Source organism: Rhodamnia argentea, chromosome 11 (assembly GCF_020921035.1).
Source record: "Rhodamnia argentea isolate NSW1041297 chromosome 11, ASM2092103v1, whole genome shotgun sequence".
In the NCBI taxonomy this organism is placed as follows: Eukaryota; Viridiplantae; Streptophyta; class Magnoliopsida; order Myrtales; family Myrtaceae; genus Rhodamnia; species Rhodamnia argentea.
Genome location: NC_063160.1, coordinates 2059695 through 2114248, shown reverse-complemented (window position 1 = coordinate 2114248; position 54554 = coordinate 2059695). Strand labels below are relative to the sequence as shown.

The following is a 54554-nucleotide window of genomic DNA, read 5'->3' as shown; positions in this document are numbered from 1 at the left end:
GAAAGTTGAGAGAGAACCACTACGGGGAATGAACAAGGTGTGATCGACATTACTCTAGGTGTATCCTTGAGCCCGCATAGCTTTGGTAAACCCGCCAAACCAAGCTCGATGTGATTGTTTAAGCCCATATAGAGAATGTTTGAGGTGACATACCTTTCCAACAATAGTGTTATCTGTAAAACCTGGTGGAATGTCCATGTAAGCCTCCTCATCAAGTTCGCCATGAAGAAATGCATTCTTCACGTCCAATTGGTGAAGATCCCATCCATAACTTGTTGCACATGATATAAGAATCCTCACCGTATTCGTCTTTGCTACAGGGGCAAACGTCTTTTGATAATCAACACCTACATTTTGAGTGAATTCTCGGGCACTAGTTGAGCCTTGTACCTATTCACGGTTCCATCAACTTTTTGCTTAACTGTATAGACCCATTTGCACCTCACCTTTTCTTCCCGGGAGGGAAGGGCACCAAATTCCAAATATGATTTTTCTTCAAAGCCTTCATTTCCTCTAACATAGCATGTTTCCATTTTTGTTGTTGAATGGCAATCGGTGAAGTTTTAGAAATAGACACGGAGTCTAAAGAAGAAATGAACCACCAATATGTTGGAGAAAGAATAGAATAGGAAGTATATTCATTGATAAGATACCGAGGCTTACCAATACAAGACTGTTTACCTTTATGGAGAGCAATTGGGGTTGTTTCATTCTCAATATTGTTATCATCGATAGGATTAGGCTCTGGCGGTGTTGTATTGGATTTTGGTATTGCTTGTGAAGACTCACCGGGAGGATTACCGGGCGTAGCAGCCCGTTTATGAGAATAAATATGTGAATAATCTCTTTGAATAGGGGAGACCTCTTCATGGGTACACTTTGATTCACAATAGGCTCCTTTGTCTGCTATGTTGATAATGACACGGAGAGCTTAGGGAATGGTTCGATAAACGTCGAACTAGATATCTTGGAGAGTGGATTATCAAAAAGGCTTCGGACTCATTAAAGATAACATCTTTGGAGACATAAAACTTGTGAGTGGATGATAGCACCTATAACCTTTTTAGGAAGAGGAGTAATATAAGAAAATGCACTTAAGACTTATGGGAGATAATTTACTCCGTTCCCGATGATCTCTAACTAAACAAACAAACCTACAAATTTTTGGTGGGAGAATAAATGCATGTTTCCCAGTTAACACGTAAATTGGGCTTTTATTTTGCGGAACCCTAGATGGCATACAATTAATTAAATAGGCAACTGTAAGAACAACCTCACTCCAAGAATATGGTGGGACATGCATTTGAAACAAAAGAGAACGCGCAACTTTAAGAAGATGTTTATTCTTTCGCTCCGCTATACCATTTTGTGCAGGGGATATCCACACAACTAGGTTGGTGGAGAATACCATGCTCTCGTAAAAAAGTTTGAAAGGAAGAGGCACAATATTCTCTACCATTATCCGTTCGAGGAGCCTTAATGATAGCAGTAAACCGAGTCCGAATTATTTTGAAAAAGGTTTTGAAGGTCTCCAAAACATCATTTTTATGTCTAAGTAAAAAGATTCAAGTTGCTCTACTATAATTATCAATAAAGGTCACAAACCAATCATACCCAAGAATGCATTTAACAGGGGAAGGACACTAAATATTAGAATGAACCAAATCAAATGAAACAATACTTCTATTATTCGACTCTGGATCAATAGTTTTAGTCCGCTTAGAATAAGCACAAGTATCACAAAAAAACTGATGATCTTTATCTTGATTCTTTAAACTAGGAAAACATAAATAGAGAGTATGAAGTGGTGGATGCCCCAAACGTCGATGTCATTGTCGCAGAGAAGAAATAGCAGCCGAATTGGAATATGTAGTGTTAGCCTGGATAGGTGCTGCCGGTGATCCATCTAGCCAATAAAGTCTATAACGTACACTACCACTGCCAATCTTCACCCCATCACCAAGTCCCGAAAGACACAATATGTAGGATAAAAGATTACTTTGCAATTGAGATCTCAAGTAAGATCACTAATTGAAAGTAATTGATTCAGAAAATTGGGAACATGAAGAACTCAAGATAATGTCAAGGATGGAGTGCAAGAAATTGATCCCTTTTCTAATATAGGAGAAAAAGATCCATCGGCTATCCTAATTTTGTCTTGTCTGAAACATAATTTATATGATTCAAACTAACTTGAACATCTTGTCATGAGATCAGAAGCTCTTGAATCTATGATCCAAGGAGATGAATGGGAAGATATACCCGAAAAAGCATGAGTGGTAGAAGAAATAGCAGATGCACTAGATGCCATATGAGAGGAAGAAGATAAGGTCGATGCACTAGATGCCACATGAAAGGAATTAGGACTCTTCAAATTAATCATATCCCCGATAATTTGTTGCATCTCATCTTTAGTGAAAAAATTCCCAATATCACTAGGACTTCGGACTCGGAACCAGCTGGCCTAACCACCTCGGCTTCATGAGCTTGTGAATGACCCTTATTCACACCTTTGCCCTTACCAATTCCTGGTGGCTTTCCATGAAGTTTCCAGCATTGCTCTCTAATATGATAAGGTTTACCACAATAATCACAGTGAATATATGACTTATCCGTTGATTGTGGGATATGAACTTGAGAGGATCTCAATGTAAAAGACATGATAAGAGTTGAACGGTCAAGAGCATGAGTAGGAGTCATAGAATTAAGCGCTGCCGGTTATCTTCCTTATGGACAAAGGTATAGGCTTGCTGAAGGGTAGGAAGAGGATTTTTTTGCGAAATGTTTTGACGCACGATATCGAATTCTGGATTCAAACCCGTAAGAAATTGATATACACGTTTCTTATCACCTTTCTATTGAAGTCGACCAACAACATCTGTAGCAAGTCCCTTATAAGTGTCATAATAAATCTCGAGCTCCCGACACAAAGTACATAGCTTTGAAAAATAAACACTAACGGACATACCTCTCTGTTGAAGTTCCCGGATCTTCTTCATCAATTCATAAATCTGAACATCATTTCCTATCTCAGAATAGGTATCCTTAACCAATACCCAAATATCCTGTGCTGTCAGCATAAAAACATATTGTTTATGAATACCATTAGTCATATGATTCAAAAGAAATGCCTTTACAAAGGCATCTTCAGCTAACCATCTCGAGAGGGCCATCGGAGGAGTAGTGGGTCTTGGTTTCTCCCCCGTGAGATGCAATACTAATCATCATAGATTGTGACCAAAGTAGGTGATTAAGACAATCAAATTGAACTGAACAAGCGGGGAAGAGAATTTTTTCATATTTCTGCCCGTTTTCAGAAGTAAGAGAATTAACCTTATTACCAGAATTTTCCGACATCACTGCTGAATGACAATAACTCAAGATGGAAGAGAAATAATAATAATAAAAAAGATTATGATCTGATTAGATCATAAAAAGTGACCTCTATTTAGGCCGAGTTTAGGCCAAAAAATAAAAGAGAGTGACATTAACTAAAAGAGTTGCAGGCTTCGAGATGTGATGAAAGATATGGTGATGGTGATGTTAATGGTACAACAACGGAGAAGGTGGTTTAAGGTGGGAACCGGAAAACTAGCTCCGATACCATGAAGATTTTCATTAAAAAAGAAAGAAGTTTTTGGAATGGATTGATGATATTTTTCTTAGAGCATCATCCCGTATTTATATTAATAGAGGAATCAATCACGCACAATAAGATCCCTAATAATATGACAAATAAATCCCTTAAAATATGAAATCCCATTAACTAGCTCACTAATAATGGATCTAACTCTAGAACAAATATTACAACAGCTTTGTTTGAACGCTTGTAGTTTGACTGTGTTGGGTGAGTGAACTGAAACCACCGAAGGTTACTCCGACTCTACTTGCGCCAATCAAGCTTCGTTCGCGATAGAAATTTTTATAAAGTGAGACCACCCACAGAATTGGCCTTAGACTATGCTCCTATGGTGGCGATAATTCCACAGTGGTTTGGACTCTTTAGAAGCGAATTGATACCCCAAAAAGCTATTAAGACTCGTTGTATGCCGATTGATTCTTGCCATGACTTACTTCCATAGTCGTTAAAATATTGAAAGATTCAATTTAAGACGAAGAGAATCTAGTCTTATCACAAGAAGCCGACCAAGGAAATGACATGATTAATAGTGGTCGATGTACAATCCAAAGCCCCCGATCAAGTGGTGTGTTGGACACCAAAATGCAAGGGATGAAGGATCATCCCAACAATATTATGCAAATTGCTTGAAGATCAACTGCAAACTACGCTAGCAAAATCGTAAGCCTAGCTATTTTTTTTTGTTCTAAATTTTGACGAGGATTTCATGCTCTAATCTAGGCTCATTAATATCCGGTTGGAAAGCCCTAGTTATTTAGCTTCAAATGCATGAAGTTTCAAGCAATTTAGTTTTTTCTAGAGGAAGTTAAGCCGAAAATGCTTAGTGTTTGCCAGGAAATCTGAGATGTATGTAGGTGTTGAGTCCCATGTAGTGCATTTTGTTTCTGCAATCATGTTGATCCAAAAGTCAATATTCTTATTTATGTTTTGTTCGGAGATTGTGCGGGTCTGGTCTCAGGAAATAGAAGGTCAGACGCTGGAAAAATGTTTCAAAAGTGTTGAATCAATTGCATTTTTACTAATTTAGCCCTACATTTTTTAATTATTCCAATTGAATTTTATTTTTGGCTAGAATCCGCCGACGTGGACACCGAATACCTTACGTGGCTTGTCAGCATTGACGTGAACAATTTTTGATATTACTTTTTGATATGTGTATGATTTTTTTTTTAATTTTCTTCTTTTTCCTTCTTAATTTTGTTCCCTTTTCTCTTCTTTTCTTTCCTTTTTAAAATTTTTCGTCTTTCCTTTTTTCCCTTCCATCGACTATCGACACGGCCCGGTGATGGCCGGCGACCTTCGCTATCCTCATTGGCTGCAGTAGAAAAGAGAGAAGAAAAGAAAAGAAAGAAAAAGAAAAGAAAAAATTCGAAAGAATATAAATTTTTTAAAAAAAAAATTATTTACGTCAGCATTGGCCGTGTTAAGTAGGACGGCCGACATCTATATCGCCCATATCCTATCAATTGGCAAAATGTGAAAATATATAGGACTTAATTGATAAAATTAAGGGTTAATACCATGGAAAACCCCAAACCGGTACACTTGTGACAAATTTACCCCAAATTATTTTTTTGACCACAAAAAACCCCAAACCGGTACACCCGTGACAAATTTACCCTAAACTGGTACACATGTGACAAATTTACCCTCCGTTAATTTTCATTAAATTTAACTATCAAATTGTTGATTTAGTGACATGTGATAGTTGACGGGTATACCAATATGGGGTTTTAACCCTCTATTTGTTACAGGTTTATCAATTTGAGATAGGCGATCTTCAGATTTGACAGGTGCGGTCTCGTGGAAGGCAAAAGCATTAGAGATGAGGTCTTCGAGCCATCGCCTTTCTTTGTAAGATCGAAGACTTGCTTTCCGTATCATTGTTACCAAGTTATCCCCATGATGTCCATGGTCGGGATCTTCGCCACCGGCTGCCCCTAAGGCTTACCTATTTATGTCAAATCGTGAACCTCCTTCCTTCAGTAGTCTCTTCTTGTACGATGACACCATCCATAGCGCACGAATGGGTGGAGCACCAAGGGTTGTGTCCTCCCATACCGTAGCGGACCAAAAGCCAAAACAAAGTGACGATTTAACGGGGGGTGAATTTGTCACATGTGTACTAGTTTAAGGTATTTCGTGGTCAAAATAATTAGTTTAGGGTAAATTTGTCACAAATATACCAGTTTAGGATTTTTGGTGGTAAAAAAAATAGTTTGGGGTAAATTTGTCACATATGTACCGGTTTGGGGTTTTTCGTGGTCAAAAAAATAGTTTGGGGTAAATTTGTCACAATTGTACCAGTTTAGGGTTTTTCATGGTGTTAACCCTAAATTAAAAGGTTTTATGTCTAAATTGGCAAACATGTAATACGTTTAGGATTTTTTGAATAATTTTGCGTGATGAACATCTATCCTCAAACATGCCCTGCACCCTGAGGAAGAGTTTTGAGATGGCGAGCATTTTCTTTGTTGCATTTTATGCTGTCTTCTAAACCTCGGACCCCTCCAATATCAGTAAAGTTTATGTCGGGCTAGAAATTAGAGGGGATGAGGATATAATTCAGTCTTTTGGAAATTGCTACCGGGGGTATCAATCGATTACAAAAAAAGTGTTAGGACAAATTTGATTAAAAGTAAATCAAGCAAGTAATCATGCATAGCAACGATCCTAACCAGCCCCTGTGTAGTCCTTCCCTCCTTACCTTGATTGCCTTGATTTATGTCATATGGCACTCACATAGGAATCAATCTACGTCCAAGAATTTGAACCCTTTTCTGCTCATTTTTAAGACACTGCACAACCTCAAGTGTGGTACAATATGTGGATGAAGCAAGGTAAATATGTATAATCTTCTCCTGAACAGTACATCAGAAAAGGCAACTCTGCAAATTTATCGATCCAGCTCGATTTCCTCGGTCACGTATGTACGTAACACTTGAAAGAAGAGCATTACTGGGAACAACATTCTTTTGGACCGCATTTTTCTCATCCCAAAATCCCCGTGCACAATCAAGCGTGGCAAAAGACAGAAAGATGGGGTACCATAGACTTGCACCACTCAAGAGAGCAAGATGAGCACACATATATATAAGCATGATCTTTCGCAGAATGTAAACCAGAAAGATGATCAAGATAGTCTAACCATTGTTCCACCTGTCAAGAATCAACAAAGCAAGGCAATAACAGATTACCTTATCGACAATCATCCTCACTCATTAGAACTTCTAATTCGAAAGCATTCACAGGGAACTTTGTCATACTGTGGTACCAATGACTAGCCCTTCAAGGGAAAATAATCCGAGTACAACCTCAAAAGTCCAAAGGGCAATAGTAATAGCACTGACCTTCTCAAACATCCAGGTCTGGCTCTCTTCATAGACAAAAGCTTCATCAAATCCAAGTTTATCCTTCAGCAGGTCGACCCAAAACATTTTCCCCTTTTTTTAACTTCTAGTTATTGCTCTGCAATCTGCACTTAATAGAGCGGAAATGCAGTTCATGACTAACACACTTGCCTCAAAGGCAGTACTTCCAACAGCCATGCCATTAAATTTCAGTAGGTCACAATTGGCATACAAAATGCATAGCATGCACTTGGCTGCTCAGACAATTTGAAATAGAAGCATATGAGCGCTTTGTTTAGTAACAGTATCTACAAGGAGCTAAGCTCTCCTGAGCGCGGCTCCAGCCCACAAGCTTTTTTACCTCCGGACTTTGTGTACATCAGGTTGTGCAACTGTCTTTCATGAAAGATGTCAAAGGTTCCAAGAATGATTTAGAAACCAGCCCATCCTGCAGGTTGAGAAGATGATTTGTTCTCCATGAACTTTGAATCGCCAAACCGCTGGGAAGTGCTTCCTTCTCGAATGGGTTTTGACATCTGAGAGCTGGCATTGGGCATAGCAGTAAAACTCTCCGACCCAAAGCCCCATGTCTCATAATTAGATGCTGCTTGAGTGCCCTGCTTACTTTGTTGACCATTTCTCATCCTAACAGATTTGGCGGTGGTATCCCTTGTAAGAGGCTGCCTTGGCTTAGGATCATCAGCGAAAGCCTGCCATGATGTTGGTTCTGAGCTTCGAAGATGCTTCTCAACTTTTTCCTGACGGATGTCCCAGTTGGTTTTTCTAGCTTCCTCTAATGGCTGTATTAACCAAAATGGCTGTCAATATCGAATGTAACACAACCTAATAATTGCATATGATGCATAAAATTAGACAAAAAGACGACAAAATTACCGTAGCAGCGGCAGACGACTCGGTTCTAGTAGGGGTTTGATTTCTCATATCGTCCCTGCTTGGTGATGCAGCTCTAGCAGCAAGAGCTTGTTTGAGTTCTTGTATTTCCTGCCTCTGAGATCGGCAGATGGCAGATAGCTTTTCATATTTAGAAGTTATCTCAGTTTTCTCTAAGTTTGCCTGCTTCAGATGCTCTTTTAGCCTCTCTAATTCTACCTCCAAATCTTCTTCCTTCTGCATACCGTGATTACCGATGCCAGAGCCAAATTTTTTGGTATCAAATTCAGCAACGAAGGTATTGAAACTATTATCTTGGAAAATGGCCGCATTTTCAGGCTTTGACGCTCCGGGTCTCTCGTTACCATGGTCTGAATCTTTTTGGAAGAAGTTTATCTCAAAGTCTTTATGTTGATTGCCCTCGGGCCTAAGGTAGTTTTGTCCATGCGCACTCCTCCGAGTAGGTTGTGGTTGTACATTTACCTCTTTCTTCGGATGAGCGTTCTTGGGGAAGGTATGATTCTCTGCATGCTCTCTATCAAGTTTTGACGTTCTATGACTTGTTGGTTCTTCATCGAAATGTGGGCCAGTATTATCCTCACCAACAACTGAATCCTTCGCATGCAGACTTGACCAGAAAGCACCAAGCTGCCCCCCACTTCCACCTGCTTTAATATGAGGTGACGATTTGACTGAGTCACTATATGAAGGTGGGGGTGGTGGACTTCTACGAGGCACTGGTGACACCCGATTTGTGGACTTTGGAATGCCTGGAGGAGATAAGCAGAGAAGTAGACATTGCCAAACGAAGATCTGTCACTTATATACTAGAGTGACTGAGTTGTGAAATTAGGAAAAGCTATTAACAGGTAATACTGTGAATCAAACTACCCGCATCTCAAAAGGGTATCATAAATACGATTCAAGTCACTCAGTGCATGGTATCAATTCCATGTTTGAGTAGAACAAATGTCAACTAACAGGACTACCTTCATGAATCTCTGCTGGTTGCATTTCTGGGGGCCGATCAGGCAAAGACTTTTGCTGTCCAACAGGTAACTGCTCATTAACACGGAACCATACCTGCCACCAGGGGAAGAAATTGCCAAAGTCAGTGAAGCCGATTGTTTAAATTCCAAAGAGTGTATTCATACTATGATCTACGACTAGTTTAATTTCATCGAGATCAGTGGCCGATCAAGCAAAGCCCTTGCCTGCGTGATGTCTGGTCTGTCATCTGGAGAAGCTTGAAGCATGTCATTAATTAGATCCGTGATGAAAGAGCTGTATTTTGGTAACTCCGGAATACGATAATTCCCGTTCAGAATTTGTAACTTGGACTCTCCATCAAATGCAGATTTCAAGTAGCAAATTCGAAAGAGGAGGCATCCAAGAGCCTAGGATGAAAAAGTAAATAAGTTCCAATTGACTATAATCCTCTTCACTTCAAACAGAATACGAATGCCAACTTCACATACCCATATATCTACTTTTTCATTCAGGACCTCCTTCCGGAATAAATCCCACATCTAAATCAGAAAGGGAGCAAACGGGATCAGACATTTTTTCGACCAGGGTCAACAACATATATGTAAATGCACGAATCTTTTTATTCAACCTCGGGAGCCCTGTATGCAGGTGTTGTGTGCTTCCTGATATTGTCTTCTTCAATACCCATTTCTTCAGGCTTCTCAAACCGTTTGTGATTGGTAGAGGTGCTTCCGAAATCACACAGCTTCCACAGTCCATCAGTCCCCAACAAAAGATTCTCGGCCTTCAAGTCCCTATGCAATTAAACAAGGAATCCATAGAATGCAAGATGAAAGATTGCCTCCAATAATTGGAAAGGGAAAAACAAGATAAACTGTAGATTGAAAAAGCACATCAAGGATGCTCTCTTTGCTCCTTCCCATTGTTTTTTTTTTCCGAGTCTGAAAACTACCCTCTCAATCCTCCCAGCCAGAACATTCACTAAAAAATAGATGATATCCACTAATCTTTAGATTTGATCTTTGCATGTTCTTTTCATTAGTCATTTTCATGATCAAAATGCATGCGACCCAAAAGTGGCCAGACTGAACTCACTCACCAGGTTCCTCACTTTCAACCGATAACACAACCCAGAGTCTCAGTCACTAATAGAGGGGACAAGTTATATAACATTACATATTCGGAGTATCAATATGCCTGATCCAACAGAGAGAGCATAACCAGTACAAAGATCATATAAGTGCAAACTCATGTATCCACTCCAATTAATCTTTCTGAAGCAACTTTCTTCCTAGTAGGTTAGAGCAGAAAAGAGGCATTTTAAGACCTTTTGCCAGAGGCCAATACTCCTTGATGAAACACAGCTCACGTATACAATGAGTAGGAGTAATGTTCAGCAACTATAAATACAACAGCAAGAGTATTAAATACCAAGGAATGTGCTGTAGGATTTCTAAACTTCAGCCATTAATTTAAGCACGTAACGGCAAAGTCCGAATAAATCCTCAAGAGCTCATAAATCTATAAGCAACCAAGGAAGAGCAGGATTGTCAAATCGCAACTGTCGGGTCTACCCTGGGTGGGAAGGATGCACGGAAAGCTAACAGGATTGCAAAAAAAAAAAAAAAATCACATCTTTAAAGGTGCCAAATAAATACAATGAGAGGGAGTCTGCTGTCAGGTGGGTCAACTCATTTAATCACTAACATAGCAAAGATCGGTGGCGAACAGATTAGAGGAGTGGGGTGGCATGAGAGAGGAAAAATTACAAGTTTCTTTATTTCTTTTTATGGATCACCAAAAGCTCATATGTTTCTCCAGATGAGCAGGGACTAGCTTACAATGGCAGACATGTCAAATGCAACAAAACGAAGCACATGCTGGGATAAATGTGATTATTACCTATGAGCAACGGGAGGCGACTGGCAGTGCATTGCGAAAACGGCATTACAAACATCCCTGAACATCACCAATATCTGTTTCTCCTCAAAATGCGCAGCTCCTCTGCTCTCCAACACACTAACCAGGGACTTCTCGCAGAAATCCATCAAAAGCAGAACTTCTTTGGTCCGTCCCATGTCCAGGACAGTGTGGGCATGAAGCGCGACAACGTTCGGATGCCCCGCCAGCGATTTCATGACTGAGATCTCATTCATCGCGACTCCCAGCGACTCCTCGTCATTGCAAATCATGTGCTTCAGAGCAAACTGTCTGGACATATGCAGCGCATCCCGGGCCAAGTAAACGCAAGAGAACCCACCCTCGGCGATGATGTTCCGGACATGTACTTTGACGTTCCCAATGTCGATCGTGCGGCCTTCGAGTCCAGTCTGTTCTTTCTGCGCGAACGGCTTGAACCTCCACATGGTTGCTGGGCGAACTTCTGGACTCAAAAGGGTCACCGAGATCCCACCTTAGCGGGCGATTCACGATCTGGGTCGCGCTCTTTCCCAGATCCCAGATCACCGGAGATCCGGATCCGCCGGGTGTGCCGTTCTGAAGAGATGGGTAGGAACGGAACCGACCGGGGAATCGAAAACCCTAGAGCTGAAGGAAGAGGAAGACTGCCTCACCTGCTCGAGATCTTCCAATCGACCAATTCCGTCTTCTTGGTGCAGCTCTGTGGATGGTGAAAAAAGTGAGCTTCGGCGGCCGGTCGCTGTGTCGATAATGAAATGAGCATATGCTTAGCTTTGAAGGAATGAATACGTTGAAAACAGAGGATCAACGCGCTTTTGAACCTGTTTGATTGTGAACTGAATCCCCCACTAATATCTGATTTTTTTGTTATGGTTTAGTAAAGTTATTTTAACTCTGTCATTTGCATACTCGTTTGTAAAATAATCTCACGAGCCGATCTTAATATACTTCGTGTTGTTCAAAGCGATCCCTATTTCTCTTTTGCTCGATAAGTGCGGAATCTGTTGTTACGGTATTTCATGTTCGTTCGATCGAACCGCATTTATCTGCGTTAAAATTTGGAAAGTAGGAGTCGGGACGGAGGAATAGTTATACTATTATTTGAAGATTAGTCGGATGTTGAAATAATTCCGGACATGCCAGTCGATATAGTAAAAAAAGGAAGTACCGTTAATTAGACTTCAACTTATCTATGCTTTTAACTCCGTAGTCTTTTGACCATTTGCCAAATGCGACTCCCTCCCTCTCATCAAAATAGGTTAAACTCGGGAAGCCTTCAACTTGTTTGCATGAATTAATCTTAACCTTTGACAAATTCATGGCAGAAAAATAAACACAATAGAAAAATTATTGACGGATTTCTGGGTCTAACTAGGTATTATAAAAGGATTTTTTTTTTTTTTGGCAAATTGGCCAGATTTGCAGGCCTCCAACAATACTTCTCAAGAAAGATTCCTTTGTGTGGGATGAGGCGGCTGCTGAAGCATATACAAGTATATAAACTCCAGTCTCATAGCTTTGCCGGATTTCAGTAAGCCATTTGTCAATGAAACTGATGCTACCTGCGGGTGGCATTAGAGCATTCACAATGCAAGAGGGACATCCCTCTGCTTTCATCAGCGAAACGGTAAAATTATCAGACACTACAAAAAACAAAAGGATTTACCGACGGAATTTGCCACGAAAATTTTGGCAAAATTTGTCGCTAAATGATTTTTGCTACGAATTTTGCCACGAAAACAAATTCGTGGCTAATTCGGAATTTAGCGACGAACTAAGAATTTCGTGGCTAATTTTAGCAACGAATTTAGTGATTCGTGGCTAATTTCATCGCTAAATTTAGTGATCAATTGTTAATTTTGTCAATACATTTAGTGACGAATAGTTGATTTCTGGCCGATTTGCGACGAATAATTAATTTCGTCGCTAATCTGCGACGAACGTTGCGACTATTTGCCACGAAAACTTATTGTCGCTAATTTGCATTGTGATGAAAATAGTGCCAATTCAACATTAGGAAATTTAGCGACGAATTTTTTTTTTTTTTGCCACGAACATTGTTCGGGGATAAATATGGCAATGAACTTTGCGACGAAATTTGTTCAGCCATGAATTTTGTGACAACCAGGCATGGGACGAATTTTGCAACGAACTTTTATAATTTGTGATCGTGTAATAAAATAATTTCTTTTAGTTTTCAATTTTAAATCTAATTAAAAACAAAATTAATTTCTAGAATTTGTATTTAACATTGATAAAGCAAGATCTAAATATTATAATAATATGCAAACAAAATACATTCATCTGACATTCACTGGAAGTGAGTTTTCTGAAGAAACAAAATACTATTCATCTATCATTCATTTAACATAGATTTTTAAGTACCGCAACAACGCAATCTCTAGCAGACAACACCGGATCTTCTGAAGAAACAACTCCGGGCCATGACATCATCTTCACTAGAAGAGAGAACTTCATGTGCCCAGTCAATAAATCTGAAGGTGAACATGGGAAGAAAATAAGCAAGGGCATATATACTGACAGACACAAAAAATACAAAATAGAAAATCGAGATATCTTTGAGCCAAATCACACTTAAAAATTGAAGTTTGACATATCAATGGGCATTGGCACTGACAGGAGGGTCTAATAGTAGGATTTATGGACAAAAGTTAAAAAAAAAAACACCAGATTATTAAGGTTGCATTAGGAAGGGAAGCAAACTTGGAACCAGACTGATGAACAATCGTATATCTTAGTTCCAAAACATAAGTCAGCAAAAAGAAATGATCACAAGAGTTAACTTTCACTTAAGTGCTTCCCTTGCTCAGCCTGTCCAACACACACTTCTCCATGTTGTGGCTCAAGAGCCCCTTAACTAAAATAGTAATGCGAGTTAAATTGCAACTTGTCAAGCTGAGAAAGAGATAAACATCCATTTGAAAATATGTGTACACTATCACAACAACTTACAGCATTTCCTGTATCATTCTTATAGGTTGAGTTATACCATATGCTCACATTGAAGTTATTGGAATTTGTATTAAGGAAATCATACCTTGTGAGAGAAAAAAAACATTATTAGAATTGTTGTACATATGGATAAATCATCAAATGAAGCCAGAAATAAAGGCAGCAGCCGGAGTTGCAACTATCTCATTAATTTGCATTTCTGGATTCCCTTTTCGATAGCCCTTGTATAGCTAATAATTTACTGCTAACGAACTGTTTCTCCACAAATGTAAACCTTGGGCACAAGTTACATATAAATGTACAACAAAAAGATGAACAATTATCAAAGTGAAGGATTTTAATCCCTTGGTTTTGGAGAGGGAGGAGCAATAGGTATTGTCGGATGACCATGATCTATTAGGAAACTACTGAGTATTAGTTCAAGAAGGTGTATACATTGAACTCCATTAAAATAAAAGATGACTCTGTTTGAAAGGAAATTACGTGATCCCATGAGGCTTATACTGATACTCTAGAGGGAATTTGATCTTGCCATAATAATATCCACCTAGTCACAATGATAACAACAATTTCAAACAGAATTTTACTATATGACCTCCAAAGTCAAAATGAGCACTAATGGGGAAAAACAAAATCTACAGTACCTACAAGGCGTGCTCTTGAGCTTCCATCCAACACGTAATCTAGAAAACCAAAATTGAAGAATGCCAAGTCAAAGTACGATAATAATTAACACTATGACATCAAATGCAGAAGGAAAGATGTCAAAACAATTTCCAACAGGTCAAGGCTTCATACTGATTCACATTCGCAGAAGCTAAAAGGTACATAAAAGTATAAAGAATGTTCTCAAAACTAGCCAATTCATGGAAGATCTTAACAGGATTCATTAATCATCTAATTCCACTCCCAACCCCAACAAAAACAGAAAAGACTCAATGTCTAGAGAGAACAAGGAACAAGCAATAACAGATGAAGCGCACCGGATTCATATTCACTTATTATCGATGCGTGACTATCTCCACGAACAGCATGTTCCAAAGCTGAATCTAAGCAATTATTTCATACCCAGTTGTAATTCGATAAATGCAGCTCATTCAAAGAACAATTTTGGCGATACTCTGACCAAGAAACAACAATGGAAAACACAACTTTCAACTTATGTTCTAGCTGAACTCACCTAGGAACATTCACAGTGGAAGAGACTCTCTCTGGCTTTCTGCAAAATCAAGCACAACACTCTTGAAACAACAACCCAGTCACCGAAAATTGCATTTTTCCTGAAACACCAACTCAGTCACCTAAAATTGCATTTTTAAAACTAAAAACCAAAATCAAGCACAAAAAAAAAAAAAAGAAGGAACTTTGAAGTTGAAATCCTAAAAAGAAATGAGTAAAGCAATGCTTTTGAGACGATTGGGGAATTAGACTCACGCCGTCGGGAGGCTGAAGACGACCGTGGTGATGATTGGGCGTGGCTTCGGTGACCGCGAGATCGGACTTGTCGAACGGAGCAAGAAATCACTCGCATCGAGCCATGCGTTCGGCAATCTCAACGAGTTTGCGAGTCTCGATCGGTGAGGCCATTGAGCGTGAGCCAGTGTCGAGAAGGGCATTGACGGCGAGAGCTTGGGGAGAGCGTGAGATGCCATTTCAACGCGGGTCAAAGAAAAGCTCTAGAGTTATTGCAGAGTTGCTGCTACGCTATGGACAAAGTGTGAGAGAGAGAGAGGGGGGGAGCGATAGGGTGAATGAAGAAACCTAGCAGGAGGACCCGCCCTTTATTGAAATCGATGAAATTTTTTTTAGCTAATTAGCGACGAAATTCGTTTTCGTTGCTAAATTAGCGACGAAAAAATCATTCGTCGCTAATTTAGTGAGGCAATTTTGGCGACGAAATATATTTTCATCGCTGAATTAGCGACGAAAAACACATTCGTCACTAATTTAGCGGGGGAAATTTCACGAAGAAATTCAATTTCGTCGCTAAATTAGCGATGAAATATACATTTGTTACTAAATTAGCCGTGAAAATAGGATTCGTCACTAATTTTTAGCGACAAAATCCGTTTTCGTTGCTAAATTAGCGACCAAAAACTCATTCGTTGCTAATTTAGCGAGGTAATTTTAGCGACGAAATCGTTTTTGTCGGTAAATTAGCAACGAAATAAATTTTCGTCGCTAAATTAGTGACGAAAAACACATTCGTCGCTAATTTAGTGGGGGAAATTTCGCGACGAAATCCGATTTCGTCACTAAATTAGTGACGAAATATACATTTGTTGCTAAATTAGCCATGAAAATAGGATTCGTCACTAAAATTAGCGACGAAAAACTCATTCGTTGCTAATTTGGCGAGGCAATTTTAGCGACGAAATACATTTTCGTCGCCAAATTAGCAACTAAATATATTTTCGTTGCCAAATTAGCGACGAAATATGCATTTGTTGCTAAATTAGCCATGAAAATAGGATTCGTCACTAAAAATTAGCGACGAAATTCGTTTTCATTGCTAAATTAGTGACGAAAAACTCATTCGTCGCTGATTTAGCGAGGCAATTTTAGCCAAATTAGCGACGAAATACATTTTTGTTGCTAAATTAGTGACGAAAAACACATTCGTCGCTCATTTCGCGAGGCAAATTTAGTGACGAAAAAGTGATTCGTCGCTAAATTAGCAATGAAAATGTATTTCGTCTCTAACAAATCCTTTTTCGTCAGAAATTTAGCAACAAATCACTTTTTCATCGCTAAATTAGTGACGAAAAATGTATTTGTTGCTAAATTTGCGACGAAAATGGAGTTTTGCCGCAAATTAGGGATGAATTTTTGTTCATCACTATTTGCGTCGCAAATTAGTGACGAATACCTTTTTCGTCGCTATTTTCGTGGCAAATTAGCAACGAATTTTTTTCGTCGCTAATTTTTCGTGGCTAAAACGTCGTTTTTTTGTAGTGAGAAAAGTCTTAAATTTGTTATAATTGTGACAATTCAGTTTTAAATATTTTTTTAATAACTCGGTCATAAATTTTTTTGTATTTATGCTAATTTAGTGTATCCGACCAATTTTGACCGAAAATTGCTGACGTGGCATGAACAATTCAAACTTGAGATACATCTCTCCAACTCTAGCAGAATGAGGGGCAATGGAACTTTTTAAGAAAAATCCCTGCCTTCAAGTGAAAATTCCACGAAAATGGCTAGAAAGTTGAAAGCTTCTTCTTCTTCGTAGTTCTCCGATTCACATAAAAAGTTCACAAAAAGCTCACTCTCGTCCGTAGTTCAATGATTTGCCTTTGTTTTAGGAAAGTGGCGAAAGAGTTAAAGCACTATACTTTTTGGAATCGTAAAGGTGAATAATCATGTTTTCTCTCTTACTAGATTTGACATTTGCTGGCTGATGTACCTTGTCAATGTTGTTGTAGCCCGTTTTGCATCTATTGACATAGTCGAACTTGTAGCTCTAAAATGCAACAATAAGCTCTTTTGCTGTTTAAGATGGATTGATTGATGGAGGTAATATCATTTGTGCATTTATGGTTTCTTTAGTAGTGAATTGCGAAGGATTCTAACCATTTTTGTTTGTGTATTTTCAGGTTTGTTTATATTGATATGTTGTTCATATAAAATAATGGACATGGTAGAATATAAACATATCCGATTTCATTACTGTGATTCACCAAACAGTAAATATGATGTAGTAAAATTTCTGGATTTTATATCCCACCCTATTGGGTCTTATTTTGGCTAAATTCCACACAACCAAACGCAACTTGTGTAAGCACATTGACATATACTGCGTTGTTCAGCGGTTCTTCCTTAAAACTTTGATGCCTCTCCAACGAGACTCCATGTAGAAAGAGTCGTCGTCTTGGGCATAAACACCACATTTGAAGGCATGAGAAGTCCCTTCTCGACCATCCGCCTCTAATTTCAGATACCCATCAATGCAAACCTTCACCTTCGAGCCATCCACGTCGTGTATAACATTCAGCCGGAACCACTTGTTGTAGATCTCGTCGACGAGGACCTGACTCCTGTAGTACATGAGAGAGCCATTGTACACTCTCAGCATGAACGTGGTCGCGTGAGGGCTCGCACCAAACACTTGCATTACGCACACGCCTGAAGTCCCGGCCGGGACGTATCCATACCCTTCGAATTGCCAAACGCCCGAGGAATAGTTATATCCCCGAGGAGTAAAATGTTGGTTAAATCAGTCAAGAGTAAAATCAGGCGATGCTAGCCATGAAGCGACGGCATTCCACAGTAAAACCAGTGAGATTAGCATAACAAGTAAAACAATCTTTCCCCAACAAACTCGTTTGGCTCCATTTTACGTTACCTGTATCGCGATCTCAGTGCGAGGTTTGGTCACACTGCTCAGACTGTGAGGCTTGTCCGTAGCATAAGACTCTAACATTATTAACGATAAATTCAATCTAGACAACTATTTTAACACGATAATAGGTCGCCCCACGGGGTTGATCTCAAATTAGTTCAGCTCAGTGATAGCATTAAAAATCTCAAATGGTTCACTTGTGATGCGAGCAATCATGCTCTGAATCTACTACACACTCAAACAAAACCAACACAGGTCAGTTGGAGCCTTTTACATGTATGGCGATCTCGGTACGAGGCTTGGTCAGGCTCGTGCGGGTGTGAGGCTTGTCGGTGGAGTAAACCCAGCACTTGTGGACGCCATCAGAGAAGGAGTATCGCTGGTCCTCCGGCACGTCGTACGGCTTTTGGATGTTGTAGTTCGAACGGTTAAGAGGCAGAGACACAAAGCCTTGGGTTGGATCGACCGGCCCCGAAGCCAAGCTCCGGTGCGCTAGGATCAGGAGATGAATGATGGTGCTTGTGTACTTTGCATTTGAGAAGAAGAAGGGAGACATCTTAGGTGAAGGAAAGGACTTCGGACTGGCTTTGTGGAAGGTATCGTAATGATCCAGAATCAAGATTTATACATATTTGGATGAAGAGGGAAATAGTTAGGTGTTGGGTAAGGACTCTTGGCTGAGAATGAAAGTGGGGGGCCACGACTCGAGTGCCGTCCATGAAAAGACTTGGCCGAAAAACCTCCCCGGGTTGTCTTCTTCCCGAACACGGTCAGTCGCCGTTTGACTCTCTTGCGACGGGGTGGTGGGGAGTTCCGTTTCCACACCTGAGCGGGGCCCCGCCGGCCGCGGCACGCGTGCACGCCGCCCTGGGCCCCCCACCCCCAAGCGTTGACCGGGGAACATTTCTCGGTCGAAGGGGAGTGGTCAACAAGCATGTTGTTCTTGCGTCTGATTTGGGTTTTCACTCCGACACGCAGGAGTGCTGGACCCGTCGGACCGGGAGTCGGGTCGGATTTAAAATGATTCGATTCAAATTAATTCATTTAGTTATGAATGTAATTATTCATTCTTGACCCGATACATATCCGACCCGATTCATATTACTAAAATACTTCATTCTTTGACCTAGTTTAGATATACTCATATCAAAATTGAGGTGAGAGTGTGGAGCAAGCGCGCGAGAGATCCAAAGCGGGCGAGATAGTTAAGAAAGAGTCATAGAGATGGGTTGTATTTAACTAAGTTGCGTACCCATTGAACATTTATGTTATTTTAGACTTTACCGTTATAAATCCATTTATTACTAATTTACCGAATATAACAACTCGGCTCATCAAATATGGGTTAAGGATTGAGTCTATAATCCATTTTGATAGGTCTAATGACTACTATCTTAAGGCCTCATTTGTTTCATGGAAAACAAGTGATTTAGAAAATATTTTTAAAAAAATAATTGCTTATATCGCTAACAAAACTAAATGAACCGAAGAAGGGAAAAAGAATAAAACGAAGAAATAAAAATAAAATATGATTACTTTAATGATTTGTGTGTGTGTGTGTGTGTGTGTGTGTGTTATGATCCTTTTAAGCTTAGTGTTGGACATTAATGTTGGGTTTGTCCTCATTCAAACATTGGAGAGGCCTTGTTAGATTTACAACATTGGAGAAGAATTTTGGCGTGTATATATCTTCTTGTTCTATGTGCTGCACAATGCATGTGAAGCGTGGTGGTGGTGGTGGTGGTGGTGGTGGTCGTGGTCAGTGACACTGTTCTATACCCAGTTAGCGTTCCTAGTTGGAGAGCTAAGGAGTCTCATATGAAACATCCTTGATTTTCGAGGAAAAATGTTCAGTAGTTTGTTACCACGTCGGCAGTAGATGTGGTGGGCATTTTAATCTTAGAACCACTAAAAATTTAACAAGTGTCTGCTGTTGTAAAACGAAATAAAAAATAAAAAACTAAAAAAAGCCCAGTTCAGCCATGGGAGCTTCTGTGCTTCGATGCAATGGCCCCTCATTGTCGCCGTTAGCGGAGTTGCCGGCACCGTGTCCTTTGGGTGCAAGCCGAGCCACCCCTTCCAGCATTTCTCGTGGTCGGCATTAGCCACTCCTCCATCGTCCCTCATCCCGATTTTGATTTGGAGTCGTGCTTGTCCAAATCTTCATCTCGAGTTATGCCTCCGCCATTCGTAGATCCTGCCGGCAAGAACATTGTACCGTGATTTTAATAAACAAACTTAGTTTGGTGTGCTTAGTTATCAAATGTGCCCCCGCCGGAAATATATTCTAATCATGTTCCCTATTTCCAGCCCCGGAACTGTAAATATAGTTGGTCCCATAAAAGCAAACTACTTTAAGTCAAGTCACATGATTTCATTAAATACATCGTAAAAGTTGCCGATCCCCTTTTTTTTCCTTTATGATTTACAACTTTTTGTTGATGATAAAGCAAGCGTAGTATCATCTGTCACAGGATAACGTGGACACGTACGTATTGTACAATCAAATGGGTTCAGGCCAGCGTCTGCATCGTGTATAACGTTCACTTGGAACTGCTTATCGTAGATCTCGTCGACCAGGACGACCTTGCTCCGAGCATAGCACATGAGCATCTCGTAATTGATAGGCATAGAAGTGAAACGAAAAGGTATTCTTAAGTGGTGTGGCACAAGCATAGATAGACCCGTTAAATTGATCCATTTCTTAACCTATATTTGGTGGGTTGATTCGTTATATGGGTTAGTTATATTTAATAAATGTGTCACAAAATGAGTTTAAAATGTCAAAATTTAAAAAATATATAGATCTTAAATGGGTTCATAGTTTACCAAATCCAATCGACCTCTGTGACTCTCTTCACTTTTTCTTGGCATTACTCGATGTCGCTTGCTCCACACTCTCACTTTGGTCCAACAATATCATTCATCTTCCTCATTATATCTATCTCTAAGCTCTCAAATCACTTACCATGTCCAACCAAACTGAATACTCTTACGCATTGTTACGCGGAAGCAAGATATTGAATAATAAAATAAGCAAATCAAGTAAATAAAGTGAACACTAGATTTATGTAGTTCGATCATATAGACCTACGTTCACGAGGAGAGCAGAAACGAATTCCACTATAGAACAAACAATACAATGTAGATTAAAAACCACGTTCGAGTTACTAAAAAATTCTTAGTATTTCCCAGCCCCAATTACATCAAATAACTCACAAGTGTTTAGCCCCATAATTCCGCACGAAATAATATCTCAATCCGAAGAAGGAAGCATAAACAAATCTCAAACTCACAAGATTTGATTGGTTTCAAACACTGTAATTCACCAGCAGAAGCTTCTCTTTGATACTCTTCACCAAAACCCTCTGCTTCTTATTTATAAGTAAGAGTTGGATTCAAAATACAAAATCTTTTCCAACTAGGATTCGGAAAATATCACACTGATTCTACTAAGGACAGATTTCCATAAATTCAAAACAAATCTTATTCAATGCGGAATCTAAGTTCGATCAACCCACTTCTGATTAGATTTTCTTTGAATTTCTTGATCAACTCAAAAGAACCTAAAGAAGATTGCATGCTCCTTTCTCATATCTTTAATTTCATGATCACCATATATTGATTTTCGAAACTTAGATTTTCGTTTCGGCCTCAAATTCGAGACATATTTTCAACACGCACAATCCCCTTCTCTCTCTCTCTCTCTCTCTCTCTCTCTCTCTCTCTCTCTCTCTCTCTCTCTCTCTCTCTCTCTGTGTGAGTTTGAAGCGATTAAAAAATGGGGGCCGGTTGAGAGGCGTCCATTTTGCTAGACGGCGACAAGGATGTGATGGAGATAAAGAAGTTCAACACAGCCCTCTTCTCCATACGCTACAAGGATGGAGGCTCTGTCATGTTAAGATTCGGCATATAATCACAACTAAGTAAAGCGTAAACATGAGAAGGAAAAATTGAGACATAAGGTTTCATCCCGATTTATCCTTAAACTAGGGCTATGTTCAACGTAAGATTTCTCTACAATTAACATATTGTACATTTCATTGTATTACTCAATTACAAGTGAAAGAGAGTATATATAGCAATAGCTATTCATAGGTCCAAATCCAAACTACCAATGAAAAAAATATGATCTTAAACTATAAAAATCCTTTGGCGGCTCACCTAGGGAAGGGACACTCGTGCCTTCCTATCGTTGGGAAATATTAACCACACCCCAACATGTTAGAGGGAGTAGTAATGGAGTTGGTAAGCTGTCTTGGCAAAGGAAAGGTTGGGCTTCGACGCTTGGGGCTTATGAGAATTTTTTGGACCTTAAACTTACCCATCAAAATTAGTTCGCCAATTTTTGAGTCCCGAAACTTACTTTGCATGCCCTATAACTTGGAACTAGATAGGTTCCTACAGATGCGATTCTCCGATTCTCGATTCTATTCGAGAACTATGCTCACCCCTTTTGGATTAGATGGTTTGAGAGGGTGAGAGTTGAGCTTGGGAACTATGTTCCTGAAATATTACTTCGTGAAATTATAGCTATGTGCTCCAAAAGAGAATCCATGGATAAGATTTCACTGTGTATGCAATGGCCATAATTGGGTTAATCATGAAATATTTTGAAAAATAGTTATTAGTCACACTAGTAATTGTATTAATTCTGACTGCCTAGGCTTAAATACACCACAAGTGCCACAAGTTGTGTACGACGCTCATTTTAATGCCAAAACTTCCACATCGATCACTTTAGTGCTAAGTTTTTCTAACTTCGATCACTTAAGTTCTAACTTCTTTTAAAAACGATCACTTTAGTGCCAGAGCTAACGTGGCTTGCCGAAAATTCGACAAGTGCTATTTTTTTTATTAATATTTGAGATGACGTGGCTCGGTGAATTTGACACTAAAGTGATCGTTTTTTAAAAACATTGGCACTTAAATGATCGTTTTTAAAAAAAGTTGGCACTTAAGTGATCGTTTTGAAAGTTTTGACACCGAAGTGATCGAAGTTACAAAAACTTAGCACTAAAGTGATCGATTTGAAAGTTTTGGCACTAAAGTGAGCGCCGTACACAACTTATGGCACTTGGGGTGTACTTAAGCCGAATGCGTAAGTTTTATTATTGTCTTATTTCAAGAAGAAGAATACCGCAAGAAGAGAAAAGCAAATATAAGAAAAACATAAGTAGTTGAGAATACGAATTTTAATGGGCTTGAAATGAGTGGATGTAGGTTTTTGAATTAAACCTTAATATATTTTGATGATATGAGTCCGTACGGGTCAAGGCAGATATGACTAATTAAATTTAATATTATATATAAATAGGTCGGACCATTTCGACCTGCCCAAATCCAATCCGATCAACTCATTTGACGGCCCTAAGCACAAGGCAAGAAAACTCTGAATCATTCAAGGGTCGCGCCGCTCCGAACTTCGACCGCTTTTGGCGTTCTCGCCGGCGCTCAACATCCGCCCCAGAAACGTCTTCGCAGCGTCCAAGCTCGGGAAGTGGGTGTTCTCCAGGAACACCTGACTCAGCAAGTCGCTTGTCTCCCACTCGCCGCCGCCCTGTTCCCCTTCGCCTCCAAGCTTTCCATCACTGCCGCCACCACCTGCTTGTACGCGAAGAAGAACCTCTTCACCGCTGCCTCCACTGTCTGCAGTGCCTGCAGCAGGTGGATCCTCTCGGCCTCCCCTTCTCGCAGTACAGCCTCATCGTCGCCTCCTGCAGCCTCGCTCGCCATTTGGGTCCGCCTCCACTCCCAGGATGCGTGGCACGTTGTCCTTCAGGTCCTTGCACGTGCCACTGATCTCGACGAGGCCCTTCGACCGGAAGCAGAAGGACGCTGTCCCGGCCCTAAACGACGTTATCTTCATCATCATGAAGATTATTCTCTTATGCATCTAGCGGTATATACTGCATATTCAGTCGTATTTCTTTAAAACTTGAATGCCTCTCCAACGAGCCTCCATGTAGAAAGAGGCTACGTCTTGGGCATAAAGGCCACATTTGAAGGCATGAGAAGTCCCTCCTCGACCATCCGCCTCTAATTTCAGATACCCATCAATGTAAACCTTCACTTTTGAACCATCCATGTCGTGTATAACATTCAGCCGGAACCACTTGTCGTAGATATCGTCGACGAGGAGCTGGGCTCTGTAGTACGCGAGCGAGCCATTGTACACTCTCAGCATCAGCGTCGCATGGTTGCGTGAGGGCTCGCACCGGACACTTGTATTATGCACACGCCCGAACTCCCAGCCGGGACTTATCCATACCTTTCGAATTGCCAAACGCCTGAGGAATAGTTGTATCCCTGAGGCGTAAAATGTTGTTCAAATGGATTAGAGTAAACCAAGCCGTAGCATGTACGAAACTCTATTTTCCACAGACGGTTTCAAAAAGCCGAAGGAGAATAGCGCAGTATACTGAGCATTAGGTTTCGTTTGTTTCATTGCCCAATAGCGAGGTTTCACTCGATTCTATCTAATAATAAGTATACCTGCATCTAACGAGCCTATACAATGCCTCATAATATGATGACCGCCTAATTCCTTAAAAATCTTCAAACTTTAGATTCAGTCTCAAATCTACCTCAAACTTTTTTTGGTGTCGGAAAAAGCCCCAAGCTTTTGATCCAGTCCCGAATTTGCCCCGAGTTTTTTTTTTGTCTAAGAAAAAAATCCCAAACTTTAAGTTTAGTCCCAAATCCGTCTCACAGTTTATTTTGTCTAAACAGAAATCACCATATTTTAAATTTATTCTCAAATATACTCAATTGGTCCAGTCCCAACTTGACGTGGCATTTCCACATCGATAATAAATCCACATTAGTAAAATAATGGAGCGATGGGTACGGATCGACGTGGCATTTTCACATCTATAACAAATCCACCACATTAAAATTGTCCATATTCTCTAAAATAAAACCATTCGAAGAAATAAAAATCAGGGATGACTAATGGTGATCTTTTGACATAGGGGTAATGGGGGTAGATTTGATATTAGAGCCAAAATTTAGTGATTTTTCTCTGAGACAAAAAAAAAAATTTGGGTAGATTTGGGAATGGACCTAAAGTTGGGTTTTTTTTTAAGATAAAAGAAAAGTTCGGGGCAAATTTGGAGTAAACCTAAAGTTTGGAATTTTTTTCCAGAAAAAAATAAATTTGGGGCGGAGTTGGAACTAAACCTAAAGTCCTAATTTTTTTAGGGAATTAGGTAATTAGATGACTATTCGATAGCATAGGACCGGTAATTATTCTAGTTTTTCAAGAGACATAGAAAAAGTACACAAAACGTTTCTCCTTCTCTGGTCCATTGCCTTCAGGTCCTTCACGTCTTCTAACCAGTGCCAACTACGAAGTGACGAGATCCCACTGGAAAAACCAGTGAGATCAGCGTGCAGCACACTTCACTGAAACTACAGGGCAAGTAAACTCCTTTCCAACACCCTTGTTCAGCCCTTTTCGTTACCTTACCTGGATCGCGATCTCGGTGCGAGGCTCGGTCCGGTTGGTCAGGCTGTGAGGCTTGTCAGTGGAGTAAACACAGCATCTATGGACGATGTCGCAGAACGAGCAATGCTGGTCCTCGGGCACGTCGTACGGCTTTTGGATGTGGTAATACGAACGGTTGAGAGGCAGAGACACAAAGCCTCGGGTCTCCAAGCCAAGCTCTCGTGCAATACTGTAATGAAATGAATGATGGTAGCCCGAGATTTTGCTTTTGAGAAGGAAAGGGTAGACATTGTTATGGGAAGGAAAGGACTCCGGACTGGTTCAATGGATAGTATAGCAATTTTGAAGGACTTCGATCAGTCATGAGATCAATACTCCATAACAGACGAAGTCCATTTTCTTTTCCCAGCTCACTTTTTTGGATTAATACCGCTGAAAATCATAAATTGGTATACATATAATAAATTTACTCCAAATTATTTTTTTGACCACAAAAAACCTCAAACAAGTACACTTGTAATAAATTTACCTCAAACTGGCACATTTGTGACAACTTTACTCTCCGTTAGTTTTTGTTAAATCTAATCGTTAAATTGCTAAGTTGGATGGCATGTGACAGTTATGGGTGTACTAGTTTGAGATTTTTACCCTCTGTTTGTCACATGTTTATCAATTTGGGATTTTTCATGGTATTAATCCAATTTAACGAAAGGTAAATTTTCACCGGTGTGCCAGCTTGAGATTTTTCTTGGTAAAAAAAATAGTTTAGGATAAATTTGCCACAAAAGTACCAGTTTAGGATTTTTTATGGTAAAAAAAATAGTTTGAGATAAATTTGTCACATGTGTACCAGTTTGAGATTTTTTGTGATCAGAAAAATAGTTTAGGATAAATTTATTACACGTGTATTAGTTTGAGATTTTTCATGGTATTAACATTTTTTTTTATTTTTTGGGCGGCCGCAAAAAACGATAAAAAGTGCTTGAACTCAACCAACTTCAACATTAAAAACTCACATACTCCCGATGATGTGGCCACGGGAGTAGCTAGGCAGCCAGCGTGCTGCTGTCCACGACGAAGGGGATTATAGAAGAGGACGAAGAAGGATGAAGAGAAAATACAAAGAAAGAAAGAAAGAAAATGTCTCTAAGGAGGATAAGCTAATTAGTTTATTCGGATTATCTTAATTAAACCACCTCATTAGTTTTTCTTTACTCCTTTTGTTTCACCAAAATTAAATGATTTAACAAATATTTTATAAAAAAATGATTATTTGTATCACTTAAAAAAATTTATAAATAAAATATAATTTTTATTGACGACAACAATTTATTTTTAGAAATTTTCTTAGATGATAAAAATAATTTCGTTTGTTTCGCGTAAAAAGAATGATTTGAAAAATATTTTCTAAAAAATAATCGCTTGTATCACATGAAATAATTAAACCAATGAAAATATTTTCATCATCAACAACAATTTACGTTTAAATATTTTCATGGACTATAAAAACGTTTTCTATTCATTCCTTTTTTTAAGCATTCATTCATATTTTTAAGCGATATAATCGATCAACTTTAGGAAAATACTTTTCAAATCATCCATTTTTTGTGAAACAAACGAAGCGTTAACGAATTTTTATCTGCCTTTGACCCTCTTGAGTTCTGCTTAAGCTTGATTGGCACCACCTAATCAAAGACCAAACTTAAAAAAAAAAAAAGACAATTTGCAGGCTAACCGTGTGTATAATTTTGGTTGCTATATGACAAAGTCAAACAAATTAACCTTAATCAGCAGGGAAGTTGGTCAATCCAGGATTGGCACTGCACCAGGTTTCCAATTGGCCCATTGCAGGACTTTGTGTTTGGTGGACTGATAATTAATTCTTTTTTTTTTTTGTCAAAGAACTGATAATTACTTAACTTAGTGGTTTCTTGTGATTATTCCTCCAGTTTTGTGAACTCTGTGTTAGACATTAATCTTGAGTTGTCCTCGCGTCTGACATTGAAGAGGCCTAATCAGGTTTATGATAATTCCAAATTCATTGTACGGATGTCAAATTAGTCTTAAAATTTTCGATTTGGTCAATTTAGTCCTAATTTTTTGTGAGAAATTTCAACGTAGTCCCTTCCGGCAAATTTCGGTTGAAAATTGTTGACGCGGCGGTATGCCGGCTATGACTAGACCATCATGTTAGTGATTTTCGGCGAAAATTGACTGGAATGATGACATTGAAATTTGCGCAAATATTTAGAACTAAATTGATAAAATTGAAGAATTTATAACCAAATTAGCATACGTACAATAGGTTTATGATTGATTAGGTACTTTTCTCTGATATAGTTTATTGTCTTCTATTTCTAGAGAAATTTTGGTTTGTATACCTTCCTGTTCTATGTGGTGCACAGTGCACATGAACCGTGCTCATAATCAATAAGACTAAGCACACGGTTCTTTACACATTAATGCACGTATCATTAATCACCGAAGGCACAGATTAGACGAAAACGAAATCTTCACTGTCGCTCCATTTTCAGTCGCACTTTTTCATGACTTTGATGCCTCTCCAACGCGACTCCATGCAGAGAGAATCACCCTCCTGGGCATAAACACCGCACTTGAAGGCATGAGAAGTCCCCCCACGGCCATCAGCTTCTAATTTCAGATACCCATCGAGGTAAACCTTCACTTTCGAGGCGTCCGCGTCGTGCACGACGTTCACTCGGAACCACTTGTCGTAGATCTCGTCGGCGAGGACCACGCTCCGGTAGTACATGAGCGTGCCGTTGTACACTCTTAGCATCAGCGTGGACGCGTGAGGGCTCGTGGCTCCAAACACTTGCATTATGCACACGCCGGAAGTCCCGGCCGGGACGTATCCATATCCTTCGAATTGCCAAACTCCTGAAGAATAGTTGTATCCCTAAGAAAAGGTACAACTTCGAAAGGTCTAAATTGGCTATTAAGGGATGAAATGATTTATCAAGTTCATCGTCGGAGGAATGGATGATGTATATTGTGACACCGGAAGTCCCACATCGTCCGGGTGAGATTTTAAAATGTTATTCATAATTTAGGGTATGTTTGATTGGGGGAAAACTCGGAAAGGAAAATGCTTTCCGGAAAATTATTTTCTAAGAAAATGCATAGTTTTCCAATGCTTGGCGACATGTGACTGAAATTTTTTTCTCATGTTTGATCTCATTGAAAAAATGATTTCAATCTCATGTTAAAAAAATTGAATTTTTAAATTCTTTTTTAAAAATTTTTTATTCTTTCTTTTTCTTTTTCTTTTCTTCCTCCACCACGATCGGCTGGAGGCGGCATGGGCGAGCTCGAGCTCGCTGGGATTTTGTAAGCCTTGAGCTTGCCGGCCCATGTCTGTGGCTAGTCGCCAACCGTCGTAAGCTCGGGGGCCAGCGGAGAAAGAAAAAAATTAAGAAAATTTTAAAAAATGACATATAAAACACAAATGTAAAAAGATAATTAAAGTAAAATATCAAAAAATTCGTGGATGAGCAATTCCGGACTGAGTATGTCAAGCAAAAAAAAATTAAAATGAAAAATAAAAAAGTAACCATCATATCATGTGAGATTCGCATAAGACTCTAACATTGTTAACGATAAATTCAATCTAGACAACTACTTTAACACGATAATAGGTCGCCACCCCGGGGGTGATCTCAAATAAGTTTAGCTCAGTGACAGCATTAAAAATCTCAAACGGTTCACTTGTGATGCGAGTAATCATGCTTCGGATCTACTACGCACTTAAACAAAACCAACACAGGTCAGTTGGAGCCTTTTACATGTATGGCGATCTCGGTACGAGGCTTGGTCAGGCTCGTGGGCGTGTGAGGCTTGTCGGTGGAGTAAACCCAGCACTTGTGGATGCCGTCGCAGAAGGAGTATCGCCGGTCCTCCGGCACGTCGGACGGCTTCTGGATGTTGTAGTACGAACGATTCAAAGGCAGAGATACAAAGCCTAGGGTTGGGTCGATCGGGCCCCAAGCCAAACTATCGTGCCATGTTATGAGCTGAACGATAATTCTCAAGAGCATGGCCTTTGAGTAGAAACTCAAAGTGGACATCCTCACGAGTAAGAAGAACTAGCTATGGTAGTTTGTGGATTGTGGAGTCGGTGAACGACCATGTTGTTAAGAAAGTTTATATATTGGAGTCTAGGTTTGTCTCGACTGGGAGCCAAGGATTCCCCAGTGCATAAGTTAGTAAATTATGTTGAATACAATTATTAGGTGGACCATTTTTCTTCTATTATATATTTATTTGTTCAGACTCAAGCTACTGTTTTTACTTCGGGGGTGAAGATTCGAGTGATTAGATCGTACCAACTCCAACATTGAATATTCTCGGTCTGCCTTGTCCAAGCTTCTTTGGCCCTATTCCCTAAAAATACTTTAAACTTGGGTTGATTCCCAGTTCTAACCGCACTTATTTTTTATTTTATTTATCTAAGCAATAATTTACCAACGTCCACTCTACTCTCAAATCTGCACCGCGTCCTCAAATTATGCCACCGAGTTCTTCAAAATTATCGACATTGACATTCTTGTTGTTCCATGCAAAGGTTAGGATGCTGTTGATGATGCGGGTTCCGACAATGAACGTCTCATTGGCTTTGATGTTGATAATTTTGAGAAAATCAGTAGCGATTTTTGGATGCGAGGGCAAATGTGGCACTACAGTGAATTGTGGCCTTTTTTTTTTTAGTCAAATAAAGTTCAGGATAGATTTGAAATTAAGCCTAAAGCCAGGGGTCTTTTATGGTAGTAAGCCAATTTTGGCCTTTAGGACTGCTACGATAGCATCTAGTGAAGATGAGACCAACGGGTATTTTGGATTTGACTATAATGAGTCCAATTATTTAAAGTACATACAACTTAGTATTTGTTTCGGGGTTACCCAAGGCAGTCCAACGTCCCATGATGGAACATCACGAACCCCTTATTTGAATCCATCGCGTAGCGAGGTGTTCTCAATTTGCCACCTTTGACCAACCATTAGGATAGTGGTCAACAAGCAAGGGAAGTCATTGAATGAGGACAAGTGCATTAGGTCATGAGTAAACACTACAAAAAAACGACATTTTAGCGACGAATTTTGCCACAAAAAATTCGGCAAAATCCATCACTAATTGATTTTTGCGACGGATTTTGCCATGAAAAAAAATTAATCGCTAATCCGGCGTTGCAAAATTTAGAGACGAAAATTTGAATTTTCGTCACTAAATTTACCGACGAAAATAGATTTTGTAGCTAAGTTTGTTGCTAAATTTAGCGACGAAATTAGATTTTCGTCGCTAAATTTTTGCGATGAAAGAAAATTTCATCGCTAAATTTAGCGACGAAATAAAATTTTTGTCGCTAAATTTAGTGACGAAATGTGTTTTCGTCACTAAAATTTAGCAACGAATTAGGATTTTCGTAGCTAAATTTAGCGATGAAAAGTCAAATTTTCGTCGCTAAATTTTGCAAAGCCATGTTAGCCATGAATTTTTTTCGTGGCAAAATTCGTCACAAAAATCAATTAGGGATGAATTTTGCCGAACTTTTTGTGGCTAAATTCTTCGCAAAAAAGTTGTTTTTTCGTATTAGCAAATTTTTTTCGTTTTTTCGTAGCTACACAGGCGCCGCCACGGCCGCCGCGGTGACGGAGCACTTCACCTGGAGGGCCTTCAAGGATCTAGCCCTCGGGATCTCGGAGGCCGAAAGCTATGAACTTTGGAGCGGCCTTGAGGAAATGAAGGGTCTCTCCAAGAGGGTATGCGCGGCGGTGGCGTGGGAAGCCGGGGCCGAGGCCGTTGCTGGGTTCTAGAGAGAGGGAGTACAACTGGTGATGGGTTGAGAGAGAGAGAGGGTGTGTGTGTGTGTTTATAGAGGAGGGAAAGAGTGAGAAAGTCTGTTGAAGGGGCGATGAAAGCAAAGTTTCGTGCAAGAAAGATGGCTTCTTCTGGGGGTGGTTGGGAGAGACGTTGAGAGAGACTCCAAAGTTCGGAGAGCAACATGCGTTTTTCTTTGCCAATGGGGAGAGGAGAGAGGGAGTGGCGAGTGGAATAATAGAAGGGGGCGCGGGAGCTTTATAGACAAGAGCGGGGAAGGGAAAATTTTAACAGGAGCGCCACGTTTTAAGAGGAGTGGGAAGGAAAAATTAACGACGAAAATTGGTGTTCGTTGCTAATTTAGTGACGAAATTCCATTTTCGTGGCAATATTTGCGACGAACATGGTTTTCGTTTCTAATTTAGCGACGAAAATATGTTTTTGTCGCTAAATCAACATCTGTAATTTAGCGACGAATTTTTTTTGTCTCTAAATTAGCGACGAAATTCCATTTTCGTGGCAAAATTTGAGACGAACATGGTTTTTGTCGCTAATTTAGCGACGAAAATATGTTTTCGTCGCTAAACCAACAACTGTAATTTAGCGATGAAATTTTTTTTTTGCGCTAATTTAGCGACAAAAATCATATTCGTCGCTAAATTAGCGACGAAAGTCCATTTTTGTGGCAAAATTTGCGACGAACGTGGTTTTCGTCGCTAAACCAACATCCGTAATTTAGCGACGAATTTTGTTGTTGTTGCTAGTTTAGTGACGAAATTCCATTTTCGTGGCAAAATTTGCGACGAACATGGTTTTCGTCGCTAAACCAACATCTGTAATTTAGTGGCGAAATTTTTTTTTGTTGCTAATTTAGCGACGAAATTCCATTTTCGTGGCAAAATTTGCGACGAATATGGTTTTCGTCGCTAATTTAGCGACGAAAATATGTTTTCATCACTAATTTAGCGACGAAAATATGTTTTCATCACTAAACCAACATTTGTAATTTAGCGACAAATAACTTTTTCGTCGCTATTTTCGTCGCCAATTAGCGACGAAAAACTATTCGTCGCTAATTAGCGACAAATTTTTTAATCGCTATTTTCATCACAAATAACGGCGAATGTTTTTTTCGTTGCTAGTTTTGTCGTAAATTAGCGACGAATTATTTTCGTCGATAATTTTCCGTGGCTAAATCCTTATTTTTTTGTAGTGAAAGTCGAGGAAGTTTCTAGACCAAAAACAAAAAGCCGACCACAAAAAAAAAAAAAAAAAGTCGAGGAAGTTGCCAGGTCACGGGACAAGAAAGAGTCTTTGGTCAAGGAGGAGACAAGCACGTATCCACACACTCGTCCCGAGTTTTTGCCTTTTCATTTCCTTCGCACTTCGTTTTCATGGTACTTTCACTTCCATGTAATTTTCAATTCCCTTCATGAATTTTAATTCTTGTATTTTATTGACAGAGAAGCAACGTTCAGTCGATACTTCCGGATACAAACACAAACAAATATTCGAATGTTCAGTCAACAATCTTGGATACAACTGACGAACAACTTAACCCATAATGAAGTGGAGATGACATAACTCTCAAATAGTTTAGTTGACAATCTTGGATGCAACTGTCAAATAGATAACCGTCAAAATGTTGAAGTCGATGCAGCAATCAAGTAACCGTCAGTGTAGTGGAGTCAATGTGACTTTCAAGTAACCTTTAGTAATATCAACGTAACTGTCTGTGTAACTGTCGTTTGTAGGCTATAGATACCTCAAGTGAACTCATTGTATTTTGACCACCAAAAAAAAAAAAAAAGGCTTTCCGTAAAGCACCCAATTTTATCTCATAATTCGGTGTGTACCTGGGCAAAGATGGACAAACAGTTCCATTCTCAATTTCTAAAATGATGCCTGAGGTATGGATTGTTGATTTGGTTTGACTTTACCAATACAATTGTATGTCTATTGATTAGTTTATTACTTGATTTAAGAAGGCTAAGAGTAGATTCTTCACTTTACTCGCTAAAAAGGAATTTTAGAGATTAGGCTTTTGATGGAATAGAATTTAATTTAAGAGAAAGATTTGAAGGCCAAAGCATTGCAAATTTGTTTCAATTGGCAATGAGAGTGTCTAAGCACGAGGAATTATTTAAAGACAAAGAAAGATGAGACAATTGAATTGCTTAACATCGATATTACTACCATGGCCTACGTATTGGCCTCAAACCAAATGAGAAAAAAAAAAAATCCGCTATGATATATCATGTCACAAATCCGGACACATATCCAGTCATGTACAAGATATACATAGATGTACTAGAATATCAGAATAAATTGTGTCTCTCAATCAATTACCATGATTGCAGTGAGACTTCGAAAATCGTCAATCTGATACCTTATTGTAATATTGCCTGGTGGACGATTTTCGAGCGAATAGAAGGCAAAGTAGAGACATTAGCAAAGCTTGCCGCAGTCGTACCTACTCGCGCTGACGGCTCTTCCCAATAGAAACTTGTAGAACACAACGTCTCTTAGGAACTTCATCCACCAACTAGACCCATCCTGCTGAACCCAACCCGACAAGAACGACGCCGTGATCAACGTCGCCGCCCTCCACCTTCTCTCCCTTACGTAGCTCTCGAGGGCGGGCCCGACATTGCCCATCTCGAGCTCGCCCCCTTTGGAAATCAAGCTCCCGATGTGCCGGCCCAGCACGACCGCGTCCTCGAGGGCCAAACACCCACCTTGGCCCAAGTCCGGCGTCATGGGGTGCATGGCGTCTCCGGCCACGGTGACGTTGGCGCGGGTCAGGGTCCCGAGGATTACGTCCCACGGATAACGAAACATTGGCCGGTTCCTAGACACGGTGGAAAGGTCGGACTGGCCGATGTCACGATGATGTCGAGGTACATGGGAGGAAAGTCTTTGGCTAAGTTGTCAATCACTTCTCTTAGTAGTAAATTTGGATCACCTCCTATGTCTCCTACTGAAATGTAGATGTGTCAATGACCCAAAAAAAAAAAAATATTATTAGATAAACGTTAAGTCCGCCGGATTATTACCTAGGCAGATAGAAAATGAAAAGAAGAGAAAACGTTTGTTTACCTTTAGGAGGGGCTTTGCAAGCCAAGAACCAGTAGACCTCCTTGTCGTTGAGCGGAACAAAACCAGCCCTCTTTGAGACGTCCACCAGTTGCTGAACCGCATGGTTCAACCCGTGGCCTTGTGGGTACACGGCCACCCCGACGATGCCGGACCGACCTGAATCGTCCGGCTTGCTGAGCCCTAACCAGCGTGCTATCCGCGAATGCACTCCGTCGCATCCGATAACGACCTACATACACATATAGCACGTATCTTACAATATGCTGATCAATAGACTACAGATCGTCCGACTTAATTGCCGTGGAAATCAGAAAGAGATTTTCAGTCACGAGAAGTTATTATACCTTAGACCTGACGACAGTTCCATCCTCAAGCGCGAGGATACAAATTGACGAGCCTTGCTCCACCACTTGGGTTTCAATCGAAGTGAGCTTCGAAGAGAAACGGATGGTATCTGGAGGCAATTCCTCTGCCAATGCCTGTAATAAGATCTTCCGGTGCACCGTTCTTGGCCCACCTCCACTCCTAAAATATACAAACAAAAAAAAAAAAGCGTAAATGTTGAAACTTTTAGCATTGCGAAATTTAAAAAAAAAAAAAATAGACGATGCATCGATCGAAAATTCGAAATGAAAAAATTTCAGAGTTGCAGTACCCTTTGCTTGCACCATAACGCAATTCCTGAACGGCTTTGGTCGTCACATCGGTTACGTAGCCCCTGATGCACGAGCACGAAAATTTGATTATGATAAGTTTAATCTAATAACAATTAATTAAGTAGAAGTATACATGTTAACTACAAGAACGGTAAAACAAAACTTACTTGGAAAAAGGAGTGTAAAGGGCGGTGAGCTTATCCGAAACCCCGAGCACGTCGAGCGCATGCCAGGCGTTGGGGAAGAGGGTCAAACCCGCGCCGGCGGCTCTCAGCCGCTCCGATCTCTCGAGCACCAATGCTCGCACGCCGACCTTCTTCAGGGCCACTGCCGTCGCTAGCCCTGCGATCCCGGCTCTGACGATCACAACGTCTTCCATACGAAATGTAACCTCGGCTCTTCTTTTTAAGATCTTTTCTTTCAATTTGGGGGAAACTATGCTCTCGATCTATTTTAGCTATTTCAGAGTGAGAAATGCGTTTCTTTTTATAGCTATTATGGCGATCGTGTCCGTCTAATGACGTGCTTCATTTGATTTCTCATTTGACCAGATGCGTGAGCTGCAAAAGTCGAATTTTTCAGATGTTAGAGAAACAAGCACGTGATTAGAATGCCTGTTAGCACGACTATAGACCTTGTTTAATAAAATTCTAAACAATTGCTATGAGGAAGTTGCCGTGAATCTGGTCTTTAAATATAATTAAATAAGTGGACCACCTTTGACTTTTCATTTAGACACAAAGCAAAGATGGGAAAAAGTAGCTAATTTGACCAAGGAACATGCCGGTTGCAAAATAAAAAAATACCACCTTCAAACACTGCTGTAGCCTTGGGGTTTGACTTGGAAAAATTGTCCAAAAAATTTAAATCTATTGCACTTTTGTCAACTCAGTCCTTAATCTTTTAATTGTTTCGATTGAGTCCTAAACCTTTTCACGTTTAGCCAATTGAGTCTATCGGATCAATTTTGAAAAAAAATCTCTAATGTGAATGCCAATCGTTTTACATCGCAAAACCGGTGCTGCTATGGATAATCGTCAATAATATGTCCATAATTTTTGTTCGAATTCTTTGTTTTTCTATTTTATGTTTGTATTGATTTATTTTTTCTATCACTGTGGTTGGCCATAGGCAAGGGCTAGGAATCCTCGCCCAAATCCATGCAAGAGCTGACACCGTTGCCCACTACTTGGCAAGAGTGATGACGCCCTCGCCTGGTATGGACGAGGGTTGCGAGCCCCTTGCTTGGATTTGGGCGAGGGCCAATGCCCTTGCTATGACTAACGAGGACCGTGACACCCTCACCCGACCAGGCAAGGCTCGCTGGCCCTCGCCGGTGGCCGGCCACATTTTTTAAAAAATAAGAACAAAAGAAAAATAAAATAAAATAATTTTAAAAATATTAAAAATTATCCACATCAGCAATGATCGTGCTCGCAAGAACGCCAGTACCCGCATTAGTGGTTTCTGGTCAAAATTGGCTTGATGGACTCAATTAGCAAAGCGTGAAAATATTTAATATTCAATTTGCACACTTAAATATTTAGCTCAACTAGCATAATTAAAATATTTAGTACTGAATTGGCAAAAATGCAATATGTTTAAAACTTTTTGAACAATTTCCTGGAATTCACTAGACCTTGCAATTTTTTTTAATAAGAATTAGGGGAGTTATTAACATATATTAAAATGGACATGGAAAATTAATATTTACATGGTTTTTAATCTAAGCGCAACAGGAGTGTGATCGGGTTGCCACAATCTAAGTAAAATCGATACCGATACCGACACCGACGCGCTACATATGAGATGACAAGACACGACACAACACGCCGACACATCATTTATTAAAAAAAAAAGAAAATTCCGACGTTTTGGGACATGTATATTAAATATTTATTTTTATATACACATGATAAATTATCATAAATTTATAAAAAATATTAGCGGTGAGTTTATACCTCTACTTCTGCAAGGGACTCACGACTAGTTTTTTTATGGGCTGGTTGGGTATATTAATTTTATGATGGCTTGGTATATAAGTATTTATATTTTTGATAAATTTACACCTTGACCAATAATTTATTGAAAATGCTTAAAATTGATCACATGTGTGTCGAAAGGACGTGTCGGGATGCTGGACTCGCATGTCGTTGGTGTGTCTGGAGCGCCGACTATGTATCGTTCGCATATCGGATAGTGTAGGATTCTTAGAGTCTCGAGGCCTGCGAAAGTGCTAGACGGGACGCGATACGACATGGAGGCATGGAGGCCCGGGAAGAGTGTCGGTGCTTCATAGGCCATAATGCCATCTATTCTGTCTTACCTCTCCTCTCTTTGGAACCATAAGATATCTAAGTCTTGGCATTAGTGTTAGGAAAAATCCCTTTTGACAGTTTGAAGAAGACAAAATAATCAAATGCTACTAATGTGTTTAATTGGTTAAGTAGAACCAGGTGAAAATATACAAGCCATTATGTAGATATTGTCTTAACCGAGTATCTGAAGATTATGACTTCTCTTTCAATGGTGAGCAAGGCATTGAGTGTAGAGGTGTCTATAAGTTGGAGGTACCTGAGTAGAAAGTGAACACATTGATTTTTGTAGTTCATGAAAATTACCTATTTACCCTCTCTAGGTGATAAGATTAGCCCCAACAATTAGTGCCTGACCCGGCCCATGAGCACTAATCTAGTTGTTAAGCCCAGCCACATGGTGCAACATGAAATGGGCCCAAAAGTTCGATCGGTGACCATTGAACACCCAATGGCCGGCCATTGAGAGAGAAAAAAAAAATGTCTTCTTGTATCACCAATCCTTGGTCCTCCGTCAAATATCTCTTTCTAACGCTCTTGCTCTCTAAAACCTTTAGTCATTTTCGTTTATTCCTTTCTGCTTACAACGATTTAATCGCTTTCTAGATATCACAATGGAGAACAACAACAATAACCGACTCCGATCATCCCAAGTCAATCTAGACTTCATCGTGCAATAAACATGGGACTCTGTCTAGTGAGTTCCTCAATAGCAATGTAAATGTGTTGGCTTTGCCCCAGCAACAAGTCGAATTCAAATGATGAGACTGAATGACCCGACAATTGGGAGGAATTGCAGGGGTGGACCCCGCAAGCTAGTCCTCACCAGGACTCCGATAAAACAACTATCCTCGGAGGAAACCCCGAAGCAACTACAGCGTCGACTAGGGAGGGAAGATATCCGATGTCTGGAGGACATTTTTGTTGGGAAAAACAACGGATAGATTTCCCTCTTTGACTAAACCTATGAGAAATTGAATCGAGCACAACCAATGGAAATATACGAACCGAAAAGAAAAATGACACTCATAAATTTTTACGTGGAAAACTCCTTCAATACGAAGGATAAAAACCACGAGAACGTTCATAGAGTCCACCCGAATCTCCACTATTGATAGTTTAGGTACAAACCTAGTTGAATTTAGCAACAATGAAATCCCAAAAACTATAAGTGAAGATCAAGCATCAACATCATCTTTAACGAGAGAAACGGATGAAAAACACCCCCAAAAACGCAGTTCGAAGTCACCCATGAAAACCCGCAGTAGACACCTTCAAATCACGATCCAACCGACCAGAATCAAGATCAATATGTCCTGAAGCCGTTGACAAAATTTGAGCCCAATCAGACCACGGATGAACCACCGATCGTTGAGTTAATGCTGCTGGACAGATTTGTTTTTCAGAAAACTGCTACTGTCCCACGTCTGTCTTCTGCTCTCTTTTACGTTCTTGTTGCTGCGTTTTTTCTCACGTTCTTTTGTTGCTACGTTACCCTAAATGTAGCAGACCATTTCCAACAAAACAAATGGGCTGGACCAATTAATAGAAAAATAAAGAAGGTCCAACAAATCTCCCCCTCCAGCCCATTGAGGGAGATTTCGAAACAGAAGAACTCAACAGAAATCCATGCTGGCCTGGTGCCGACAAAACTCATACTTCTCTCTCGTGAGAGCCTTTGTCATCATATCTGAAGCATTATCTTCTGTGTGTACTTTCTCAAGTTCCAACCCTTTGGATTCCAAAGTTTCTTGTATTTAGTGTTACCTCATATCAATGTGCTTTGACCTGGCATGAAAAATGGAATTCTTTGTAAGATGTATAGAACTTTGATTATCACAAAGTAAAACATACCTTTCTTGAGTGAAACCAAGTTCCTGTGTGAACTCTTTCATCCAAAGCAATCCTTGCATGTTTCGGTTGCTGCGATGAATTCTGCCTTTGTCGTCGACAAGGCAATACATTTTTGTAACCTTGATTGCCAAGCCACGGTTCCCCTTGAAAAAGTAATCAAATAACCTGAAGTGGATTTCCATGTGTCAATATCCCCTGCCATGTCTGAATTAGTATAACCTACAAGAATCGGCTTCTCACTCCCAAATGAAAGTCTTAAACTAGAAGTGTCTCGAAGATATCTTAGGATCCACTTCAATGCATTCCAATGCTCTCTACTTGGATTTGACATAAAACGGCTAACCACTCCAACTGCGTGAGCTATATCCGGCCTTGTACAGACCATTGCATGCATTAAACTACCAACTGCAGAGGCATACGGAACTTTTTCCATATCTTTCAGATCTTTCTTACTAGATGGACATTGTTTATGACTAAGCTTAAAGTGTGTAGCAAGATGCGTACTTACCGCTTTAGGTTTATCCATTTTGAACCTTTGAAGTACTTTCTCTATGTACTTCTCTTGAGATAACCATAGCCTCTTCGCCTATCTATCACGAGTGATTCTCATACCAAGAATTTGCTTAGCCGGCCCCAAGTCTTTCATCAAAAAAGACTTGCTCAAATCTCGCTTTAACTTGTCAATCCTTGAAGTGTTCTGACCAACTATGAGCATGTCATCCATATAAAGCAATAAAATAACAAAGTCACCTTCGGAGAATTTCTGCACAAACACACAATGATCAGAAGTAGTCTTCTTATAGGCTTGCTCCCCCATAAAAGACTTGAATTTTCTATACCATTGCCTTAGCGCTTGCTTTAAGCCATATAAACTTTTCTTCAGTTTGCAAACATAATTCTCTTTACCTTTTACTTGGAAACCCTCAGGCTGCTCCATGTATATATCTTCTTCCAAATCACCGTGAAGAAAAGCAGTCTTCACGTCCATTTGCTCAACCTCGAGATCAAGACTAGCTGCTAGACTCAAAACAACTCGAATTAAAGACATTTTCACAACTGGTGAGAAGATCTCATCATAGTCAACTCTTTTTTTCTGATTGAAGCCTTTAACAACCAATCGGGCTTTATATTGAGGACGCGAAGTTGTCTCATCTTGCTTCAATCTATAAACCCATCGGTTCTTCAAAGCTCTTTTGCCATTAGGTAATGCCACCAACTCAAAAGTATGATTGTCATGCAGCGACTTCATCTCATCATGCATTGCATCAAACCATTCTTTCTTATTCTTATCTTATACTGTTTCTTCAAAAGTTTCAGGTTCACCCGCATCTATCAATAGAACATACTCACTAGAAGAGTATCTAGTAGATGGGGTGCGGTCTCCGGTAGACCTCCTCAAAGCAGTGGTTAGTGGAGCTAATGACACAATCTCTTGAGCATCAATGTCATCTCGAATGCTTCGATCACCCCGAGTCCGATCTTGAACTTGCCGATCATTCTAAGTTTGACCCCGAACCCGCCGATCTAGAGTCCGACCTTGAACACCATCTTCAACTTGATCATGCAACTGGTCTTGCAACTCAAAAGGTGGGGTTGAACTAGTATCAACCGACATATCAGAATCACAGGAATCTGTCTTCCTCATCTTCTCAATATCCCAAATTGTCTCATTTTCAACGAATACCACATCTCGACTTTTGACAATTTTCTTTGCAATTGGATCATAAAGTCTGTAAGCAAACTCATCATAACCATAACCAAGAAAGATACACTCTCGTGTCTTGACATCTAACTTGGACCTCTCGTCTTTAGGAACATGAACAAAAACTTCGCAGCCAAGCACCTTTAGATAGTCACATGAAATATCCTTTCTGAACCAAACTTTATCCGGAACATCACCATCCAAAGTAACGGTGGGAGAAATGTTGATAATATGTACCACTGTACTCAAAGTCTCACCCCAAAAGGATTTTGGCAATTTTGCATCCGAAATCAAACATCTAACTCTCTCAATCAATGTTCTGTTCATTCTTTCTGCCACGCCATTTAACCGAGGCGTTTTAGGAGGTGTCTTCCGAAGTCGAATCCCCTGTTTCCTGCAATATTCATCAAATGGTCCGATGTATTCAGCATCGTTATCCGAACGAATGCATTTCAACTTTTTTCCAGTTTGCCTTTCAATTGAAACTTGAAACTGCTTGAATGCACCTAACACTTGATCTTTCACCTTCAAAAAATAAACCCATAATTTTCTTGAATGGTCATCAATGAAGGTTACAAAGTAGGCTGCACCACCAAGTGTTAGTGGTTTTATTGAACCACAAACACTCGAATGCACCAGTTCTAGCAGCTCTGATTTTCTCGAAGGCGGATGACTCTTGAAAGAAACTCTTCGTTGTTTTCCTCCTAAACAATGTGCATACTTCTCAAGTCTCGCACACTTCACTCCAGAGAGTAATCCCTTTTTAGCCAACAAACCAATACCTTTCTCACTTATGTGACTAAGCCTCTTGTGCCATAATGCGGTTGCATTTTCATCTTCCACAACATTACACATGTCTTTCGAAATCTTGGCCCGAAACAAATACAAGGAAGATTGCTTCATGCCTCTAGCCACAACTAATGAGCCGCTGGTGAGTTTCCACCGTCCATTATCAAAAGTACTGCAAAATCCTGCATCATCGAGTTTACCGGTCGAAATTAGATTCAAACAAATATCCCGAACATGCCTAACATCTTTCAGAATTAGTTTTGCTCCATTATTAGTCTCCAAGCACACATCTCCTATACCCATAATCGTAGCCAAACCGTCATTCCCCATTCTTAAGGTGCCAAAATTTCCTGACTTGTAGGATGTAAAGAACTCATTCCTAGAGGTGATATGAAGAGAAGCTCCACTATCAATAACCCAGTTTGAATCATCACAGACAAAATTAATATTGTCATCATAGCAAACAATGACAAGTTCATTAGTAGCGTTTGCCACCCAATCATCACTACTGTTATCTCTTTTCTCATTGTTCTCATTGCAATTTTTCTTCTCATTCCTTTTCTCATTTTTCAGCTGAAAACAAATTTTCTTAATATGACTCATCTTACCGCAGTGATGACACTCAATAGTTTTTTTTCCATGATCTTGACTTGCTTCGGCTCTTATATCTACCTTTTGGACCTCTACTCTGACTTCCGCCCTTGTTTTCAACAACTAAAGCTTCCAAATGAGAGGAAGAACCATGCGTTTTTCTTCTCATCTCCTCATTCGTAACACCACTTTTTGCAAAATCCATAGTAACAATACCATCAGGTGCAACATTTATCAAAGACATACGAAATGTCTCCCATGATTCGGGTATGGTACACAACAGCCAAAGTCCTTGCACTTCATCATCAAACTTAATATTCATGGCGAAAAGTTGATCTATCACTCCCCGAAACTCATTCAAACGGTCCGATATAGATTGGCCATCTTTATAGTGTAACTCCATAAATTTTTTAATCAAAAATATTTTGTTGTTGCCGATCTTTCGTGCATATAATGACTCTAGCTTATTCCACAAAGTTCTAGCATGTGATTCTTTGCTAATGTGATTCAAAACATTATCATCGACAAATTGTCGAATAAACCCACACACAATTTTGTGCTCAAGATTCCAATCAGCATCAGTCATATTATCGGGTTTAGCATAAGCAAAAACCGGTAAATGACAGCACTTCACATATAGAAGATCTTCCATTTTTCCTCTCCACACATGATAATTCTTTCCATTCAAACTAACCATCCCGGTCATATTCGCTTCCATCGTTCAGTCCAAGAACTTAGCTCTGATACCACTATGTTGGGAAAAACAGCGGATAGATTTCCCTCTTTGACTAAACTTGTGAGAAATTGAATCGAGTACAACCAATGGAAATATACGAACCGAAAAGAAAAATGACACCAGAAATTTTTACGTGGAAAACTCCTTCAATACGAAGGATAAAAACCACGAGACCGTTCACGGAGTCCACCCGAATCTCCACTATTGATAGTTTAGGTACAAACCTAGCTGAATTTAGCAACAATGAAATCCTAAAAACTATAAGTGAAGATCAAGCATCAACATCACCTTTAACGAGAGAAACGGATGAAAAACACCCCCAAAAACGCAGTTCAAAGTCACCCATGAAAAGCCGCAGTAGACACCTTCAAATCACGACCCAACCGTCCAGAGTCAAGGTAAATATGTCCTGAAGACATTGACAAAAATTCAGCCTGATCGGACCACGGATGAACCGGCTATCGTCGAGTTGATCGTTGCTGGACAGATTTGTTTTCCAGAAAACTGCTGCTGTCCCACATCTGTCTTATGCTCTCTTTTACGTTCTTGTTGCTGTGTTTTTTCTCACGTTCTTTTGCTGCTACGTTACCCTAGATGTAGCAGACCCTTTCCAACAAAACAAATGGGCCTGAACCAATTAATAGAAAAATAAACAAGGCCCAACAATTTTTCCGGCGCAAGATCCGTACCAATGGTGGCAAGAAGGCCATCGGCTTGGTAAGAGTTTCTGAATTATCCGGAAAATCATCTAAGTGGGACGAACCACTTGAGAAGGCACTAAACAATATATAATATAGAGATGTCCAGAGACGAGGGGAACTCTTCTAGTACAACGCTGCATATCGAAAGCCCGTTCAAATAGGGGTGTCAATATCGAACAATATACCGAAACCGAAACATGAACCGACCCCATATGTTTGGGTATTTTAGGTTCGGGTCTTGTTCGAGTTGAATAATCATTTAAAATTGTGGAGTATATAAAGATTTCGGGTCGGGTCGGTTTGTGTTTCAATTCGGGCATAACCTGGCAAATTTAGAAAATTGATTCGGCAAATGGAAAGTGTAAAATACACTTATTTTTTTGTTATTAAAAGGAAAATTAATGATAAGATTAAGCATTCCATTCCAATATTGAACTAGAGAGCATTGTTTGCATTGAAGATTATTGTTATAATCATTGGGATTCCCCGCATTCATAAATATTTCTCTTAGACATGTTATGGTCATTACAAAACAAGCTGAAACTCGATCCAGGTAAAGAGCATTGAAGCACTTTCAAATGGATTTTGAGGTATCTTACGTACACTTCCAAATTCTGCTTGTGCTATAATGGAAAACCCGAGTTGAGCGGCTATTCGGATTCTGATTATGCCGGTGACACCGATTCTTGAAAGTCCACATCGGGTTATATGATGACCTTTGCGGGGGGAGCAGTTTCATGGCAATCAAGATTGCAAAAATGTGTTACTTTGTCTACGACCGAGGCGGAGTATATCGCTATCTTCGAAGGAGGCAAGGAACTCTTGTGGATGCAGAAATTCCTACAAGAGTTGGGCTTGAATCAAGAGAAGTTTGTTCTATACTGTGATAGCATGAGTGTTGTCTATCTTAGCAAGAATCTAGTGTTGCATTCAAGATTGAAGAACATTGATGTGAAGTATCATTGGGTTCGAGAGGAATTAGAAGAAAAAACTTTTTCCACTTGGGAAAGTCTATACCGACGATAATGGATCCGATATGATGACCAAAGCCTTGTCCATGATGAAACTTGACTCTTGTAGAAGTAAAGCGGGCATGATGGAACTCCCCACATGAGACAGAGGGGGAGATTTGTTTGTGGGACTGCCTATGTGGGGTTCACGTAGCCCAAAAAAGGAAAATCGAAAAAAAAAAAAAACAAAAAGAGAAGAAAAGTCAAAACTGAAACAAAAAGACAAAAAGCAAGGAAAAAGTAAGAAGAAAGAAAAGAAAAGAGGTGGGCCGTCTTCGTGACCGGGGTAGCCGAGAGTGAGAAAAGAGGGGGGGAGGGGGAAGAGAGAGTCTTCTCGGTGAGGTGCGTACAGAGAAAGAAGAGCAAGAAGAAAAAGGCGCAGCCATTTTGCGGTCTTGATTCAAAGGCCAAACGTTGACGGAATATTTGTGAGGCCGAGATCTAGGAGTTGATCTATTTCGTTTGTTGAGATTCATCTCCGAATTCTCCTATTGTGGTTAGGATTTTCTTGCTCCATTTTGTATTATTTTATCTTTGTGGTGAGGAAATGCTCTCGTAAGCTTGATGTTGATTCTCTAGTATGTGACTAGTGAGAAACACTTTATATGCATACTATTCTTGGTGATTAGAGGAAGCTTTTAGATCGTCCGTGGTTTTTCCCGTTATAGGTTTTCCACGTAAATCTTGATGCGTTGTCTCTTTATTATTCCGCTATCATATTTACATATTGCGAGTTTGTTTTTGCTGGACATATATATATATATATCGTTGGTTGTTGTTTGAGTTAAGTTGATTGTGATCGGTTTAATCTCGAGGTGAGATTTTGACTGTGGATTGGTTTCCCGACAAGAAGAGACTTTTAACCTAGTGGGTTAGAGATGGGTTCTAAACTGAAAACATTTAGACCCATTTATTTAAGCTTTAAATTTTAAACCCCATCAAGAGTGGGCTTGCCGAATCTAAAGTGACATCCCACCAAAAAAAAAAAAAATCTAAAGTGACCCATATATGATCCATTTATTTTTTAATTGGGTCATATATGGGTTTTAGACCCATCTTGACATGTCTATCCTTATCCCAAAAGGTAGCTAAAATATGAGATTTTTCTTCATACTTATAAACCGACCACCAAATCCCGCAACGGCCGTTGTGAGATAACCCAACACACTTTATGAGTGTTAGTAAACTTAAAAACCTCGCATCCTATGACCAAATGGGGGGAGAGGAGCGGTTAATACATGAAATTATTCATAATTCCACTCGAATCACGGGAGCACATGATAGGGCAAGCAATGTCCACTTTTATTTTCATGTATTTCTGTTGACACCTAAATTTTAATTTTAATTTATCATTTCATAAAAATGAGAATTAGTAATGATTCTCACAAAAATAATTTTATCATGCATAGCACATTTATTTTCTGTCGGTCAAAAGCATGTTATGGCATTTATGGTCGGATGTCGGGTCAATTGAGCTTAATTTGATAGGCGTCTGGACCATACTAGTTTGAAAATTTAGAATGAGGCCCATAGGGGATGCCAAATTTTTCATCATAATTTTAGACTTAAAACAGCCCGTTTGAGCTCTTAAAATTGTAAAAATGCCTAAATTAATTATCCATTTGATTAGTTAAGGTCCAATTGGGTCCGGAATGACAAAATGAGCCCACAAAAGCCTAGGATTTTGGTCCAACCTGTGGGTGTCCTCATTTGGACGAAAATTCTACCTATTTTTAATAAATAGGACTCCTCAAAAGTCAAAATTTTCAATCCGACGATCGATATCTAATAAGAGTTTTTGAATCGAACAGTTGTCGGTAAACCGTACGCTTGCGTGCAACCCTTTGTTCTATAAATACATAGTTATGCCTAGGGTTTAAGGGGGTCAGCAAAATTTTTCTGCTCAAACATCTTATTCACGTAAAATAGAGAGCTAGAGAGGTTCACCGAGGCCATCCATCTAAGTCTCGGAAATTGCCAACACGCCGCCCGTATTCCAGTCCATTGTGGAGGTGTTGCCCAACTTGCTTCTTGTCACGAATCGGCTCAATTTTTGCCCGACGAATCAAGGTAACTCTCGCGCACTTTTAGGGTTGAAATAAGCATGTTTTCTGAGTGATTTGTTTGCTGTTTTAATGTTGTTTCTGTTACTATGGCATGCCGTTTGGTTTGAAAATATTCGCTTTCGCATGCTCTATGATAACTAATTCATGCAGGAATTTGCGGGAGCTAAAAGGCGAGTCTTTGATTGTTTTTAGCTGCTGTTCTACACATGATTCATGCTATTTTTTTACGTTGTTTCCATGTGCACACTTGATCCAAGACTTAAAAAAAAAAAAAAACATGCCTGCTTTCGTTGTTTTCATGATCACTAATCCGTCACGTTTTTGATAGAATTGAAACTGCTGCTTTGTGTCGTTGGCATGCATTGTTTGCACGTTTTTTTAGTTGTTTTGCGTGTTCCATGTCCTCTAGAAGGAGCTCAAACGTTTTGTTATGTTATTCTGCATAGATTCAGTCGGATTGCTTTGACATTGTTCATCAAATTCGTGCAAATTGCCATGCTTGGGCTGGAAATTGTTTGTTTGATTTGAATGTTTGTGGACGAGGTGAATTTTCGGATATCTGTTTGTTTGGATTGATAGATGCCGAATTGAAGTATATCCCTTGTTTTTGGATTTGTCCCTAATTTGATTTGGAAAATTCGAAAATTCGAAAAATAAAATCTTGCAGAATATCTTGCAAAATAAGATCACACTGGATTTTGTGGCAATCATATCTTGCAGAATATTGATTTTCGGGATGTTCAGATAATTCAAGATTCAATCGGATTTTTTTGGAGATATTTAATGCATCTTTAAAATTTGGGAAGTTATCTAATATGTTTTGAAAATTTCAGAAGATAAGTTTTCTCATTTTAAAAGATATCATTCCTACGTGGATAGGAGCTTATCTCCTTGAAAATTTCGAAATCTTGTAGGGATTTTCGAAAATTCAATAAATATTTGCACATCTTTAAATAAAACTGCCCATAATATATGCTCCCTTGTGCTTGACCCTTCGGAATATTAAATTGCAAGCCTTAACCATGATTTTATGGGATGGGACGACAATTTAGTATAAGATTTCATATTCCGCCTTTTGGCGAGAAGGGATGATGACATCTTATACCATTATCTGCTTATTAACTCGAATCCTCGAGAATGTAGCGGATAAAATCTCGCTCTAGCCTAGATCTTCGGGAATGAGAAGATTTATTGAAAAATTCGGAAATTAAGGTATATTATGGGCATTTTTGTTTAACTTTGTTCAAATTCAAGCTTAAAAGAAATTTGAAAAAACAAAAAAATAATAAAAGGGAAAATGAAAAAAAAAAAAAACATTCAATTTGCATCATCAATCAAGAAAAGACATTTTCATGAAATCCGGTACCGAAAGGGTGTTAATTAAAAATTAACATAATCAAGTCCCCGAACCCTAAATCTCTAGTTAGCAGAAAATAAAGTATTCTCCCGTACTTTATTTAGGTTTCTAATCTACCTACCAAAAAAGATTAGTGGCGGCTCCTACAAAAGAAAAAAAAAAAATCAAACCTAAGTTGCGAATTGGTAGGGCTTGGGAGAGTCCGTATTAGGTTAGTTAATTCATCTGATTAACCTAATAATCCATTAACCTAAATTAAATTTTAGGCCGCGACAATTTCATGTTGGAGCCAGTAACTCTCAAGGATAGAAACGTAATGGCAAACGCGGTTCGGCAGAAGCGACAAGTGGATTAGCGAGAGACATATCCTCAAAGGACTGATCGAGGTTGATGCTAGTGACATTAGGCGGTGCTTTCCAATGAAACCCTTGGACCATCCTTGCGAGAAGCATGACCGTCATCGCAGTCCCGAGCACAGGGGCCACACAGCCGCGCCGCCCAGTGCTGAAGGAAATGAAGTGCAAGTCCAGCTCAATAGCACGTGGCTTCCCTTCGGAAAGAAGTACCCGGCGACGACGGCATCGGACATGGCTATGTGCGGAGGGATGAAAGGTGCGATTGGATGGAGCCTGTAAGCTTCTCGAATGCATGCTTTGATATAATTAAGATTTGGGATGTCACATTCTTGGACCAGTCTCTCTTTACCAACGACCCTGTCTAATTCATCCGTTGCTCTCTTGAGGATTTCGGGTTGGTTTATCATCTCGGCCATGGCCCATTCAACTGCGTTTGAGGGATTATCAACAGTTGCGAACATCAATTCCTGCAAAATATAGATTTTTAATTCGCTATGTTCTTGAACTGCATCTATTTTCTTATTACTCATATCACCATAGAAGCAAGTATATGCAGGTTTGCATCTTACAGTTACTTGTGTTTTGATTTCTTCAGGTGTTAGTAATGGCTTTCCGTCTGCATCTTTGAGCGTAACCAGAACATCAAGCAAGTCGTGAGGCTCATCGCCGGTGGATTCATCATCCGAATCGCCGAACCTCCTCCATTTTTTGATCCTCGAGTCAATAATGGGGTCATGATAGTTGTTAACAGTCCCGATAGCCTCCTTAACAAACTTCTCATGACCATCTAAATCAAGCCCTGCCAGGCAAGGAAAATAGTCAGATATTCAAAATGCGTATGAATACTTAAGTATTGTAAATATCGCCTCGATGTGTTCTTCCTCGGCAATGGTCGGTCCGCCGTCCGCCTTTTCCTCTCTGAACCATCTTTTACTAAACATTAATTTCCAGATCACGTTTCCAGTATATTGTCTGGTGGCGGTCCTCCCATTTACAGTTTTGCTGGAGCTTTTGCTTCGATTGTAGATGTATTTCTCCAGGTTGTCCGCTTCCTCGGTTCTTCTATCCTTGAGCCAATGATGTCTTGCGGGCAAAATTATCTCTGAAGCTGAAACTCTCCTCATTTTCTTCGATTGAGTGCCATAAGGAGTTAGAATTGTTGTGAGATACCCGCCACTGTACGTTCGCGTCGCCATCGAAGGAGGCCTAGATGAAAATGTCGCGTCGTGCTTCGTGAGGAATTCTCTGGCGATCTCAGGGCATGTCACGGCAATGACGTGAACATTGCCCAGCCGGATACATGCAATGTCGGTGTCCATCTCCTTCATGACGCAATGTGTACAAGGAAAAGGATCAGAACTATAAAGAATAGGGCTACAGAAGTGGTGGATATCATTTTTGTTTGCTTTGGATAGCTTAGGAGGGGTAATCACCCATTAATAAGCAAGTAAAGGTGCTGCCCACATGGGCAAAGGATTTTCAAATTCTTCTTTCAATTTTAGGTTGGCCAAACTTTCAATTTAGATGGACAAGTTATTTATTTTCTTCCTTGGACATGTCTCTCATGGTCTTAGGTTATTGTTTAGTTTCTAGATTAACTGGGATTCACTCTCCTAACAAACCTTGTAACGTTTCCTCGGGCAAGCAGTTCCGAAAACTTGCCTGCTTTGTAGGGCAACGTATATGCAATTCAGCCGGCATAATCTAGAGGCTCTAGAACTCGTAGTTGACACATATTTAATGGTGGTGCGTCATAAATGGGTTGCTTAGGTTTTATTTTATCTTATTTTATTATGTATATATTTTCTTTCTTTTCTTATTTTTTCTCTTTTCCTCCTACCTCCGCTTACCTACCGCTGCGACGACCACCGACGAGCCTCGAGATTGCCAACCGGGATCCGGTGAGCCCCAAGCTTGTACTCACCTAGATCGGTGGAACACGAGGTTCGCCAAGATCCGGTGAGCCTCGAGCTCGCCGGGATGTGGTTTCTATCCGGGTTGCCGACCATTGCCGAAGCCCCGCAATCGGCGGTTAAAGGAGCGAGGACGAAGGAGGAAGGATGAAGAAAAAAAAGAGAAAAGAGAAAAGAGAAAAGAATATAAAATAAAATAAAAAATAATAAAAAATAAAAAATGCCTTTTAAAATATTAAGAAAATTTTAAAAAAAAATTCGCTAAATTTGTATTGCATAAAAGTGTTTTAGCAATATCATTTTTTGTGAAATTATAAAAAAACAACTATTGTATGATTTGGTTAAATATAAAAATATTTAAGAAATACAGGTTAGGTCGGGTATGTGTCATTAAATTTGTGCTGCATGATAATGGGTCAAAACGGGTTAAATAGGTCAATATGGATCGGACCATATTCAACTCGACCCACCCTTTTGACACCTCTAGCCGAATCCAAAGAATAGAAATGACAAAACTTTCGAGAATCTTTAATCTGGGTTGATTTAAAAGGTGGACCAGCACTCGTATGCCTGTGAACTAATGTACAAAGAAGAGAAATTTCTTCGCAAAATTTGCCGGAGAGGATTCTCCGTTCCCGTTGGAGGAAACACCCATGGTTGGTGGGCTACAAGGACTCGTTCGCTTATGTACAACCAACTCAAGTAAATATGTATGCGAGTGATGCTCACGTTCGTAGTCTCCCAATTCAAAGATCAGTCCGAGGAAATTAGATGGAGAAAAATACGGCGCGAACGTAGCGCTGGTGATTTCCGAGAATCTATGTAACTCGATAATGAGAAAACCAATTGGATAAAGTTTCCTCCTATCAGACATGGATTTATAACATAATCGACGGAACCAAGATCGGATGCTAGGATCTTCAAGAGAGACCACCAAAGAATCAACAAAAACTACATCGTTACTCAATTGACTTTACATTACACTTCTAGAAACGAGTAATTGTACCCGACCAATATTTATATAAAAATAAATAATCTAATATGGAAATTACCTATCTTAACAAAACCGAATATCAAATAATATATCTAATATCTAATAATATCTCTACTATCCATAAATATGCTTCATTAGTTCGATATATTAGAATTTCAAGATCCTCGTTGCTTTCTTTTGTTTTATTTTTGGAGCATTTGAGAATGAGAGCATTCCAAATCTTTTCCATTTTAGAAATGTTGTTACGAGATTATCATTTTTGTTTCATTTTCTAGATTGAACTTCCTACTATGGCGAACTCAAATATATCTTTAATGATGTTGATGAGAACAAGTCATGTAGACATTGTTTTGACGTTAGTTGATTAGGAAATATCGTAGAATGTATAATTCATTCTAGATAATTCAAATGGTCACCACTTGTGTGGTTCCTTCAAGATCTCCTTTTGGAACAGGCCAGATTGTTACATAGGGACCGTTAATATATCTCATTTTTCCGCAATTCCACCTTTCATTTATAATGACATAATGTCAACAAACTTCATAATAACAATACTAAGCGCGAGAACGAAATTGCCTGTATGTATGGAACAAAAAAAAAAAAAAAAGAAATCAACATAAGTTCCCCTTCTAAGAATTTCATCTGTGTAAAGATGTTGGCACCCTAATACTTTCCCGGTCGGCTATCGCTGTTGTCAATTTTCGAGCGAACAGAGAGGGAACGAGGAGAAATTAGCAAAGTTTGCCGCAATCGTACCTACTCGCACTAAAGGCTTTTCCCAGTATAAAGTTATAGAATACGTCTCTTAGGAACCTCATCCACCAACTAGACCCATCCTGCGAGACCCAACCCGACAAAAACGATGCCGTGATCAACATCGCGGCCCTCCACCTCCTCTCCCTCGCGTACCTCTCGAGCGCGAACCCGACGCCACACGTCTCGAGTTTGCCTAGCTTGGAAATCGAGCTTCCGATGTGCCGAGCCAACACGACCGCGTCCTCGAGGGCAGAACACCCGCCTTGGCCCAAGTCCGGCGTCATGGGGTGCATGGCGTCTCCGGCCACCGTGATGTGCGCGCGGGTCAGGTTCCCAAGGATGACGTCCCACGGGTATCGGAAAATCAGCGGGGCCCACGTCAAGGCGGAAAGGTCGGACTGGCCGACAACGTCGAGGTACAGGGGAGGAAAGTCTTTGGCTAAGTTGTCAACAACATCTCTTAGCAGTAAACTTGGGTCAACTCCGATGTCCGCATCTGAAATGTAGATGTGACGATGACAGAAAAAAATGTTAGATAAAGGTTAAGTTGTTACTAGTTAAGCCTTTATAAGTCAAAGACAACAGGGGTACCAATACCTTTTGGAGGAGCTTTGCAAAGAAAGAACCAGTAGATCTCCTTATCATTGAGAGGAACAAAACCAGCCCTCTTCGAGACATCCACAAATTGCTGAAACTCGTGGTTCAACCCGTGGCCCTGCGGGTACACGGCGAGCCCGCGAATTGCGGACCGCCCCGAATCAACCGGCGAGTCGAGCCCTAACCAGCGGGCAATCCTAGAATGCACCCCGTCACATCCTATCACAACCTACAAAGCCTCAAATTTACTAGAAGATCCTCACTGAAAATCAGAAAGAGATCTTAAGTGTGAGAAGTTATGATACCTTAGACTTGATGATAGTTCCATCTTCAAGCGCGAGGATGCAAATGGATGAGCCTTGTTCCACTTGGGTTTCAATGGAAGTGAGCTTTGAAGAGAAGCGGATGGTATTCGACGGCAATTCCGCCGCCAAGACCTGTAATAAGACTTTACGGTTGACCGCTCTTTGTTCATCTCCACTCCTAAGAAATATTAACAAGGTGTTAATTTTCCAAATGTTCACATTACACGAGTGGACTTTAGGCTCTGTTTGTTTCGCGCAAAATGATAATCCTAAAAATGATCGCTTGTATTGCTTGACATAAGTAGTCAATGAAAAATATTTTCACTACTGATAACAATTTATATCTAAATATTTTCATGGATTATGGAAATATTGTTCATTCGTTCGTTTTTTACTTTGCAAGCGATATAAGAGATCATGTTTAAAAGGATATTTTCAAACTCATTTATTTTTCGCGAAACAAACGGAGCCTTAATTCTTTCATTGAACTACAATGATGTCATTATTTGCCTTGTATGCGTAAAAAAGAAACATTATTTACCATTGTCTTTTTATAATGATAAAACTAGACAAATGAAAAGTAGACGATGCATTGATCCAAATGAAGAAATGTGAGAGCTGCAGTACCCTTTGCTTGCACCATAACTCACTTCCTGGATGGCTTTGGTCTTCACATCGGTCACGTAACCCCTAATGCATGATCAAACAATTAATTACAAGAAATTTAATCGAACTATAATTAAAGACGTAAAAGGAACTTGAAGATAGGTTGGAATATGTTCGTAAAACCCTATTTTGAGACCACGAAATCGCGATTGCAGACATATATATTGACTAAATTTTTTGTATATCATAGCTGACATTTAGTTTTTGAGTTGAAGCATGAGAAAGGAAAAACCTTACTTGTAGAAAGGAGTGTAAATGGAGGTGAGCTTATGCGAAATCCCGAGCGCATCGAGCGCGTACCAGGCATTGGGGAAGAGGGTCAGGGCCGCGCCGGCGGCTCGCAGCCCCTCCGATCTCTCCAGCACCAATGCTCGTACCCCAACCTTCTTCAGGGCCACCGCCGTCGCTAGCCCCGCGATGCCTGCTCCAACGATCACAACGTCCTCCATTCGACTTCTTTTGTGGTGTTTTACTTCTTATCTGGGTGAAACTATGCTCTTGATCTATTTTTAGCTTTTTCGGGGTGACAATTGCAATTTCGTTTCTTTTTATAGCTATTCTGGAAGTTTTGTACGTCTAATGACGTGCTTGATTTGATTCCCCGTTTGACCAGTTACGTGAGCTGCAAGAATCAAAATCGTTCTGGTGTTTTAAAAACGAGCACATGACAAAATATCTCTTAGCACGACAATTAGACCG

The 54554-nt window shown here is 39.8% G+C and overlaps 4 protein-coding genes and 3 pseudogenes across 5 annotated transcripts; all 7 read right to left on the bottom strand.

Annotated features, from left to right (window-relative positions):
- Positions 1-7097: 7097 nt before the first annotated feature.
- On the bottom strand, positions 7098-11602 carry LOC115744057 (AP2-associated protein kinase 1). Of its 2 annotated transcripts, XM_048272311.1 has the most exons (8): positions 11445-11602; positions 10774-11367; positions 9500-9665; positions 9360-9410; positions 9096-9278; positions 8871-8964; positions 7885-8651; positions 7098-7790 (listed from the first exon to the last, which is right to left on the bottom strand). In XM_048272311.1, exons 2-8 carry the CDS (start codon positions 11235-11237, stop codon positions 7422-7424), a joined length of 2094 nt encoding a protein of 697 aa, XP_048128268.1. In that variant the 5' UTR covers positions 11238-11367; positions 11445-11602; the 3' UTR covers positions 7098-7421. The 2 variants fall into 2 exon arrangements, with proteins under 2 accessions (XP_048128268.1, XP_030535009.1); XM_030679149.2 differs by having other exon boundaries at positions 10774-11602.
- Positions 11603-17569: 5967 nt separating this feature from the next.
- On the bottom strand, positions 17570-18662 carry LOC115744061 (citrate-binding protein-like). The gene is made up of 2 exons (XM_030679152.1): positions 18381-18662; positions 17570-17956 (listed from the first exon to the last, which is right to left on the bottom strand). Exons 1-2 carry the CDS (start codon positions 18660-18662, stop codon positions 17570-17572), a joined length of 669 nt encoding a protein of 222 aa, XP_030535012.1.
- A 5361-nt stretch (positions 18663-24023) lies between these two features.
- On the bottom strand, positions 24024-25936 carry LOC115744060 (annotated as a pseudogene).
- A 2150-nt stretch (positions 25937-28086) lies between these two features.
- On the bottom strand, positions 28087-29644 carry LOC115744059 (citrate-binding protein-like). The gene is made up of 2 exons (XM_030679151.1): positions 29363-29644; positions 28087-28476 (listed from the first exon to the last, which is right to left on the bottom strand). Exons 1-2 carry the CDS (start codon positions 29642-29644, stop codon positions 28087-28089), a joined length of 672 nt encoding a protein of 223 aa, XP_030535011.1.
- A 4061-nt stretch (positions 29645-33705) lies between these two features.
- Positions 33706-35591, bottom strand: LOC115744102 (annotated as a pseudogene).
- Positions 35592-48567: 12976 nt separating this feature from the next.
- LOC115744101 lies at positions 48568-49952 on the bottom strand (annotated as a pseudogene).
- A 2310-nt stretch (positions 49953-52262) lies between these two features.
- Positions 52263-54304, bottom strand: LOC115744029 (monooxygenase 2-like). The gene is made up of 5 exons (XM_048272577.1): positions 54093-54304; positions 53817-53879; positions 53190-53367; positions 52885-53113; positions 52263-52783 (listed from the first exon to the last, which is right to left on the bottom strand). Exons 1-5 carry the CDS (start codon positions 54302-54304, stop codon positions 52263-52265), a joined length of 1203 nt encoding a protein of 400 aa, XP_048128534.1.
- Positions 54305-54554: the final 250 nt, after the last annotated feature.

Bases quoted from the DNA above. Each gene is read 5' to 3' on its own strand.
- LOC115744057 (XM_030679149.2), bottom strand. From the start codon at position 11,237: ATGTGGAGGTTCAAGCCGTTCGCGCAGAAAGAACAGACTGGACTCGAA. The intron at 9,411-9,499 runs GTTGAATAAAAA...TTTCTGATTTAG, and splicing joins CTGCATACAGGGCTCCCGAG to ATGTGGGATTTATTCCGGAA. The intron at 8,965-9,095 runs GCAAGGGCTTTG...CCCTGGTGGCAG, and splicing joins ACAGACCAGACATCACGCAG to GTATGGTTCCGTGTTAATGA.
- LOC115744061 (XM_030679152.1), bottom strand. From the start codon at position 18,662: ATGTCTCCCTTCTTCTTCTCAAATGCAAAGTACACAAGCACCATCATT. The intron at 17,957-18,380 runs GTAAAAGGCTCC...TTTACTCCTCGG, and splicing joins GTACCGAGATCGCCATACAT to GGATATAACTATTCCTCGGG.
- LOC115744059 (XM_030679151.1), bottom strand. From the start codon at position 29,644: ATGTCCACTTTGAGTTTCTACTCAAAGGCCATGCTCTTGAGAATTATC. The intron at 28,477-29,362 runs GTAAAAGGCTCC...ACCTTTTCTTAG, and splicing joins GTACCGAGATCGCCATACAT to GGATACAACTATTCTTCAGG.
- LOC115744029 (XM_048272577.1), bottom strand. From the start codon at position 54,304: ATGGAGGACGTTGTGATCGTTGGAGCAGGCATCGCGGGGCTAGCGACG. The intron at 53,114-53,189 runs GTATCATAACTT...GAGGCTTTGTAG, and splicing joins GAACTATCATCAAGTCTAAG to GTTGTGATAGGATGTGACGG. The intron at 52,784-52,884 runs GTATTGGTACCC...TCTACATTTCAG, and splicing joins TTGCAAAGCTCCTCCAAAAG to ATGCGGACATCGGAGTTGAC.